Source organism: Lepus europaeus, chromosome 5, assembly GCF_033115175.1.
Source record: "Lepus europaeus isolate LE1 chromosome 5, mLepTim1.pri, whole genome shotgun sequence".
In the NCBI taxonomy this organism is placed as follows: domain Eukaryota; kingdom Metazoa; phylum Chordata; class Mammalia; order Lagomorpha; family Leporidae; genus Lepus; species Lepus europaeus.
Window position 1 is genome coordinate 17,183,027 of NC_084831.1, and position 69,231 is coordinate 17,252,257.

A 69,231-nucleotide genomic window follows, 5' to 3' on the forward strand; every position below is an offset into this window, starting at 1 on the left:
GCACATCACCCATAACTAGCACATCACCCCATACCTAACTAGCACTTCACCCATAACTAGCACTTCACCCATAACTAACTAGCACATCACCCATAACTACCTAGCGCATCACCCATAACTAACTAGCACTTCACCCATAACTAACTAGCACATCACCCATAACTAACTAGCACTTCACCCATAACTAGCACATCACCCATACCTAACTAGCACTTCACCCATAACTAGCACATCACCCATACCTAACTAGCACTTCACCCATAACTACCTAGCGCATCACCCATAACTACCTAGCGCATCACCCATAACTACCTAGCGCATCACCCATAACTAACCACACCTATGCAGGGTGCCAGTGATTAGGTCAGAGCCGAGAAAACCCCACCGGAAAAGGCTCCTGACCCGCGCCTTGCAGAATTAGGTGCCGCTTGGCTGAAATGCAGCGCGGGGGCAGGAAGCACAGGCCCGGCCCCTGCTGTTTCCCGGAACCGACAGGGAAGCCCAGTGTGGCTGTGGGTGGGAAGGCGTGGCTGGGGCGGCTGATCAAGGAGAGGTTGTAAGGGGCCTCCCCCTCCAGCACGGAGGGCAGCGAGGAGCCACGGGTGTGCTGAGTGGGAGTGACGCGAGCAGGAGCCCTTTGGGGCGCACCCTCAAACCCAGCTGCACTGGAATCACCTGGGAGCTCACTCGGACCCAGCATCCCAGGCCCACCCCCTTGAGTTCCCGACTCAGCAGGGGTGGGGAGGGGTCTCCACCCACATAGGCGTTTCCCCCAAGTCCCAGCTCCCGTGGCTACTGCCGATCTGAGGATTAAACCTGGAGAACCGACAAGGGCAAGGTGCTGTGACACGTGTTACCAGCTTGGCCCCAGAGGCCTCCGTCAATGGGACTAGGAGGAAGACACAGTCCAGGCAAGGTGCACAGAGGTGGGGCCTTCGGGAGTGATTGGATCAGGTCGGTAGGGTGGAGCCTCTGTGAGCCAATCATGACCTTGGCTCTGAGACAGACGGACAGGAGCTCCCGGCCTGCTGCCTCTTGTGTGGTCAGCACCGCCCAGAGCTGTGCGGGCAGGAATGCCATCACCATGGCCTATCACCGGGCTGCAAGCCTTCAACACCATGAGCTGAAGTGAACCTGTCTTTCCTAAGTAGCTCGTCTTAGATATTTCCTGGTAGCAGCAAAAGCGGACTCACGTAGGTAGTAAGAAGGCAGAAACTTGATCCAGTTATGGTGTCTACGAAGTGAGCCTAGGGGGGCGGGCCTGAGGCCCTAGGGGCGTGTCTGGAAGGCGGTGCTTGGGAGAAGGCTGGTGATAACAGCGGGGGCCAGCCACTCTGCTTCCCAGCGCCACGTAATCCCGTGGTTCTTTGCCTGAGCTCTGCTGCCCTTGAGCGCAAACCAGGGGGCTGCCCGGCCTTGCCCGGAACCCCCCAAACCGGGAGCCAAGCACATCTCCTTGCCCAGCTAGCTTCTCGGGTGTTTCGTTTGTAGAAGTGAAAAGCTGACTGATGTGTACGCGCTGGAGACGGTTAGGAGAGTGGCCGAGGGCCCAGGTGGGAGGCGGTGGAGGCCAGGCAGACCCCACATTCCGTCTGGTGGGGCTCTCGGCCCCGTGTCCCCCGCGGAGAGAGTTCAGACCTGGCAGCATCCGTGAGGGGAAGCCGCCGGGTTAACGTGCACTCGTGGGTTCAGCCCGGGCAGCCACCCATCCCGCCTGGGGCGGCCCAGTCCCAGAGTTGGCAATGAGCTTCAGAAAGCACAGTAAAGACAAGACGCCCCGAGTTTAATGCCATTTTATCACAACACAAGGCTTCCATGGAGCTCGGGGAGGCGGGGCCCAGGGTGAAGCCAGGCTGGACGCAAATGACCCGTATGGAGTCCTGGCCCAGCTCACCCGAGACAAATGTGCCACGGCTTCCAGCTTCTTCACCCCACCCAGGAGCCAGCGGGCTGGCCAGGCTGGTGGCCACCCAGGTCGCCAAGGGTCCTTGTGGGACACGGGGTCCCAGGAGGAGGTGGGGACCTCAGGATGCAACAAGGACCAGGAAACTTCCAAACAACCCCAAAAGCTTTCTGCTTCAGATGTGCTAAGTGACGTGTCCCCAGGAGGCTAGAGCAGCCAAACTCTCACTAAACTCTAAATACCCCAGAACCGAGGCTGCACACACAGGGGGGTGGGGTGGGGGGGAGAGGGCGGAGTTAAACCCACACCCTGGAACCTGTGCTCTCAGCCCCACCCTGTCCCCCCACCTCGCAGCCTGGCCAGCAGCCACGGGACCACAGACACACAGTGCTCTGGTGTCCCTCTGGTCCTCGATTTCACCCCCTTCTGGGCGAGGGGCTCAGGAGCACACCCCGGTCTTAAGAATTTAGTGCTACCAGGTTCCCTAGGCCTCTGAGCCTTTGATGTCCCTGGGAGCCCCACGGGCTGCTGGTGGGGCTGCGACATTTGCTGGCGGAAGTCATTTTTTTCTTCGGAAGGAACTTGGCTTTCCTCCTGCCCTCGCTGGGAAGTTCACGTGGCCCCTAAAGGGACCACTGCCCAAAATGCGGCCTCACAGCGCTCGTGGGACCTGGAGGCTTCCAGGGTTACGGCCAGAAAGAGGCAGGAGGTTGTTCCCCACACCACGCCTGACCTTGGCCGAGGGCGTGCAGCCCCGCAGCAGAGGCGCTGCCCTGTCCGGCTCGGCTCCATGGCTGGGCGTGTGGGGAGACAGCATGAAGTCCACCCAGAGCCCAAGGCGTGGAGGTCCAACATCTCTGTCCTCAGAGGTGGACCGTGGCCAAGGGGCAGCCCAGGGGACACCTGGGGACAGCTCCTGCCTTGCCCGGGTATGCTGGGTTTTCGTGTCTGCCGAGGGGAGTCGCAGGCATTTCTGGAAAGCTTACAAAATCAGTGCCATTTCCACAGTGGGGGCAGCTGTGACCTGCCGACCCCTCCTGGGAGGAGGTGAACTTGGGGGCCCAGGAAGTGGGGCCAGGGACAAGGCAAGGCTGCCCCCAGCCAGGCGCCCACTTACATGGGGTCCCAGCCTGGATAAGCCCACCTCCCCAACTTCAGCTGAGCCAGTCAACTCAGGAGCCACCCACTGGAGCTTGCTTCATATTTTAAACCAAGTTAATGCTACAAACTTCACACAACAACAGTGCTTGCCCCACTGAGCACCGGAGGAAACCCGGATCCCTGAGGATGGGCGGGGGGCCTCTCGGCCCACCACCCTTGGCTGTCTGTCCCCAGAAGGCACAGCCTTGGCTCGGCCCAGAGCACCCCTGCCCACGGCTGGGCCACAGGGAAGACTCAGGGGAATGGGGTGCAGCCAGAGGACTTCAGGGGCCTCCCAGCCTACAGGGGTACCACGAGCTGTCTCCCTGTCACCCCTGTCCCCGCCGAGGCCCAGTCTGCAGGGGGGGCCCTCCCTGTTACCCGCTGGGCATCCCTGAAAGACCACCAAGCTACCTCTACCCTGGGGGTGGGCTGGGAAGGGGAGGGTCTTCAAGTAGCCCCCCGTGCAAACATGGCAGCCAAAGGCTCCCAGGGAGGCGCTGGTTTGTTTCAATCTCCCCCTTCCCCATGGTGGAGACACCTCAGTGTGTCGTGGCCCCTGGACCAGGGCCCCTGGAAGGTTCTTCGGCAGGGGAGGCAGGAGGGGGGAATCCCACAGGAACGTGGCCCCTCAGCTGCCTGTCCCCCTTTGCACCTGCCCTGAGAAGGACCCTGGAACCCCAGGCCAGGGCCTCAGCTACAGACATGAGACAGAGCGGTGGAGACGCCAGCGGCCCGGTGCTAGATTTATGAGGCCCGAGTGCAATTAGTGCTGGCAGCCGAGACCCAGCCCCCACGGCAGCGGGGGAACCGGGGAGGGGGCCCGAAGCCCTGGGAGCCCAGGCCTGTCAGTGGCCAGGGGCCAGGGAAGAACCTGTCTGAGAGGTCTTAGTAGAAGCTAGAACAATCCCCCTGCCAAAACTCAGGGAGCACAAACTCAACCAGAAATAAATACAGGATTCTCAACAAACTGAGGGTCCGCGTCGCCCCTCAAAAGGAAGCAGGGAGGCCTCACCTGTGGTCCTTCACGAGAGGTCAGAGGTCAGAAGGCCCCACCCACTTCCTTTGGGAAGGACAGGTCCCAACCCCTGGTGCCCTCCTCACCCCCAGCCTCCACATCTCCCCAGATGCTTCCGCTGACGGGAGGTGGGAGAGGAGAGGAGGAGACCCCCAGACCCGTGCGAGCAGGAGGCCGGTCAGTCCGATGTGAGGAGGTAGAGACAGGGGCGGGCTGCTGGCGGCAGGCAGGGCCACTCAGTTAATCAGCAGGTCCCCCAGGTCGTAGGAGTCGAAGAGGTCGCTGATGCCCTCGCCCCCATCCAGGCTCCACAGGTAATCATCCTGCTCCAAGGGCGGGGAGAAGCTGATCAGCGGGGAGCTGCAGGCCAGGCTCGGGGACAGGAACTGGTCCTCGGTCTGCTGCAGCAGCGGGTGCGGCAGCTCCAGCATGCTGTCGGTGGCCTCCAAGGGCACGAGCGACGGCGGCGGCGGGACCTGCTGGGGAACCGGCGCTGGCGCTGGGGACGAAGAGACAACTGTCACGCTTGGCCCTGGTGCCCGAGCCCCTCCGAGGCTGAAGTCAGCCCTCAGTCCCCAGGGGCAGCTATCTTGCTCTCTGGATGGCTGTGGGCCCTCCCCCTCGCCCCCAGCCTGCCCCCCAGGGCACAAGGACCCCTCCCTCTCCTGCTGGCACTGACTCCAGCCAGCTTCCACGCATCCCCGCACTCTCTCCTCTCACAGTGGAGGGGCGCCCTCTCAGACGCACCCCCTGGCTTCTGGACCCAACCTGACCCCTTTTCACCTTCCGGCCCTTGCTCCTGAAATCATTTCCTCTCTTTCTTGCACCATTGATTTCTCCTACTCAGCTAGCCCGGCCCCATGCACACACACTCTCCTAACACCTGCCTTTCCAAAGCACCGTGCCCTAAGCCACAGCCCTTTCTACACGCTGGACAGGCACGTGCCAAAGAATTACCAACACCATATACAAAAGCAACTCAAGACTCAAAACGGATCAAAGACCTAAGACCTGCAGGCAGGACCCGAAACGATAAAACTCTTAGGAAAAAACAGCAAAACTCGTGACCTTGGATTTGGCCATGATGGACATGGACGTCACAGATAACAAAAGAATAACGGATACATTGTACTTCACAAAATAGCTTCAAAGCTGTGCATCAAAAGACAGTAGCAGTGGAGTAAAAAGGTGCCCTATTCAATGGAAGAAAATATTTAAAATCATGTATCAGATAAGGGGTTAATATCCAGACTACAGGAGCGGGCATTGTGGTGTAGCATTGGTTCAAGTCCCGGCTGCTCCACTTCTGATCCAGCTCCCTGCTAATGTGCCTGGGAAAGCAGCAGATGATGGTCTGAGCATTTGGGCACCTGGATGAAGCTCCTGGTGCCTGGCTTCAGCCTGGCCCAGCACTGGCTGTTGCAGCCACTTGGGGAGTAAAACCAGTGAATGGAAGACCTCTCTCTCTCTCTTTTCTGCTCTCTGTAATTCTGCCTTTCAAATATATAAATATTTTATAAAAATCCAGACTATAGCAAGAACTCCTAAAACTCAACAGCAAAAAGTCTGATTCAAAAACTGGGCACAGGACTTGAGTAGACATTTCCTGAGTACGGTTACAGGGAGAGAGAGGTCTTCCATCCACTGGTTCACTCCCCAAAGGGCCACATTGGCCGTGGCTGGGCCAGGAACCTGGAACTCCATTTGGGTCTCCCATGTGGGTGGCAGGGGCCCAGGTACTTCAGCCATCTTCCATGGCTTTCCCAGGCACATTAGTAGTAAGCTGGATCAGAGTGGAGCAGCCAAGACTTGAACCGGAGCTCATATGGGATGCTGGCAACACGGGTGGCAGTCTAACCCACTAGGCCACAATGCACATCCCAGGAGCTATTTTTTTTTTTTTTTAAGATTTATTTATTTGAAAGTCAGAGTTACACAGAGAGAGGAGAGGCAGAGAGGGAGAGAGAGAGAGGTCTTCCATCCGATGGTTTACTCCCCAATTGGCTGCAACGACCAGAGCTGGGCCAAGCCAAAGCCAGGAGCCAAGAGCTTCCTCCAGGTCTCCCACGCAGGTACAGGGGCCCAAGGTCTTGGGCCATCTTCCACTGCTTTTCCAGGCCATAGCAGAGAGCTGGATTGGAAGTGGAGCAGCCGGGTCTCGAACTGGTACCCATATGGGATGCCGGCACTGCAGGCCAGGGTGTTAACCCACTGCGCCACAGCGCCGGCCCCACCCCCCAGGAGTCATTGGTCCTGGGTGCAGTTTCAGTTTTACAGGAAGAAAAGAGCTGTGCAGGCAGACGGTGGCGTTGGAGGCAAACATGAATGCGTTTAAGATCACTGACCTGCACGCCGACACAGAGGGCACGTTTCATGAAATGTACATTCTACCACAGTGGGAAAGAAATCTACCTGACCTCATGACTCTCCAGTTCCTGGTCTGTTTCCCGCTCCTCTTCATAGTGAACTTGCTCAAGAGCTGCCTGTGTCACTCTGCTTCCCCATTACCATCAACCCGCTCCCAGCTGGGCTCCGGTCCCACCAAGCCACGGAGCCGAGGGCCTGCCTATTGCTAAACCGCACGGCAGTCCTGCGGCTTCGCCCTATCTCACGTTGTGCAACTTGCAATACCGCCTGCGCTTGGCTTCGGCTACAAAGTGCCTCCTGGTTTTCCTCTCCGGCTGCTTCTCCTTGGTCCCCTTGGCTGGATCTCTGTCCCCTTCCTAACTTCTAGACCCCAAGGCCCAGGTTCCATTCTCAGCCTCTGGCTGCACCCTCGCCCAGCTGGTCTTGGCCTCCTGTGGCCTGAAGTCCCCCGCTGGACCTGCTGCTCCCAAGTGGACACCTGTGGCTCAGCCCTCGCCCCATGGGAACTGTGCTACCAACGTGACTGTCTCATGCTCTCTACCTGGCCAAGTGATACCAGAACTTAGCACGTCACTGCATTTCCCCGAAACCCATGCCTCCACTGTGGCCTGCAAACCACCACTCACTCGGGTCCCAAGCCAAAAGGCCAAAGAATCCTCCAGAATTCTGCCATCTCCCAGCAGCCAATCCAGAAACCAGTCTGGTGTCCACAACCAAAGGAGTTCTCCAAGCTGCTGTTTTCTTGGGTTCCATGGCTCCCATCCTGGTCCTCGCCCCACCCCCTCACCTGGTCACCTCGCTTTCTTTTTTAAAAAAAGATTTATTTATTTATTTGAAAGGCAGAGTTACAGAGATGCAGAGGCACAAAGAGAGAGAGAAGTCTTCCATCTACTGGTTCACTTCCCAAATAGCCAAACGGCTAAAGCTGTGCCAATCCGAAGCCAGGAGCCAGGCGCTTCTTCCAGGTCTCCCACATGGGCGCAGGGGCCCAAGAACTTGGGCCATCTTCTACTGCTTTCCCAGGCCATAGCAGAGAGCCGGATCGGAAAGGGTGCAGCCAGGACTTGAACCGCCACCCATATGGGATGCTGGCACTGCAGGCAGCAGTTTTATCCGCTCAGCCACAGCGCAGGCCCAGTCACCTCGCTTTCTCGCTTGCCTGGTCCAGTCTGTGTTCTCACTTAGGAACCTTGCTGGCTGTCTATTGGCTTGGAATAAAATCTGCCTGGGGTCAAGAACACCCTGCACGATCCAGCCCCTGCCTACCTTTCTACCCCACCCCCACCTCGGTCCTGAGCTCATCCACCAAGGTCATTCCCACCTAGAGGTGGGAGGGTGACAGGGAAGCAAAACGCAGCACCGGAAACTGCCTGCCAAACCTATCTTGAAGCCAGAGTCCCACTAACCGAGTCATTCCTTGAGCCCCAACCAAGCACTGCTTTGAAAATACGACCGGGCCGGCAGCCCGACTGCCGGGCAACCTCTTCCTGATGCTGCAGCCCTAGGCAGTGACCTGATGTCCACCGGCCTCCGCTTCCGCATCTCCAGAGGGCCGATCACTCTCTCCACCTCAAGGGCTGTGAGAGACTGAAATGACAGTGCTGGGCGCTTGGCCGAGCAGCCAAGACGCTCGCCGCCTGGGGCAGCTGCATCCCTTACTGGACGGCCTGAGTTCGAGTCCCGACTCTGCTTCCTGGGAGGCAGCAGGGGACGGCTCATGTACCTGGGTCCCTGCCACCCATGTGGGGGACCCGGATGGAGCTCCTGATTCTTGCTTCCAGCGTGGCCCAGCCCCAGCCATTGTGGGCATTTGAGGAGTGAACCAGTGGATAGATGATCTCACTCTGTCTGGCCCTCTCTCTGTCTCTCTAATGAATACATAAAATTTTTAAAAACTGGTTTGCCACAACCCCACCCTGGGTCTGCAGCAGGCTGTGGCGCAGTGGGTTAAGCGGCTGCTTGCCACGGCCACATCTCACATCAGAGCGCGGATTCAAATCCTGGCTGCTCCGCTCCCGAGTCCAGTGTCCGGCTAATGTGCCTGGGAAGCATCCAATGATGGCTCAAGTGCTTGGGCCCCTGCACCCGCGTCGGGGAGGCCTGCCTGGGGTTCCCGGCTCCCGGCTTCTGCGTGGCTCAGCCCTGGCTGTTACAAGCAGTTGGGAGAGTGAAGCAGCAGGTGGAAGATCTCTATCTTTCTACTGCTCTGCTTCCAAGAAGACGAAAATCAATAAATAAACATTTAAAAATAGTATGAAAAACAGCTCCCATGCACCAAGGGCCTGCTCTGGGGACGAACCTTGATCCGCCTTCCCCGACTCTCGGTGGCCCTGGTCCAGGCAGCACCATCACCCCTGCTTACAGACAGGGAACCCGAAGCCCAGAGAAGCCAATTCCACTTGAACTGTTGAGCACGATGCTGAGGCTCGGGGAAGAGGCCTGGCGTGCAAGCGAGGATGGGGCTGAGCCCCAGCCCGGCCTCTCGGCAGCCGGACGAGCGAGTGCCTCTGATCTCCCAGGAAGCAAAGCCCGGCTCCACCTTGCCAAGCCGCTGGGGCACTGGCTAAGAGGGCACAGTGGCACCGTCTGGTGCGGGCGGGACCTGTGCTCTCCTGCCCTTGGGCACAGGCACAAGAGAGCTGCCCCTTGCAACATTTGCCTAGCATCCTGCTTGGAAGGCGCGTAGGTTTTTGCACAGAAGGTGCTCGGGTCACGTTGACTTTGTAAAACAAACAAACAAAAGCACGCATTCATTCATGCTGTATCATCTCCTGTCACGCACTTAGTCCTCACGAGGGAATCTAAGGGTTCCCATTGTAGAGGTGTGGAGACTGAGGCCAGGCTTAGAGATTAGCACGAGTCGTCCAGGCACTCAGAGGTGAGATGCAGGCTGGGATGGGACCCAAGTCTCCCAGGCTCCGATCCAACGCTCCCAGCTGCCTTTAGGTTCATCTCGGGATGTCAGGGGCTGGAGGGGGGTGGCTATTACTGTACAAACCCCTCCTGCCACAGGTGAGGGAAACTGAGGCAGGGAAGGGTTAGCAACTCCCCTGGTGATGCCGGGCCAGGACCTAGGCCCCAAGATGGACACAGCTTCCCAAACTGGGCCTGGTGGTACTCAGGTTCCCAGAATGACTCTGCTTCAGGCCAGAACATGGGGACGTGTGTGTGTGTGTGTGTACACGCACATCTGCAGGAAACGCTCCTCCCTGGCCCTTCAGCAGAGACAACACTCTGAGGCCACCACCAAGGCGACAGGGAGAGCCGTGACAGCAGAGCCAGCTCCTGGGCCAGCCCCACCACCAGCTGCCCAGCAAGCTCCTGCTCCTCTCAGCTCCTGACGTGTAAAACCCAGGGGAGCGCCTTGTCCTTGCTTAAGCCGCCTCTGCCAGAGGGCTCAGAGGACCACAGGGAAGACAGGGCAGCTCTGACTCAGGAGATCCACGGCTGTGTTGACAGCTGAGTGAGAAGGTGGAGCAGGAGGCGGGACAGGAGGGTGGGGCACGGGTCTGCGGTAGGAGATAGGCACTAGGGAGGTGGCCAGAGGGACAGATGGCTGGCAAGGGGAGAAGCCTGCTCCTGGGACGAGGTCAACAGACACAGGGGAGGTTGCCAGAGAAGAGCCTGGCTCTCGTCCCGGCTCTGCCATGCACTTGCTGTGTGACCTTACGGAAGCTGCTTGCCCTCTCTGGGCCTCCATTCATGTAACGTAAGGAAGAATTGCACTAGATCGGGGGCCAGCAAGCTTCGGTGAAGGGCCAGACAGTGCCTGAGGCTCTGCAGGCCCCATAGGTGTCTGCCACCTCGTGGCTGGGCGGATTCCCCCTACAACTTTAAGAAGATGTAAAAAGTGTTCTTAGCTCCCAAATCTAAAAGCTGGCCGGATTTGGGTGGTGAGCAAGACCTTTGAGTGAGAGAAGGGAATCCAACCTGTGTTCTGCAGGATCCCAGCCAAGCCTCTCCCATGGGACCTGTTCTAGCCCTGCCTGTGCTTTCACCCAGGGCTTGACCTAAGAAAGAGGGGCACACGGGCCTCCGTGCCTCTCCCACGTCACCGGCTGGCCCGCTGCGTGCTCCCAGCAGAGGCCGAGCACCGCCCTGGAGGAGGGGCCTCCCACGCTTCCGTTTCAGCTGCTTGGGAGCCTCTGGGGACTTCGCCCGCCTCTTTGCCCCCTGGCAGCTTCCCCCTGCACCAGCTACCTGCCGGCCTGGGGCCCCTTCCTTGTTTGCTCTGTGCAGTGCGGAGAGCACAGCACAGCCTGTGGCCTCCCAGGTGGGAGGCCTGGGCTAAGTCCCGTTCTGTCTCTGCCCCCGTCCATGTACCACCGACCTGGGGACGGGGAAAATCCGCCTCCAGAATTGCTGGGAGTGGGCGGGCCTTTGGGGACCTGCGTTTTGGGCACCTGTGTTCAAGTCCCAGCTCCGCTCCCAATTCCAGTTCCCGCTAACACACACCCTGGGAGGCAGCAGGTGATGGGTCAAGTAGCTGGGTCCTTGCCACCCAGGAGAAAGGACCTAGACTGAGTCTGAGGTTCCCTGCTCTGGCCTGGCCCAGCCCCGGCTCCTGTGGGCATCTGGGGAGTGACCCAGTGGACGAAGAACTCTGTCACTCTCTGCCTCTCAAATAGATCCATAAACATTAAAACAATAAGCAGAACTGCCGGCGGGAGGGGGGAGTCAGGTGACCTGTGAGTTAGACACTGTCAATTACTGTGCCAAGCTTACAAATGAGGACATTGAGGCAAAGCGAGGTTAAGGCACTTTCCCAAGGTCACACAGCTGGTGGGGGAAGGGCCAAGAGCCAAATGCAGGCCCCTCTACCCTAGGGCACCAGTGCTCCAGGGAGACACGGAAGGCACGCACAGTGCTTCGTAAAGCCCTGCGGTGCAAGGTGCACGGTTGGGGGACCCCGCCCCCCGCTGCTGGGTGGACGTGGGAGAGGGCACCAGGCCAGGTGTTCTCCCACCTGCTGTCCCGCTGCTCCGAGGACCTTACCTGAGGATGACGTGGGTTCCTCCCGTCCAGGGCTGGTGCCCCTGCTGGGCTGGGTGGAGTCAGGGCTGGGGCTGCGGGCGGGGGAGGGGAGGCGCTCCGTGGCAGGACTGTCCGGCTCCTGCACCTCCTCTGGGCACAGGTAGACTTCGATGGGCCCTTGGGTGCTTCTCAGATATATCTGCAGATTATCCTGGAGGGAAAGAGAAGCCGAGTCTGGGCTCTGGGCAGCCGGACACGTACTCGAGTCAGCACGCACGAATGGACACGTGTGGCTGCCACATTCCTCATGTGGGGACACCTGCTATTTTTTTTAAAAGATTTATTTATTTGAGAGGCAGAGTTACAGACAGAGAGAGGGAGAGACAGAGAGAGAGGTCTTCTATCCACTGGTTTATTCCCTCAAATGGCTGCAGCAGCTGGAGTTGGGCCAATCTGAAGCCAAGAGTCAGGAACTTCTTCCAGGTCTCCCACGTGGGTGCAGGGGCCCAAGCACTTGGGCCATCTTCTGCTGCTTTCCCAGGCCACTAGCAGGGAGCTGGATTGGAAGTGGAGCCTCTGGGACTCGAACCGGCACGCTTAGGGGATGCCAGCAACTGCAGGCAGATGCTTAACCAACCACGCCTCAGCGCCAGCCCCGACACCTGCTATTTCTGCCGTCTGGCCTTGGGCCTGTGGGAAACAGAAACTCCCTTCTCACTGGGACTGCGGATGTCATACAGCCCATCTCGGTCCCTGCAAGGGGAGCCCACCGGAAGTGGGGTCAGCACGGAGAACGACAGGTGAGCGGGAGCACGTGGGACACACGCGAAGGCCCAGGTTGCGTCCTGCATCCGCTCCCCTTCGTCTTCACGCTGGTCCCCAGCCCCCGGAGCGCGAGCCAGTCAGACCTGACTCTCTGTTTCCTGTAACCAAGAGTTCCTGACACCAGGCCTTCCCCCTCCTGCCTCTTCCCTTTTACACTTCCACAACGTGGGCCACAGCTGGCTGCACAGGGGCCTCTGCGGCACGCGTCTGGCCTCCACGCCCGGGGCCCCTGCAGTACTTCCCCTGGACAAAAACCCTCCTCGCTCTCAGACCCAGGGTCACAGTCTCCCTGGGGGCTGCCTCCTCCTGTCCTGTCTCTGCTTTCCAAGCCCACCTTCAGTCCAGGAAGACAGCATCGCTGTCCGCCTGCCTCGTCTCCTGCCGGGTCCTGAGCGCCTCCCAGGGAGTGGCATGGCCTTAGTGACCTCTGCAGCCCACTCTTCCAGGGAACAAGTCATTTCTTGAGCCCAGCCCTGGGCTCGGGATATGAGGGAGCAGAACAATTCGCTCACGAAGCTTGCACTCTAAGGGATGAAGCCAAAGTAATCATGCCAAAAAAAATCTTGGTAGGGCTGGCGCTGTGGCTTACTGGGTTAAGCCACCGCCTGCAGTGCCGGCATCCCATGTGGGTGCTGGTTCGAGTCCCGGCTGCTCCACTTGCGATCCAGCTCGCTGCTAATGTGCCTAGAAAAACGGTGAAGATGACCCAAGTCCATGGGCCCCTGCTCCCAGGTGGGAGACTAGGAAGAAGCTCCTGACTCCTGGCTTTGGCCTGGCTCAGCCCTGGCCACTGCAGCCATTTGGGGAGTGAACCAGCCGATGGAAGAGCTCTCTCAATCTCTCTCTACCTTTCAAATAAATAAAATCAATCTAAAAGATAGATATATATCTTCCTGGTGAATGGAAGTCAGGTGTGGTAGGAGACCACAGGTGGTTATGAAGCTGGGGTGATCACCAAGGGCTTCCAGGAAGAGGTGACATTCAGGCTGAGACTTGTAGGACGCACAGCAGCAAACCAGGCAGAAGCAGGGAAGAGCATTTCAGCAGGAGGGAACCGCACGTGAGAAGATCTCGCCCTGGGGATGAGCTTAGCACAGAGGAGCAACTGTAGCCAGGTCAGTGCAGCCAAAGCAAATTCAGCCTGGGACAGCAGGGAAGAGACTGGCAGGGCCAGCTGGCGTCTTCCCCTGGGGGAGGGTAGGAGTTTGGGTCTTTAGGCAAGCACGGTCAGCATGCAAGGATTTTGTGAGTAGGGAGGTCACTTGAGTGGGCCCATGTGAGCAGCTGGGGCGGGATGGCACGGAGAAACCAGCAGCAGAGACGTTCTCAGGCCAGTGTCCGGTCTGTGCCATCCTTTCCAGCTCTCGCTGTTTCTGGCCAGCTTGGACATCACCATCATTGCCACACAGTGGCACGGACATCCCGGGGAAGCTTGGCACAGGCAGTGCCAGGGCAGCGCACAGAGTGGCCCAGGACCCTCCCCGGGGGCTCCTGCTCACCTCGGTCTTGTCGGGCACTTCCAGTCTCGTCTGGGGCGGCGCCTTCACTGCGATCACCGTCTGCTCCTTGAAGTTGCCGACAGCACGGATGTCCTGGTACGTCACGTAGGCCAGCGTAGGGGCAGAGTCAAGAAAAGTGAGCGCTGGGCAAAGTGCAGACCCCAGATGCCAGGCGGGGCCCAAGACTCTGACTACCGCTTTCTCACACTGCTTAGAAATAGCTCAGGGGCCGGTGCTGCGGCTCACTAGGCTAATCCTCCGCCTTGCGGCACCGGCACACCGGGTTCTAGTCCTGGTCGGGGCGCCGGATTCTGTCCCGGTTGCCCCTCTTCCAGGCCACCTTTCTGCTGTGGCCAGAGAAGGCAGTGGAGGATGGCCCAAGTGCTTGGGCCCTGCACCCCATGGGAGACCAGGATAAGCACCTGGCTCCTGGCTTCGGATCATCGCGGTGCACTGGCCGCAGCGCGCCAGCCACGGCGGCCATTGGAGGGTGAACCAAAGGCAAAGGAAGACCTTTCTCTCTGTCTCTCTCTCTCATTGTCCACTCTGCCTGTCAAAAAAAATAAAATAAAAATAAAATAAAATAAAAGAAATAACTCAGAACTGTAACTTCTTCTTTGAATGTCATAAACTCCTTTGGCTCCTTTTAGACAGCCCAAGGAGGTGTGCATCATTTTCAAATGCTGCCCATGGGTCCAGCACTGTGGCATAGTGAGCTAAGCCTCCACTTGCAGTGCCAGCATCCCACATGGGCACCGGATTGAGTCTCGGCTGCTCCACTTCCTATCCGGCTCTCTGCTAATGTGTCTAGGAAAGCACTGGAAGATGGCCCAAGTGCTTTGGCCTCTGCACCTGCATAGGAGACCCAGAAGAAGCTCCTGGCTTCAGATCATCCCAGCTCCAGCCATGGTGGCCATTTGGGGAGTAAACCAGCAGATGGAAAACCTTTCTCTCTGTCTCTCCCTCTGTCTGTAACTCTACCTCTTAAATAAATTAATTAAAAATATTTTTAAAATGCTGCCTTATATGAATTTTTTATGTAAAGGCTTCCTCTCAAAAAGATCATTAGCTCTGAGAAGACGGGAAGATTTGTTTTGCTTCTTTACATTCCTCACAATGCCTAACATCCTTCCAAAAATACCAGGCTAGATCCAAAAGCCAATTAGATGTGAAACCATTTGGAAAAATGCACAAACCACGCTCTCTGACCTCATTGCTTGCATCCCAGGAATCTGATTTAGGGAAATAAGTGACAATAAGGGGGCAATGTCCAAGACACAAAGATATTCACCTCTAAGAAAGCAGAAACCTAGAGCTGTTCCACATACTCATTCTATAAGACAATCTGAAGTCAGTTTATAGATGGGTGAAAAAGAGATTGAGTCATGTGAAGTTGCTTTCTCACAGGTACGTAGTGATTGCATACTGGCATTTTCCTGTGGATATGTAATGACAAATAAAAACGTCCATGGTATTAAGTGGAGAAGAACAGAATAAAAAATGTAATGAGCAGCAGGGTCCCCGTGCCTAGTAAGGAAACGATGCTGTGTTAGGCTGGCAGCCCATGGCTTCTTTTTTGTTCTATATTTTGCAGATTTAAAGAAATGTACTTGGGGCTGGTGCTGTGGCGTAGCAGGTAAAGCTGCTGCCTGCAGTGCCAGCATCCCATATGGGCACCAGTTCCAGTCCCAGCTGCTCTACTTCTGATCCAGCTCTCTGTTATAGCCTGGGAAAGCAGTAGAAGATGGCCCAAGTCCTTGGGCTCCTGCACCTGCATAGGAGACCCAGAAGAAGCTCCCGCCTCCTGGCTTCAGATCGGCGCAGCTCCACCTGTTGCAGCCTTCTGGGAAGTGAGCCAGTAGATGGAAGACCTTTCTCTCTCTGTTCTCTCTCTGTCTCTCTCTACTTCTGCCTCTCTGTAACTCTGCCTTTCAAATAAATAAAAATAACTTAAAAAAAAGAAAGAAAAAAAGAAATGTGCTTGTCTCAGGGTCACCACTGTGGCATAGCAGGTAAAGCTGCCACCTGCAGTGCCAGCATCCATAACAGGTACTGGTTCAAGTCCCAGATATTCTACTTCCAATCCAGCTCCCTGCTAATGCACCTGGGAAAGCAGCAGAAGATGGCTCATGTCCTTGGGCTCCTGCACCCACATGGGAGACCCAGAAGAAGCTCTGGCCATTGTGGTCATTTGGGGAGTGAACCAGGGGATGGAAGATCTCTCTTTATCTCTCTCTCTCTCTCTCTCTGTAACTGCCTTTTAAAAATAAATAAATCTTTAAAAAATGTATTTGTCCCATTTTGAATAATGAAAAGGTAATTTTAACGGGCTCGAGAGGAAAAACTATGGAGAAAGAGCCAGATGGGCCAGAGCCCTCGGAGGCAGTGGGACAGAAGCACACACAGGCCCTGCGCCGGCCCCCCCCCAGCAGAGGATATCTCTGGTTGGCCTTGTCCTCGGTCAGGTCCTTTAAGCTCAGAGAGCAGCTCTGGATGAGCTGGTCCAAGGCCTGCTCCGTGCTCGTCAGCTCCTTCAGCTCCTGCCTCAGCTGCTGCTGCGTCCCGGGCCGGGTGGGGTCTTCAAACATTCCCCTGCCTCTGGGAACAGAGCAGCCCCCCCCCCCACCGGTGTCAGTGTCAGTCCATACCCAGAGACCCACCCCCAACCCCAGGGCTGCAGAGAGGGTAGGGGTGAAGCTCCAGGTCAAGGTGCATGTTGGTGCCCCCACGGCGTGCACATCAAGTGGTCATCATCACTCTCAGGGATTGGAACTGGAAGTCGAGGCCCGAACCCTGCTTCTGGGGGGCTCTCCACTCAGTCCATTCCTAATGCCCCAGCCTCTCCCAAAGGGCAGGGGACCACAGTGACCCCAGTCCTGAGTCCCTTGCCTGGGTTCTCTTAGGATCCACGCCAGGGACTGTAGGTCTGCTCTTTCAGACCCTGCAGGAGTGGGAAGAGGAGACCCTGGTCCCCACATCTGAGATGGAGGCTGGGTTAGGCCTTCTCAGCTTCCCGGGACTTCCCCGAGCTAGGGATGGGGACCTGGGGAGTCCTCACCGAGAGGAAGGAGCTGGGGTCCTTTTAGGCCTTTGCTCCTCCTGGACATCATCTCCATCCTGCTTCCCACCTCCTATTACTCCAGGGAGTGCACCTGCCCTTCCACCCAGCTCTCAAACAGTGGCTCTGCCCCAGCCCTGGCCCTGACCCTCACACCCCAGGCACTCACACCCTGGGCACTCACACCTTGGCCCTGGCCCTGACCCTCACACCCCGGGCACTCACACCCCGGGCACTCACACCCTGGCCCTGGCCCTGACCCTCACACCCTGGGCACTCACACCCCGGGCACTCACACCCTGGCCCTGGCCCTGACCCTCACACCCCGGGCACTCAAACCCCGGGCACCCACACCCTGGCCCTGACCCTCACACCCCGGGCACCCACACCCTGGCCCTGGCCCTGACCCTCACACCCCGGGCACCCACACCCTGGCCCTGGCCCTGACCCTCACACCCCGGGCACTCACACCTTGGCCCTGGCCCTGACCCTCACACCCCGGGCACTCACACCCCGGGCACTCACACCCTGGCCCTGGCCCTGACCCTCACACCCTGGGCACTCACACCCCGGGCACTCACACCCTGGCCCTGGCCCTGACCCTCACACCCCGGGCACTCAAACCCCGGGCACCCACACCCTGGCCCTGACCCTCACACCCCGGGCACCCACACCCTGGCCCTGGCCCTGACCCTCACACCCCGGGCACCCACACCCTGGCCCTGGCCCTGACCCTCACACCCCGGGCACTCAAACCCCGGGCACCCACACCCTGGCCCTGGCCCTCACACCCTGGGCACTCACACCCTGGCCCTGGCCCTGACCCTCACACCCCGGGCATCCACACCCTGGCCCTGGCCCTGACCCTCACACCCTGGGCACTCACACCCTGGCCCTGGCCCTGACCCTCACACCCCGGGCACCCACACCCTGGCCCTGGCCCTGACCCTCACACCCCGGGCACTCACACCCCGGGCACCCACACCCTGGCCCTGGCCCTGACCCTCACACCCCGGGCACTCACACCCCGGGCACCCACACCCTGGCCCTGGCCCTGGCCCTGACACCCTGGGCACTCACACCCTGGCCCTGGCCCTGACCCTCACACCCCAGGCATCCACACCCTGGCCCTGGCCCTGACCCTCACACCCTGGGCACTCACACCCCGGGCACTCTCACCCTGGCCCTGGCCCTGACCCTCACACCCCAGGGCTCTCTCCGCCCCGGCCCCGCCCACCGCCTGGCCGGCCTGCACGGGCACTCACACCCACTGGACATGGTTCTTGGCCTTCTTGCGGATGAGCTGGATGCCCTCAAGCACGTTGGTGATGTCGTAGATGCGCCGCTTCTGCACGGCCAGCACCTCCGCCGCCCAGTTCAGGTCCAGCACCCCGTCCGCCGACTCACTCAGCAGGTAAATGAACTTCTTGGTGAGCAGCCCCAGCGACGTGTCGTATCGCGTCTTCTCCCCGGGGGACTTGGGCGCTGAGGACAGGGGCGCAGGCACAACTCAGGGAGGGCCAGCCCCACCTCTCGCCACCCTCTACCCCTTGACAGAGTGCTGCGAGGGAGCACACCGCCAGCCGGACTCCCGAGACAGAGCGACTCTCCTGAGGCCTGGCAGCCCCCTCCAGGACAGCCTGGGGCAGCCTGGCCAACACCTGTGACACCTGTGACACCTGCCGCCTGCAAGCCACTGCCGCTCCCACGGTCCACACTCCAGCAAAGTTACCCTCACAACGTGCTGTGCCCATTTCACAGATGCCAATACTGAGACAGAGACAGGCTCACTCAGCTCAAAACTGGCCACGCTGGGATTCAAACCCAGGCGGTTTGGCTCCAGTGTCTTCCTTTTAAACCCTTACCCTGTCCTGCCAGATAGGTCAGGAATTTGCAGCTAGGGTAGGGAGGTGGTGATAAGGCTGGATTTCAGATTTTCACAGATGCACGCTTGCTGCTGCTTTCCACGGGGAGCCTGGTGTTTATCTGAGAGGAATCAGCTGCGGCAGGTTCATAGAAAAAGGTCCCATTCTTAATGAGCTGATGTCACAAGACCACATCTCAGCTGCACCATCACAGACCACAAGGGGACTCTTGCAACACAGCAGGCCAGTGACCCAACGAGTTCTGGAACCTGACTTTGCAGAGTATGAGATTCCACACAGAGGGACTCAGAATCCCTTAACACACATGAGGGGGCTTGCACGGGCTCAGGCCAATGCACGTGATGAAAAAGCTAGGCAGCGGTTTCAGGTGTTTTTGCACCAAATAAACTTGTATTTTAATTCTATTTCCCACAAATATTATGGGTAAAGCCGCCACCTGCAATGCTGGCATCCCATGTGGGTGCTGGTTCATGTCCTGGCTGCTCGACTTCCAATCCAGCTCCCTGCTAATGCACCTGGGAAGGCAGTGGGGGACGGCCCAAGTGCTTGGGCCCTTGCACCCGCTGGATGCCAGCTCAAGTCCCAGCTGCTCGACTTCCAATCCAGCTCCCTGCTAATGCTCCTGGGAAGGCAGCAGCAGATGACCCAACTACTTGGGCCACTGTCATCCACATGGGAGAAGCTCCTGGCTTCTGACTTCGGCCTGGTCCAGCCTTGGCTGCTGTGGTCCTTTGGGAGGTGAACAAGCAGATAAATGATCTCTCTCTCTCTCTCTCTCTCTGCTTCTGCCTCCCTCTGCACTCTGCTTTTCAAATAAGTAGATCTTTTTTAAAAAGTTAATTTATTTTAATCTATTTGAAAGGCAGAGAGAGAGATCCATCTTCCATCCGCTTGTTCACTCCCCCAGATCCCACAAGAGCCAGGGCTGGGCCAGGCCAAAGCCAAGAGTCCAGAACTCCATCTGAATCTCCCACACAGGTGGCCAGGGCCCAAGAACTTGAACTATAGTCCCATTAGCAGGAAGCCGAATGGGAAGTGGAGGAGCCAGGACTTGAACTGGCGCTCTGATATGGGAGGTGGGCATCCAAGCAGTGGCTTAACCCACTGTACCACAACCTCCATGAACTACTTCTTTTTTTTTTTTTTTTTATAAGATTTAAAGGCAGAGTTACAGAGAGAGAGGGAGCTTCCTACCAATGTGCATCCTGGGAGGCAGAGAAAGAGCGAGATCTTCTGTCTACTGATTTACTCCTGAACTGGCCACAACAGCCCGGGCTGGACCAGGCCAAAGCCAAGAACCTGAACCCAAGCACTTGGGCCATCTTCCTCTGCTTTCTCAGGCACGTAATCTGGGAGCTGGATTGGAAATGGCACAGCTGAGACTTGAACTGGTGTTCATATGGGATGCTAGAATTGCAGGCAACAGCTTAACCGGCTGTACCTCAATGAACTTTTTTTTATTGTTGTTTTATTTATTTATTTGAAAGGCAGAGTTACAGAGAGACAGAGACAGAGGCAGAGACAGAGAGAGAGAGAGAGAGAGAGAGGTCTTCCATTTGCTGGTTCACTCCCCAGTTGTCTGCAACACCAGAGCTAAGCCTATCTGAAGCCAGGAGCCAGGAGTTTCTTCCAGGTCTCCCATTCAGGTACAGGGGCCCAAGGACTTGAGGCATCTTCTACTGCTTTCCCAGGCCATAGCAGAGAGCTGGATCGGATGAGCAGCAGCTGGGACATGAACCAGCACCCATATGGGATGCCGTACTACAGGCAGAGCCTTAGCCCACTATGGCACAGCACCGGCCCACCTCCATGAACTTTTTGAAGTATGCTTGTGGTTGACAAGTGTTTGGCAGGCAGAGTTCTGCCAGGTTTTTTGCCCTTGGCAGACATTACTAATTGATCAGCATACTCTTTTCAGGAGTAATGCTGAGCCTTAGAATCCTTCAATGCAATGCTCTGGGCAGCCTCTACCAATCAACTGGAGAGGAAACGCTTTTCCAGTTCTTAATCCAGCTGTGCCTCGTTTTACAGATGAAACAACTAAAATTCTCCCGAGTGGAGTGACCAGACGGGTCGGGGGGATCCCCACTTGGACCCCCAAATTCCTGGCCTTCAAGCCTTCCATCACATACTTTCTTCACTGGGCCTGTGACCCCCAAAGCTAGAGTGTCTCCCCAACACAGCTGCTTAACCCCCTGCTCTGCCCAGAACCCTGCCTGACCCTGACCCACGAGGCACAAATCCCCTCCAGCTTAGCTGTGCGAGGTGCCCTCTGGGCAGCCTCTGAGGTGGCCCAGGCTGGACTGACCCCAGCCCTGTGCTCTTTGGAATCACATACTTTGCTTTCTGTCTGCAGGTGGGAGAGAAAGATGCTGCTTAGCTCTGCTCCCCTCTGAGCTGGATTCTTGCAGGAAAAGTCAGGGGCAGGCATTTGGCACAGCAGCTTAAGTTACTGCATAAGACTGCCTGGTTTGAGTCTTAGCTTATTTTAATTATTTATATTTTATTTATTTGAAAGGCAGAGTGACAGAAAGAGAGAGAGAAGGAAAAACAAAGAGATCTTCCATCCACTGGTTCACTCTCTACATGGTTGCAATGGCCAGGGCTGGGCCAGGCCAAAGCCAGGAGCCAGACCTCCATCCCAGTCTCCCATCCTCGTGGCAGAGGTTCAAGGACCTGGGCCATCTTCCACTGCTTTTCCAGGTGCATTGGCAGGGAGCTGGGTAGGAAGTAGAGCTGCTGGGTCTCCAGCCGGCACTCTGACGTGGGATGCTGGTATCACAGCTGGGGGCTAAACCTGCTGCACCACAAAGCTGCCCCAGCTACTCTGCTGCTGATCCAGCTTCCTGCCAGTGCGCACCCTGGGAGGCGGCAGACGATGGCGTAAGTAGCTGGGTCCCTGCCACCCACTTGGGAGACTCGGATAGAGCTCTGGGCTCCTGGCTTTGGCCTGGCTCAGCCCCAGCTGTTGTGGGCATTTGGGGAGTGAACCCTGTGGATGGAAGCTCTATCAAATAAAATGAAAATAAATAAAACTTTGGGAAACATCAGACTGAGGGGCCGGTGCTGGGGCATAGTGGGTAAAGCCACCGTCTGCAGTGCCGCCATCCCATATGGGTGCCGGTTTGAGTCCCAGCTGCTTCACTTCTGATCCAGCTCTCTGCTATGGCCTGGGAAAGCAGTAGAAGATGGCCCAAGTCCTTGGGCCCCTGCACCTGTGGGCGAGACCTGGAGGAAGCTCCTGGCTCCAGATCAGCCCAGCTCCAGCCATTGTGGCCAACTGGGGAGTGAACCAGCAGATGGAAGACCTCTCTCTCTCTCTGCCTCTCCTTCTCTCTCTGCATAACTCAGACCTTCAAATAAATAAATACATCTTAAAAAAAAAAAAAGAAAAGAAAAAAGGTCAGACTGAACTAAATCTTAAAACTTTAAAAAAATAAGCTGCCAATGAAAACGGCCATCACATTTGGATCATGAGAGCAGGGCGTGGCGTGGTGAGACCTAGGTGCCCATCTCCTAGCTGTGTGGCCTTGGGAGAGTCACTCAAGCTGTCTCATCAGGATCCAGTGAGAATGCACAGGAAACCTTTGTAAAACAGAAGGGGTGAGCCTGCGCCCCGCCCGGCCCCCACGCCGCTCCAGCAGCCCCGCTTACTCTTGGGGCTGGGCAGCCCCTCCACGCTGATGCACTTCCCCTTGGGACTTCGGAATTCAGGGAGCGCAGGCCTCCCGATGCCCTCCAGGTCCAGCTTCCTCTTGGCCTTGGAGAGGGGGGAGGAGGAGAGAGAGAGAGAGGCAGACTTTGAGTCTCGGTCTCCCTTTAGCTTTCCCCTGACCTGGAGCCAAAGCGCCGAGGCCAGCAGGAGCCGCCGGTGCTGGGGAGACGCTGTTGCCCTTGCTCAGGAGACACCCAGCACCTGTGCAGTGAGCTCAGGGGCAGGAAGCAGATACAGGCCCAGGCATGGGAGAGCCTACAGAGCCAGTCTAGCCAAGGGCTCGGGGCTCCCCAACAGCAGCACCCAAGGTCACCTCTGCCCTCGCCCCTCCCCTGCCCAGAGGATGAAACCGGGAGGAAGCAATGGGCGGGGCCTGAACCAGAGCAGGCAGGGGAAGGCCCCCCTGCAGAGCAGCTGGCCCGGCAGCCCGGGTGCCCATCACAGCGCTACAGCTGGCCCCTATCAGGGCGGGGCTGGGCACCCGCCCAGGCCAAGAGGACGTCCTGGCACGGTGCCACACCCCAGGGAGGTGCCCGCCCTGGGAAGCCATGCAAACACCCCACCACCACCCCCCTGTGTGGACTCCAGCTCCAGGGCCCCAGGGCCCGCTGAATAGACCCCATTTGCCACTCTTTCTTTGCCAAGTGGGGCAGACAATGAGCGCGCCCCTGTGTCTTGAGGACAAGCAGCTGAGGCCCCCGGTTCCCCTCCCGGTTCCCGCCAAGCTTGGGAAACACCTGCTGGGGAAATCAAACCACAGACCCATCTGCTGCTCTCCACCCTGCTGCCGCCGGGCCCCAGTCAGGCCCCGAGCAGCACTGGCCCGGAAAGGGGCTCCCTCCTGGTTAGGGCAGGCGGGGCAGGGCGGGGCAGGGCAGGGCTGGGGCGCTGGGGCACGGGGGCACGAGGGCAGAGGGCAGAGGGCCGGGCTGCAGTCTCCAGCCCCTTCTCAGGCTCACAGTGTGAGTGTGGAAAACGCTGCGCACCCAGGAGCCTCGGTTTCCTCCTCTGTGAAATGGGCAGAGCGCGTCTCGAGGGCGCAGGGGCTCAGGAGGAAAGTTCTGTGAAGTTCTGGGTCTGGACCAGCTCACGTAGGAAACCGCGGGGCCCCTCCCCTGAGGTTCAGTCTCAGCGTCCTCCTCGACCTCCCCTCTGGTAATCAGAGTCCATTTCCTTCCTCTCCTGGCCCCTGGCCCCTCCCCCCACACACATACCCTAGCCTGGTTTGGACAGAGGCTTGTTTTTAACACTTGGTGGTGAGGTCATGCGCGCCACGGCTGAGACGTCTAACCGCCAACCACAGCTGGGCTGACAGGTGTAGGGGGTGTTGGCTCTTCCTGCCGTCCGCTCCCCTCCCCCCACTGCTGCCTCCTCCAGGAAGTCTTCCTGGATTGATCAGAGGAGTTCTGCTCCTTGGTTGGAGGAGCCTGGGTATGATGATGCTCCTCTCCTCTCTACCCACACCCAGATCAGGACTCCATTCAAACACCAGCCCTGGTTGTTTCTCTCAAAGTCTCTCTTGCATGTTCTTCACCTACTCTCCCAGCTGGTGAAATCTAGATTCTAGACCCAGCCCCAGCCTGTCACTAGAAGAAGTTTCAATCATTCACTGAGAACTTCCACAAGCCCCGACATCCACCGCCTCCCCAGCACCACAGATGCCCATTTTACAGATTAGCCAGTCCAGGCTTGCCAAGCTCCAAGCAAGCCCCTATGAGGTCTCACCAAGGATCCCAGGATCCTTCACCTGCCCCTCAGAGGCAGCTCCAAGGGCAGGCTGAGTCCAACAGAGGCGGGGGGGGGGGCAGTGCAGAAGCCCCCTAAAGCCATCCCCCCACCTGAAGGAACCGCCATCCACAGAGCAGGGAGGAGGACCGGGAACAGAACCCCTGTGCGGGGCCCCTCACGCGCTGCTCAGAGCCCCACAACAGCACCGGCCAGCTCAGCAGGCGGTCGAGAAATGGAGACCCAGAGTGGCTCCGGCGCCCGCCCAAGGTCACACAGAGGACAGAGCCAGGGTTGGAACAGGTCTGCCTGCCCCCAAGGGCACGGACCAGGCTGCCTCGGCTCCAGCCCCCACACGTTCCCCCAGGATTTGCTGGGGGTGGGCCAAGGCCTGGCGATGCCTGCCCACCCCCGGCACTCACTCCCCCCCCACATTCCCCTCACTCCCCCCACCCAAGGGCACCTCCCTGACACCTGTGGGCACTGCCCAGAGAAGTCAGCCTGTGGCTGGGCTGAGCCTGCAGAGCTGAAAGTGGGGGCGACAGCCTGGTTCAGTCAGGCTCCCCCCTTCCTGGCTGGGGAAGCCGGGAAGCCACTGGCCTGTTGCACCCGCTGTAGAATGGGGATCACCGGGACGCTGCGGCACAGCGCCTCGCCCGGGGCTGGTGCTCGCACAAGGAGCCGCCAGTGCCGCAGCACCAGGAGCACCAGCAAGGGGCAAGTTCAAGGGCGAGCTGGAAAGACGGTGACGGGCTGAGGAGAGCAAAGGCCCCTCTTAGGTAGCCCCTGGGGCTGGACCTTAAAGGCCTGGCTAGGATCTGAGCCCACGCTGCCACAGCTCCTTCCTCAGGCAGCCCCCAGGCAGGCAGAGATGCCCAGGCACAGCGCTCTCGACCGGCAGCACCAGGCGGAAACCAGGGCTCCGGGAAAGAGAAGCGACTTGCCCAAGGTCACGTAGAAGCAGAGCCTGGTCTCTCCAATGCCCTAAGTGAGACAGGGCAGGGTAGGAGCAGGTGCAAGGAGGGGAGCCTCCCGGGGGAGCCCCAGCTCTGCAGCCTGGGACTCCTGGCCTCGCCTCCCGGAGCCAGCATCTCCCCTCTTCTTCCTGTGGCCTTGTAGGGCTGTGTGTTCAAATGCTCACTTCCTCTCGGGGGGAAATACAGAAACATCCAAGGAGGAGGACACAGAAGCCCACCAACCCTAAGGCTCCTGCAGGAACGAGAGAGAATAATGCCAGGGCTGGCCGCCGTGGGACCCCCAACCAAGAGCGTCCCCTGAGCCTTCTCCCGAAGCTGGTGAGGAGAGCGCTGGACAGGGAGCAAGCAGGCCTGGGTTCTGGCTTTCGATTTGCTACTGAACTTGGCTGCCATCCCTGGGCGATGCCTGAGGTCCCTTTAAACAGCAGCTCCCCCGCAAATCCTGCTCACCCTGCACTTTGCAGCCTGGCCACAAAGCAAGTGGCACACCCAGGGCTGGGTCTGGAGCCGTCGGGTCACGCCCTTGTGAAATGACTAAGCAGGGGGGCAGTCCTGCCCATGGGGCTGAGGGGCCCTGGGCATCCGGGAAGCAACGGGAGAGGGGCTCTGGCAGGTCTGTAGGGTGGTCTGGTGCGAGGAGACTCACCCTCCTCTTGGGCTGTGACTTGGGCGAATGACGCCGCTCCTCTGCTGTCTCCTCACCCCCAGCATCTTGACCAAGCCGTGCCCGGCACACGAGAGGCGTCCAGTAAAAGCAGCTATTTCTGCTAAGATCTCTGGGCCGCTCGGGGAGCAGGGACGGGCAGGTGCACTCGGGCCCCTCTGGGAGGGTTCAGAGCAGCTCAAAACCACAGCTGTCGCCGCAGCTTGGCCTGAAAGCAGCTGGCCAGAGGAGCGAGGCAGCCACCGGGCCCCTTCCCCGGGGACACCCTGCTCCAAAGCCAGGCAGTGTGGGGAAAGCCAGCCTGCAGAGGGAGGGACTTCCGCTCACCTGCCTTTGTGGGTCAGGCCAGTCCGCCCTGTCTCCCCAGGTCACCTGGGCCAGGTGGTACCCACACCCTGAGTCTCAGCCCCTCCCCCACACAAAGTAGGACTACGAATGCCAGCTAGGAGGGTATTTTTTCAAATTCCAGGAAAAGCAGAAGTAAACGATGTTTATTGCGGTGCAAAAAACCCTCTGAAATCCACACCTGTTTTTTCATAATATGCATTTTCCATGAACTTTCTGAATACCCCTCCAAGCACAGATTTCCTTTCTTTTTTTTTTTTCCGCACCAGAATAAACTTCTCTTACAATTCCACTTTCCATAAACTTTTTGAAATATCCTCATATTTCACAGGCTACCAAAAAATACGTCAGACCAAATATATGTCGGGGAGGAGCCGGGGACCCTCAGTTACCCGACCCATACAATGGGGACCAGAGTCCTGTGGGCTCCTGTGGGAAAGGGCTCTGGGAAGGACAAAGCCTGGAACACGAGCAGAACCTAAGCCCAGTGGCAGGGAGCAGGGGTTCTGCCTGTGACTGGCATGTGTCACACGTGCCTCTGCGGCGGGGGAGGGGGGTCTTAGCCCTGTACTTGAACTTATTCAGCACACCCACAACTAAGTGAATCGGCAACACTCCCCTGCCTGGACTCTGCTTTCTAAACCCAGGACCGGGAGCGGGAAGTGACCTGAGAGGCACTCGCCCCTTAGCTACTGTAGGCACACCTGCTGTCTCAACAAGAGGAAACCGAGTCCCAGACAGGGGCTGTGGCTTGTCCAGGAACACACAGTGACTCGGCGGGCATGGTCGACCGGAGAGGGCTCCTCGCCCCCCACCCCCCACCCCCCACCCCCCAGGGCCTTTCTCACTCCACCCCGATTCACCCAGGCTCCAGGGATTCCATTCCCACCAAACACAGCCTGAGCAGTGTCGGACAGGCAGCCTGGTGCCACACTAGGGGCTCCCTGGCAACAGGAGCCCAGGGAGGGCTGTTCATGAGGTACAGGCCACATCTGGTAGGCAGGCTGGACCTGGGCGAGGACCTAGGGTGGAGATTTGGGAAGGACTTGGCTGGACAGATAATCTGGAGGCTGTCCAAGTCAGACTGGACCCATCCCCCTTGTCTCAAAGTCCCCAAGGTGTCCCCAGGCCAAGCCCTGTGCCTGGACACAGCAGGTGCCTAGTTCTGGTTGCCAGGCCAAACAAATGAAGGAATGAATGAATATATTAGAAAGCCTCGTGTGTCGTCTCTGCCAACCAGGGGTGGCTACTTCGGGTGTCTTACGGACTAGGCCAAGGTCATGGGAGCGCTGGGAGTAGTGGGCTGGGTTCCAGACCCGCAGCCCAGTGCTCACACCGCCCCACTGCAGTGGATGCCATTGAATGAAAGGGCCTTCTGCTCGGATCCTGGGGGGAAATGGATTGTTCTGGAAACTGAAAACTCATCTTCCCCCTCCCCAAAATTCCAACAGGGTTTCAGTGCCCCTCCCTCCTTTCCCACACCCCGAAAAGCACAGAGGGAGGCAGCGGGGGTCCCCAGCATTACCGGCAGCCGGCCTGCGGGGACGCAGCGGACAGCTTGGCCCTCGGGTCCGTGCGGGGTGGTGTCGAGGCAGGTGCCGGCGGCCGCAGCGGGAGGCACCGTCTGCGGGTACAGCGCGGTGTAGTAGGTGCTGGTGGTGGTGGCCGGGCCAAGCTGAGGGCTGCTGAGGCCGGGCGGCCACGGCTCGGTGGGGCTCATCGCCGACGCCCCCTTTAGGGGCTGCCCGGCGGCCGGAGCCAGGACCCGGGATCCGCTCAGCATGACGAGCGCGGCGCCCCCTACCCCACCGGCACCTGCGGGCTCTGGAGCCTGCAGCGGCTCACACGGCTCGCGCCATGGCGCGGAGGCCGGGGGAAGCCGCCAATGGACGCCTGCGGGACAAGGGCGGACCCTCCCCTCCTGGCTGGCGGCCGAGCCGCGCTTGGAGCTCTGCGCTCGCGGATCGCCGGGCGTCGGAGGCGCTGCCAGGGGCTGTCCCGCCCCGAGGGCGGTCGCCACCCGGGGCGGCCCCGCGTCCCTGAAGGCCGGGGGCGCCTGGGGTCCGGCCCGCTGGGAGGAGGGGTCTCCGCGGCGTCGCAGACTCGGGCGGGGGTCGGGGCCCCGACTGCCCCGACGGCCTCTCGGCTCGCTCTCCGGTCCCCGAGCTTTTCTCTGCCTTTTTTTTTTTTTTTTTTCCTTCTTCTTCTTTTTTTTTTTTTTTTTAGCGCCAAACTGCGTGCCGCGAAATTCGGATCTCCCGCGGAAAATGCCGCGCTGCGATTGGCTGCTGCAACAGGCGCAGGCTCCGCCCCCCCGGAAAGGACCGGTCCTCGAGGCGCAGGTTTCGACACCGGCTCCGCCTCTTAAAGGGGCCGCGACGCCCCGGCGGGCAGGCAGCCTGCAAAGCCCCGACGGAGCGTGGTTCCGGGCTGCGCGGTGCAGGAGCGGCCGGAGCGGCGCGGGGGGCGCCCGGAGAGGGGCCGGGAGGCCCTGCGGGTGCGGGAAACATTTTGGCGCAGAGTCCTGACCCGAACCCAGGCGCAGCAGTGCATGTTCCTGGCCACAGGGGCGTGCGTTTGTTTGCGGGGTTGCCTAGCTGGCGTTTGTGTTTTCGCATCCATAGAAGGAAAGCCTGCTCCTTTTCTTGGCAGGGGGGCGAGGGGCGGAGCCTCATGTTGACGCCTCTGCTGAGCGCCTAGGGTGTGCGGCTGCGATGTGCGGAGCGGACTGCTAGATGCGGGCAGGCATTGCACCTCACTGCTGCACCAACGCCGAGAAGAGCGGCGATCCTCGCGGTGGAGGTGGGGTCTGAGAGGCGCCGTAACCTGCCCAGGGTCGTCCAGATGGGTTGGCCGATTTGAGAACCCGCAGTGGACTCCTGGACCGTCCAGTTCCCCAGCCCTGCCCCCTGCAGGCTCGCGGAGGGTGGGTGTCCAGAGTGCAGAGCTGTGTTCCCAGGACCCCACTCAGTAAATATTTGAACATCTCCCTCTTTCCCAAACATTCTTCCATCACAAGACACCCCCCCCCCCCATTCAGAAACCTTCACAGTCCGCTCTGTGCTGTTCAGAGGGGCTCCCAGAAGTGGCCTCGGTAGCCACCGGCTAGAAGGTGCCGCTAGATGACAGTTCTGCGGGTTCCTGCCTGGTGCCGTGTGGCTTCTGTGTGGGTCAGTGCCTTGGCATTCAAAGCCCTTTAGAGTCACTCCTCAGCTTTATGCCTCATCAGGTCCCTGGGGACACGGTGGCAGTAACCCATGAGGACAAGGTGACGGTAAACCATGGGGACAAGGTGACAGTAAACCATGGGGCATGATGGCCATAACGCATGGGGACCCAGTGGCAGGAACCCGTAGGGACCCAGTGACAGTAACCCATAGGAGCCAGTGGCAGGAACCCATAGGGACCCGGCACCAGTAACCCATAGGACCCAGTGACAGTAACTCATGGGACCCAGTGGCAGGAACCCATAGGGACTGGGTGGCAGTAACCCATGCGGATTGGGGGTCCAGACTCTGTAGCCAACAGCCTAGGAGTTAAAAGCAAGCTCTGCCCTTACTACCTGTGTGACTCCAGGCACATTTTCAAAATGTTTTCATTTAAAAAGAATTGTTTATTCTCATTTATTTGAAAGGCAGAGAGGGAAACCTTTCATCCACAGCTTCACTCCCCAAAAGCCTGCAATAGCTGGTGCTGGGCCGTGGGGAGGCCAGTGGCCAGAGCTCACTCTGGGTCTCCCATGTGGGTGGCAGGGGCCCAAGGACTTGAGCCCTCACCTGCTGCCTCCCAGGGGTGCATGAGCAGGCAGCTGGAGGGGAAGCAGAAGTGGAGCTCACACGGGGATGGGCATCCTGAGCAGCATCTTACCGGCTGTGCCAAGTGCCTGGCCTAAGGGTTTGTGTTTCTTTTAAGATTTGATTTATTTATTTGAGAGATTGAGTTACAGACAGAGAAAAGGAGAGACAGAAAGGTCTTCCATCCACTGGTTCACCCCCCAAATGCCCACAACAGCTAGAGCTGGGCTGATCCGAGGCCAGGAGCCAGGAGATTCTTCCGGGTCTCCCATGCGGGTGTAGGTACCCAAGGGCTCAGGCCATCCTCTACCGCTTTCCCAGGCCATAGCAGAGAGCTGGATCGGAAGTGGAGCAGCCGGGACTAGAACCGGCATCCATATGGGATGCCTGCACTGCAGGCGGTGGCTTACCCTACTATGCCACAGCACCAGCTCCAACCCTGAGTTGTTACATTTTCCGAGCCTTGGTTTTCTCATCCCCTCCAGCACGCATGGCCTGGGGTCGTGGCAAATCTCATGAGGTAGTACCCGGGAAGAGCCTGAGGAATCGGCCACTGCTGTTGCATCTCTAACCTTAGCTCTAGGATGCACATCTCTTTAGTCTGCATATCTCACTGGTCCTCCCCAGCCCAGCTGAAATCTCACTTCCTCCAGGAAGCCCTCCCTGCCCGCTGACAAGGCTTTGTCTTCATGCCTTGTCAGTCAGTGCCAGGCTCCCTCGGGGGTCTAGGTCAGAGCTCCCTGAATGCCCCTGGCTGGGTATGCAGAGGGGGAGTAAAAAGTATCAGGTCCGCGTTGTAGCACAGCTGACATCCTGTATGACTGCTGATTCGAGTCCCACCTGCTCCACTTCTGAGCCAGCTCCCTGCTAATGTGCCTGGGAGAGCAGTGGAAGATGGCCCAAGTGCTTGGGCCCCTGCATCCATGTGGGAGACCCAGAAGAAGCTCTTGCCTCCTTGATTTGTCCTGGCCCAGCCCCGGCTCTTGCAATCATTTGGAAGAGTGAACCAGTGGATGGACTCTCTCTCTCTCTCTCTCTCTCTCTCTCTCTGCCTTCAAATAAATGACTAAATATTTTTAAAAGACAGATAGATAATAGATAGGTTATGTTAGGTTCGGTTCGGTTCGGTTCACTCTCCTGCCCAGCAGAGGGTAGCAGATGTTAAGGAGAGCTGAGGTCAGAAAGTCGGGAGGCTGGGGTTCCCGTCTGCGCCGCACCTCTCCGCCGAGCGGCCGCTGTGCTCCATCTCTCAACCTTCGCTTCCTCAATCACCAGCTCCAGACGGGGCTACCTTCCGGCCTATTGTGGCGGACCTCAGAGACACTATTTTTTTTTTTTAAGATTTACTTATTTATTTGAGAGGCAGAGTTACAGAGAGAGAGAGAGAGAGAGAGAGAGAGAGAGAGGTCTTCCATCTGCTGGTTCACTCCCCAAATGGCCACAGTGGTCGGAGCTGTGCCGATCTGAAGCCAGGATCCAGGAACTTCTGGGTCTCCCACATCAGTGCAGGGGCCCAAGGACTTGGGCCATCCTCTGCTGCTTTCCCAGGCCACAGCAGAGAGCTGGATGGGAAGAGGGGCAGCTGGGACATGAACCGGTGCCCATATGGGATGCCGGCGCTACAGGCAGTGGCTTAGCCCACTATGCCACAGCACTGGCCCCAGAGACACAGTGGAAACAGGATGGCTCTGAGCCCTTCCCCTGAAGGCCTCCCAGCCGCACAACTCCCCTGAGCAGGCACCATCATTCTCCCCACTTCACAGAAGAGAGAACCTGGAAGGAATTGTGGTGGAGCAGGTTTCAGGACAGAGCAGGGCCCCGGGGCCAGGGAGGGCGATGGGGGTGGCAGGGCGGGCCCGGGAGGCAGGAAGGGAGCCAGCGAAGGGGGCTGAGAGCCTGCTCTCTGTGGTTGGTCGAGTTTCGGGCAGCTGGGCCTTTCAAGTTTCGCTGCCTGGGAACGGACGGATTCCTGCAGGAGGTGTGGGGTGCACACCTGTGAGCTGCAGATCTGGCTCCATTCATTCCTAGCGGTGTGCGGTGTGCGCTTGGCCAGGTCACAGACCTTTCTGAGCCTCAAGCTTTGAAATGGGCGTGGCAAGCGGGGTCTTTCCTCTTACCATGAGGATCCAGTAAGGTGTGGGACATGAAGGGTGGCAGGTGCGGAGCAGGTACCTCGTGTGTGCTAGTTAAGGTTTGTGTGAGATGGGTTCTTCACACAGAACCAAATAAATATACTTGCAGGTTTTTTTTTTTTTTTCTTAATATTTATTTTTATTTATTTGAAAGGTAGAGCGACAGAGAGAGAGAGCGAGATCGCCCAACTGCTGGTTCACTCCCCAAATGCCTACAACAGCCAGGGCTGGGCCAGGCCACAGCCAGGATGGCATAGATGCAGGCAGCTGGGGATACAGGGGAGGCAGGGCCTGGTAGATGCAGAGCCTTGTAAGCAAAGCCTGGGAGATGGGGAGGTGTAGGGCACATATCAAAAACTGCAGGTGGCCGGCGCCGTGGCTTAACAGGCTAATCTTCGGCCTTGCGGCGCCGGCACACCGGGGTCTAGTCCCGGTTGGGGCACCGGATTCTATCCCGGTTGCCCCTCTTCCAGGCCAGCTCTCTGCTATGGCCCGGGAGTGCAGTGGAGGATGGCCCAAGTGTTTGGGCCCTGCACCCGCAAGGGAGACCAGGAGAAGCACCTGGCTCCTGGCTTCGGATCAGCGAGATGAGCCGTCCGCAGTGGCCATTGGAGGGTGAACCAACGGCAAAAGGAAGACCTTTCTCACTGTCTCTCTCTCTCACTATCCACTCTGCCTGTCAAAAACAAACAAATAAACAAAAACCTGCAGGTACTGGGGCAGTCAGGCTGCTGCCTGGGATGCCTGCATTCCCAATTCAGAGTGCCGGTTCAAGTGCCGGCTCCTCTGCTCCCTGCCAATGCACACCCAGGGAGGCAGCAGATGATGGCTCAAGTGCTTGGGTCCCTGCCACCCATGGAGAGACCTGCATGGAGTCCCAGGCTTCTGACTTCAGCCTGGCCCAGCCCTGGCTGTTGTGGGCGCTTGGGGGAGTGAGCCAGTAGATGGGTGATCTCTCTCTCTCTGTCTCTTTGCCTTTCAAATAAAATGGGGAAATAATAATTAAAAAAGATAAAATTGGGATCTGCTCTATTTTCAACAGAGACCCCTGGCCCAGAACCCCAGGTGCGGGAGGGTGTGTCCCGCTGGCCAGGCAGGAGATCGGGTGCTACAGACACTGCTGGTGGTGGGGAGCATGTGCCCCCAACTGGAGTGGTTAGGGAGGCTGAGGACTCTCGCGGGGACATTAAGTGACCTGCCCGAGGCCACAGAGTGGGCGAGTGAGGCAGCCTCTGTCCCAGGCAGGCCTGAGCAGCCCAGAAAAGTCCCCACACCAATGCAGACTTCCAGTCCCGCTGCTGCGTCTCAGCCCTGGGGAATCCTCTGAAAGCTGCCTCAGTTTCCCTCCTGTTTGTCAGAATACAAAATACCTGAAGCCAGCTTCCTGCAGGCACGGACCTCCCGCCCGGGGCTCCCCACGGTGTCGACAGCTCACAGGAACCCCAAATCACAGAGAAGCCAGACCGGAACCGTGGGAAAGAAGGCAGAAAAACCTCTGTTTGCCTTCCCCGAGCGTCTCCTGCCCTACAATAACCATGCACTACTCTGGTAATCGGAGGAATGAAAGTTAAGAAACAAGACTTCCTGGCTTCAGGGAAGTTCTATTACTGATGAAACTTGCTGAAAAAATTGCAATGTGGGGCTCGAGGGCTTTCTGACAGTGGCTGGCACATAGTAAATCTCATACAAATGTTTGTAAAGTTTTAATAATTTATTTTCATTGGGTGAAGCCACCACTTGCAGTGCCGGCATCCCATATGGGCGCCGGTTCGAATCTTGGCTGCTCCACTTCCGATCCAGCTCTCTGCTATGGCCTGGAAAAGCAATGGAAGATGGCCCAAGTCCTTGAATCCCTGCACCCACGTGGGAGACCTGGAGAAAGCTCCTGGCTCCTGGCTTTGGATCGGCCCAGCACTGTCCGTTTTGGCTGTTTGGGGAGTGAAGCAGTGGATGGAAGGCCTCTGTCTCTGTCTCTCTCTCTCTGCCTCTCTGTAACTCTCCCTTTCAAATCAATAAATAAATCTTTAGAAAATTTTATTTTCATTGTATTTGAAAGAGGAATAGACAAAGATTTTCCATCTGCTATTCACTCCCCAAATGCCTGCACCAGCCAGGGCTGAAGCCAGGAGCCCAGAACTCTCTATCCAGTTCTCTCATGTGGATGCCAAACGCCCACCTGCAAATGTCTGTTAAGTAAAATCCCAGGCCCTGAAGCCCAAGCTCTGTGCTCTTAGGCATGTCCTGGCACTGCTCTGGGCCTCAGTTCCTTCCGCTGAGAAATGGGCCTAATCATGGCTGTCCATAAAATGAAAATAAACACATTTTTTTTAAGTTTGTAGAAAATAAAATTAAAAGACAAGCTTATAGTTCTTTCATAATATGCATTTTCCATGAACTTTTAAACATTTTATTTATTGATTGATTGATTTACGAGACAGAAAGAGAGAACTCCCATCTGCTGGTTCACTGCCCTAATGCCTGTGGTGGCCAGTACCGAGTCAAGCCAAAGCCAGGAACTCAACCCAGGTCTCCCACGCGAGTGAGAGGGTCCTACCTGAGTCATCCTCACTGCCTCCCAGAGTCTGCACTAACGGGAAGCTGAGTCAGCAGCTGGAGAGGGTGCTGAACCCACGCACTCTAAGGTGGGACTCGAGTGTCAGCCTGTAAACTAAAGGCCCACCCCTCCATAAACTGGTTTTTTTAAGATTTATTTAGGGGCCAGCGCAGTGGCACAGTAGATTAATCCTTCACCTGAGGTGCCAGCATCCCATATGTGCATCCTGGCTGCTCCACTTCTAATCCAGCTCTCTGCTATGGCCTGGGAAAGCAGTAGAAGATGGCCCAAGTCCTTGGGCCCCTGCACCCATGTGGGAGACCTGGAAGAAGCTCCTGGCTCCAGATCAGCCCAGCTCCAGCCATTGCAGCCATTTGGGGGAGTGAACCAGCAGATGGAAGATCTCTCTCTCTGTCTCTTCCTCTCAAATAAATAAATAACCTAAAATAATTGTTTATTTATTTGAAAGGCAGAGTTACACAGAGAGAGGAAGAAACACACACACACACACACACACAGAGAGAGAGAGAGAGAGATCTTCCATCCTCTGATTCATTCTCCCAATGACTGCAGTGGCCAGGGCTGGGCCAGCCAAAGCCAGGAGCCTGGAACTCCATCCAGATCTCCCATGCGGGTGCAGGGGCCCGAGCACCTGTGCCATCTTCCACTGCTTTCCCAGGTGCATTCAGTGGGGAGCTGGATCGGAAGTGGAGCTCATATGGGATGCCGGTGTTGCAAGCAGCAACTTTATTAACTATGCCACAACCCGGCCACCCCCACCCCTACTCCCAGCCCCTCTGTCCTGTGAACTCTCGGAAGACCGCTTGTCTACATGCGTTTCAAAACTTTTATATCTAAATTAACTTATCTTTTAATTCAGTTTTCCATTGAAATCTGGAGCATCCTCATATGAGCCCATGAAAAGATACTCCGCATCATTAGTCATCAGGGAGATGAAAATTAAAAGCATAGTGAGAGGCTACTTTACACCCAGTAGGGTAGTTAAAAAAAAAAAAAAGGCAGGCAGTAGGCGGCGTTGGTGGGGTGTGAGGAAGCTGGCATTGCTCATGGGGATGTATGTTGGCACAGCTGCCTTGGAAAACAGTCTGGCAGTTTCTCAAAAAACTATACCTGTACACAGTTACTATGTGACTCAGCAGTTCCTCATGCCTGGGTATATAGCCAGGAGGCAAAAAATGTGTCCACACAAACTGTGCACGGATGTTCCCAGCAGCATTGTCCATACTGGCCAAAAATGTGCACTGTCCACACAATGGGACGTGATTCCGCCAGCAACAGGAGTGAAGTGCTGGTCCATGCTCCGACATGCACAAGCCTTGAACATGATGCTAAATTAAAAAAAAAAAAATTTGATGTGGGCCAGCGTTGTGGCTCAGTGGCCTGCGGCATGTCAACTCAGTTCTAGTCCCAGATGCTCCACTTCCGATCCAGCTCCCTGCTAATGCACCTGGGAAAGCCTCAGAAGGTGGCCCACGTGCTTGGGCCCCTGCACCAGCATGGGAGACCAGGAAGAAGCTCCTGGCTCCTGGCTTCAGCTTGGCTCAGTCCTGGCCGTTGCAGCCATTTGGGAATTGAGCCAGTGGATGGAAGACCTCTCTTTCTGTCTCTCCTTCTCTCGCTCTCTCATTAACTCTTTCAAATAAAAAAATAAAATAAGTCTTTAAAAAAAGATCTGACGTAAAAGGCCGCGTCTTGCATGATTCTGCTCGGGTGGAATGTCCAGTATAGGCCAGTCTACATGCAGAAAGCTGATTACTAATGGGTCACTTTCACTTTAAGGAAAATGGAACTCGGAGGAGCCTCTGTGCACCCACCTGTGTGGCTCCAGGTCAGTGACTTCGCCTCTCGGCTGTAAAATGGAGACAATGGCACGCGCTGGCCAGAGGGCGCCAGGTGTGTCTCTCGAGGCATGGTTTGCAGCACCTGCAGGCCTGGCGTAGCCCCCTCATTGCTTAGTTCCTCCTCTGTGGCTTTTAGGTGGAGTTTGAAGGCCAAGGCTGCCATCTAGAGGTGAACTCCAGCATCGGCCACGGCCTGCGAGACTGTCAATCTTTTTTTTTTTTTTTTTAAGATTTATTTGTTGGGGTCAGCAGTGTGGCACAGTGTATAAAAGCTGTCACCTGCAGTACCAGCATCCCATATGGGTGCCAGTTCGAATCCCGGATGCTCTACTTCCGATCCGGCTCTCTGCTGTGGCCTGGGAAGCAGTGGAAGATGGCCCAAGTCCTTGGGCCCCTGCTCCTGCGTGGGAGACCCAGAGGAAACTCTAGGCTCTGACTTCGGATCAGCCCAGATCTGACCATCGCGGCCATTTGGAGAGTGAACCAGTGCATGGAAGACCTCTCTCTGCCTCTGCTTTTCTGTATATCTGCCTTTCAAATCTTTTAAAGAAAGATTTATTTATTTATTTAAAAGGCAGTGAGAGAGAGAAAGGGAGGGAGGGTGGAAGGGAGAGGGGGAGAGAGAGAGAGCGATCTTCCAACTACTGGTTCATTCCCCAAATGGCCTCACAGCCAGGGCTGGGCCAGGTAGAACTCCATCTGTATCTTCCATTTGGGTCCCCAGCACTTGGGCCATCTTCCACTGCTTTCTCGGGAACATTAGCAGGGAGATGGTTGAAAGTGGAGCAGCCAGGGGCCGGCGCTGTGTTGTAGCAGGTGAAGCTGCCACCTGCAGTGCCAGCATCCCACATGGGCACCAGTTTCAGCCCCAGCTGCTCCACTGGCCTGAGAAAAGTAGTGGAAGATGGTCTAAGTCTCCTGTGCCTGTGTGGGAGACCCAGAAGAAGCTCCTGGCTCCTGGCTTCGGATCAGCCCAAATCTGACCATCGTGGCTATTTGGGGAATGAACCATTGGATGGAAGGACTCTCTCTCTCTCTCTCTCTCTCTCTGCCTCTCCTTCTCTCTCTATGTAACTCTGACTTTCAAGTAAATAAATAAATCTTAGAAAGAAAGAAAGGAAGGAAGGAAGGAAGGAAGGAAGGAAGGAAGGAAGGAAGGAAGAAAGAAAGAAAGAAAGAAAGAAAGAAAGAGGAACAAGGGGCAGCCAGGGCTTGAACTGGTGCTCATCTGGGATGCCAGCATTGCAGGTGGCAGCTTAACTTACAGTGCCACAATGCCGCCCCCAGTGGATCTTTTTTAACTCAACTAATTGAGTTGAAAACTAGGACAGCAAAATCAAGAATCCAGGTCATCGGAGGACTCTGTTGACATAGACAAGGCGTGCAGTGTTTGGCATCAGGTGGTCTTGGCCACAGGATAGCTAGCAGCACCCCTCTGCCCAAAGCTGCCCCGGCCCCTGCGGCCCACTGCCTGCGAGGGGTCTCTCCATCATCATTCGCACTGTGAGCACCGCTGCCTCTGTGTCCCGTCCTCCCTACCACACTGAAACTGCTCAACACCATCGCACCCAACGCCCAGCACCCACTGCGGGGCAGAAGGCCAAGGTTTGCTCACTGGGGGGCGAGTGTCAGGCGTGGCTGTGACGAGGCTGCCTGTGACACCTGAATCCCCTATCAGAGTCCCAGCTCTGCTCCCATCTCCAGCCTCCCACTAACAGGCATCCGGAATGCAGTAGGCGAAGGTGCTTTTTTCTTTCTTAAAGATCTTATTTATTTATTTGAAAGTTAGAGTTATGCACAGAGAGAGAAGGAGAGAGATAGAGATAGAGAGAGAGAGAGAGAGAGAGGTCTTCCATCTGTTGGTTCACCCCCGAGATGGCCGCAATGGCCGGAGCTGCACTGATCCAAAGCCAGGAGCCAGGAGCTTCTTCTGGGTCTCCCACATGGGTGCAGGGCCCCAAGGACTTGGGCCATCTTCTACTGCTTTCCCAGGCCATAGCAGAGAGCTAGATCGGAAATGGAGCAGCTAGTATACGAACCAGAGCCCATATGGGATGCTGGCACTGCAGGCGGCAGCTCTACCCAGTACACCACAGCACTGGCCCCAGGCGAAGGCTCTGTGAGCGACCTGCATTGAGCTCCAGACTACTGGCTTGGGCATGGCCCAGCCCTGGCTGTTGCAAACATTTGGGGAGTGACCCAGTGGATGGGAAACTCTGTATCTCTTTCTTTCAAATAAATAAAAAATAAATTAAAATCTGGGGAGGACATGTGCTACAGTCACCACCCGGGACTCCTGCAGCCCATATCAGAGCACCAAGTTCAAGTCCTGGCTTCTCTGCTTCCCATCTGCCTTCCTGCTAACGCACACCCTGGGAGGCAGCCAGTGACGGCTCAGGCATCTGGATCCTGCCATCCATGTGGAAGATCCTGCCGTCCATGTGGAAGATCCTGCCGTCCGTGTGGAAGATCCTGCCGTCCATGTGGAAGATCCTGCCGTCCGTGTGGAAGACCAGGCTGGAGCGCTGGACTCCCGGCTGCAGCCTGGCCCAGCCCTGCCTGTTGTGGACATTTGGGCATCGACCAGTGGGTGGGCGATCTCATCACTCTGCTTTTCAAAGAAAACAGAAATAAATAAGTAACTTTACAGTTAAGAGATCTCTGCTTATTGAACGAAACTCTGCGAAAGGTCTGTGGAATCGTGGAAACGTCACTCAGAGCCCCCTCGCAGGGAAGCTTCTGGCCACTGTCAGGTCTGTCTCCGACTCTGCCTCGGGGGAGTGCGGGTTGGGGAGGCCTGGGAAGCCAGGGGGAGTGTGGATTGGGGAGGCCTGGGAAGCCAGGGGGGAGTGTGGATTGGGGAGGCCTGGGAAGCCAGGGGGGTCATCACGGGGCCCAGAATTCTCGGCGTTTCCTCGTCCAGGACTGCGGAGGGAAAAGCACAACCTCCCATTTTCCAACCCACCTCCCCCCCAGGCAGATCAAAAATGATGCTGATACAGGCTATGCACCCCGGATCCGGAGAGCAGAAATCTAAAATGCTCCCAGATCTGAGCCTTTTTGAGCACAGACATGATGCCACGAGTGGAAAATTCCACCCCTGACCTCAGGTGCCAAGTCAGAGTCAAAGCACAGGTGCGTGCATTAAAAATATTGAACACGGGGCCGGCGCTCTGGTGCAGCGGGCAAAGCTGCCACCTGTGGTGCCGGTGTCCCATATGGGCGCCAGTTCGAGTCCCGGCTGCTCCACTTGCGACCCAACTCTCTGCTGATGTGCCTGGGAAAGCAGTGGAGGAAGGCCCGCGTACTTGGGCCCCTGCATCCATGTGGGAGACCCAGAAGAGGCTCCTGGCTCCTGGCTTTGGATTGGCCCAGCTCCTACCCTTGCAGCCACTGGGGAGGAACCAGTGGATGGAAGATCTCTCTCTCTCTCTCTAACTCTGCCTTTCAAATAAATTAATTAATTAAAAATATTGTACACAGTGAACTTCCAGGTATGTGTATAAGGCCTGTTTGAAGCATAACTGAACTTTGTGTTTGGACTTGGGTCTCATCCCCCAAATATCTCGTTTTATATATATACAAATATTCCAAGTTTGGAAAAATCCAATCTCCAAAACACTCTGGTCCCAAGTATTTTGGACAAGAGAGACTCAACGTGTATCAGCAGAACAAGTGCATTCACACCCCAGTGGGATCGCAAACACCCTACGAGGAAGCCACTCTTGGCTCCATTTTTTTTTTTTTTTAGACAGGCAGAGTGGACAGTGAGAGAGAGACAGAGAGAAAGGTCTTCCTTTTTGCCGTTGGTTCACCCTCCAATGGCTGCCGCGCTGCAGCCAGCGCACCGCACTGATCCGAAGGCAGGAGTCAAGTGCTTCTCCTGGTCTCCCATGGGGTGCAGGGCCCAAGCACTTGGGCCATCCTCCACTGCACTCCCGGGCCACAGCAGGGAGCTGGCCTGGAAGAGGGGCAACCGGGACAGAATCCGGTGCCCCGACCAGGACTAGAACCCGGTGTACCGGCGCCGCTAGGCGGAGGATTAGCCTGTTGAGCCATGGCTTCGGCCCATCTTGGCTCCATTTTACAGATGGAGAAACTGAGGCCAGGAGTTCCCTGTGCAGAGACATACCTGTGCAGACACAGCTCAAGGCGGGTCAGGGCTCTGGATTTTATTCATTTACTGTGGCTGGTCACCTCTATAAAGGCTTACAACTCTTCAGGCCTACAATCCTTAAACAGCCCTACGAAGCTCAGAGCACTTAGGTAATTTGCCCAAGGCCATGGGGCTTGGTGATGGAAAAGCAGGTTCTGAGCCAGAGCTGCGTGGGTTCCCTCTCCCAACCACCCTACTGTCCCTCCCCGGGTATCCTGTGATGCACGGGGCAGTAGCATCAGTGGTTTGAGGACTGGATGCAACACGAGTGGGCACCTGGAACACCATACGTACCAGGAAGAGATCATTTTTAAGCCTCTGCAAAGCTGCAACCGACAATTGCAGCTAGTGGCCACCAGGGGGCAGTCGCGCGCTGGAGACCTAAAAGCCCTTCCCAGGCGACTGGCAAACTGCCCGAGGGTTAAGAATTTGGTAAAGCGGGATCAAGGGCACTGCTCCAGTGCAGAAGCTCAAGGCGCTGACCCTTGCAAAAGAAATAAGACTTGGACTTTCAACTACCCAAGGCCCCTTTTCCAACACCAGTTCTGAGATGGGCGGATGGGGGGATGTAGGTTGAGGGGAGCCCAGCTGTGCCCCATTTGGTGGGGGGAGGGGGCTACAATTATGAGCAATTCCCCTCCTGCTAGAGGCTGGGTTCCGGAAGCCACAGCTGCAGGGTAGCGGGTGGCCCGGAGGGCTTTGGGATTGTCTCCTAAGGGGTTTCCATGGTTACAGATTGATGCAGGCAGCCCACTGGGCTGGGTCCTTTATCTGTATTGTCTCCTGGGGAGACAATGGGCTGTGTGGGATGAGGGGCACTGGGTGTAGACCAGTATCGCAGCAGGGGGCTTGTGTGCACTGCCCTGGGAAGCCCTGACCCCACTGCTGGGGCTGATGGAGCTGGGTGCCCGGGGCCGCCTTGGCAATCAGTCCTCGCTTTGGGGTCCAGCGCTACTGCTATCGAGACACCCCGAGGCTGGCCACTGGGCCACTGCAGCACATACGGGCTCCGCAGCAGCAGAGTTGCCTCCAGGGACGAACGAAAAAGCACAGCTGGCCACAGCCATGGTCCCCACTGAGCCTGGGCCCCTGGTCATGGCCACGGCCCCACCGAGCCTGGGCCCCTGGTCACAGCCACGGTCCCACTGAGCCTGGGCTCCTCGGGGGAGTGATTTTACCTGCCTGAGTCTCCCCTTTTGCTCATCTGGAGAAGTGGGGACAATGCTTGCTCTTTGACGTTGCTGTGAGGAGGCACAGAGTGTGGCTCTGAGCAGGTGCTCAGAGGGCCCGGAGCTCAGTCAGGTGCGTGGCGGGTCTTGGGACCTAAGGACTGGCTCTGTCACTCATTCCGTGGCCTTAGCCAAGGCCCCTCTTCTCTCTGAACCTCAGCAGCCTGATCGATGGTTTGGGCACTCTGAATGAAAAGTGTTTTTTTTAATGATTTATTTATTTATTTGAAAGAGTTACACAGAGAGAAGGAGAGGCAGAGAGAGGTCTTCCATCTACTGGTTCACTCCCCAGATGACCGAAACGGCCGGAGCTGCACCAATCCAAAGCCAGGAGCCAGGAGCTTCTTCCAGGTCTCCCACACAGGTGCAGGGGCCCAAGGACTTGGCCCATCCTTCACTGCTTTCCCAGGCCATAGCAGAGATCTGGATCAGAAGTGGAGCAGCTGGGACTCGAACCAGCGCCCATGTGGGATGCCGGCACTGCAGGCAGTGGCTTTACCCGCTATGCCACAGCGCCGGCCCCTGAAAAGTTTATAACGGATAAAATGAGACAATGACAAGAAAGTGCTTGAAAAAGCAGGAATGGAATCTGGAGACACAGCCTTGCTGCCTGGAATTTACATCTTCTTGGAACATGCACAGAGTTGCAGAGAGAGAGAGAGAGAGGGAGAGAGGGAGAGAGGGAGAGAGGGAGAGAGAGAGAGAGGGAGAGATGGATCTTCCACCCACTGGTTCACAATCCCGATGGCCACAACAGCCAGGCCTGGCCCAGGCTGCAGTCAGGAGCCTCCTCCAGGTCTCCCACATGGATGGCTGGAGCCCAGAGACTTGGGCCGTCCCCTGCTGGTTTCCAAGGTGCATTAGCAGGGAGCTGGATAGGAAGTGGAGTAGTAGTGAGGGTTCGAATTGGCGCCCATTTGGGATGCCGGCATTGCAGGCGGCGGCTTCACCCACTATGCCACAACCCTGGCCCGAGGGTGGTGCTTCTGAAAGAGGCAGGCGTTAAGCTGGGCTTCGGAGGGTCCCAGAATCAGGGAATTATTCTAGAAAGATCTGCAACAGTGTGCTCTCGGCCAGCCAGTTTAGTGCCCTGCCTGGTTAGCACCTTCTTCTCCAAGAAAGGGTGGGTGTGGGCGGGAGGAAAGGGAGGAGTAAGGGGGAGCTATTGTCATTCAGTCCCTTTCCAGGGACACCTGTAGAAGAGGCAGGTTGATCATTAGCTCCATCCCATTCCACAGATAAGGAGACTCAAGACTTCTGTTACTGGCACCCAACTGATTGGGCAACGTATAAAGCCCAGGGATAAGTTTGCTCTGAGTGTGCAAAACGCAGCTTGCCCAAGGGAAAAGTGTACCATCAGCAGAGAGAACCCAAACCTTTTAAACCTCTGTTTATTCTCCAGTGGGAGGCACGCAGCAGGTGTACAGCGAGTGCGGGTTCTCATCACCGCCACCACCCGTCATTCAGAGTGCCACACCAATCGTGCTGGGGACACGCAGGTACGTCAGACGCCTCCCGTGTTGGAGAGGACTGGCCTCGGGCGAGGGAAGGGAGAGCAGGAGACCGACTCCCACTGGCTCAGCTCGCGGACACGGCAGACCCGCACCAGCTCATGGGAATCTCAGTTACCTTCTGAGGAAGGCTGCTTCCTGCCCAACTTAGAAATAAGAAAATTTAAAAAAAAAAAAAAATCGAGGCTCAGTGGGCTTCTCCGACTTGGTCATACGTTGTAAAACAGGAATAAAAACAATTTTGGGGAAAACAAATGTGTTTAAAATTGATAAAGTGTATTAACAAAGTATATCAACTATCTAAGGCACATGGGTCATGGTCCCACTTTACTGAAGAGCATATCAAAGATAGCTTTTACTGAGTTAAAAAATCAATTTTTAAGAGCTTTTTTTTTTTGACAGGCAGAGTGGATAGTGAGAGAGAGAGACAGAGAGAAAGGTCTTCCTTTTTGCCGCTGGTTCACCCTCCAATGGCCGCTGCGGCCGGCGCATCTCGCTGATCCGAAGCCAGAAGCCAGGTGCTTCTCCTGGTCTCCCATGCGGGTGCAGGACCCAAGGACTTGGGCCATCCTCCACTTTCTTCCTGGGCCATAGCAGAGAGCTGGCCTGGAAGAGGGGCAACTGGGACAGAATCCAGCGCCCCAACCGGGACTAGAACCTGGTGTGCCGGCGCCGCAAGGCAGAGGATTAGCCTGTTAAGCCACGGCACCGGCCTTAAGAGCTCTTTTTTTAAAAAAAATTACTTAAAGGTAGAATTATAGAGAGAAAGGGAGAGACACAGAGAGAGCTCGTCCATCCGCTGGTTCACTCCCCAAATGGCTGCAACGGCTGCAGCTGAAAAGATCCAAAACCAGGAGCCAGGAGCTTCTTCCGGGTCTCCCACGCCTGTGTGGGTGATGTAGGCGGGCAGACAGGATAAAATTGATTAGGCTTGTGAGCTGGAAGACCACGCCCCCTGTGTGATCTCACACCCCTATCTGACCCCACCTGTAGCCCACCTCCCAGTTAGGCTACATAACCACACCCCTTTGGAAGTGGGTAAGAGGCCTGGAGTGGCGGGGGGAGGGGAGGGCTCCCTTGCTACCCCGAACCTTCGGAGTGCATGGGCTTCGGGCCTTCTCTCACTGAATAAAATGCTTAAAAACTTACCATGTTGTCTGGTCTATTTGAGCCAGTATTCAGAATTCCCTCAATGTGTGGCAAGAGCCCACAGGCTTATTAATACTGAAAATTACTAATAAGCAGTCCGATATCACAGGGCCCAAGGACTTGGACCATCTTCTACTGCCTTCCCAGGCCACAGCAGAGAGCTGGATCGGAAATGGAGCAGCTGGGACTCGAACTGGCGCCCATATGGGATGCCGGCGCTGCAGGTGGTGGCTTTACCCACTCCGCCACAGTGATGGTCCCCAGATGGAAGATTTCTGTCTCTCTCTCTGCCTCTGTGTATCCGTCTCTCTCTGCCTTTCAAATAAAATGAAAATAAATAAATACAAATTTAAAAAAAGAGAAGTGGTTAGCCCCCTTTCACATGAGAAAGCCCCGTACCAGACAGGTGAAGCTACGTGCCTGAAGTCACATGCACACAACGGACAGCCAGGCTGGGACCCAGGCTCCTGTAGGCTGAGAGCTGGAGCCACGACTCCCTCCTGGGTCCGTGTTGGAGGCCATCGCCCCTCCCCGCCTCCCTGCACAGAGTGGGGGGCGAGGGCAGGAGGGTGGGCAGTGGACTGCAAAGAATGGAGGCTGCTTTCAGCCCGTGTGGGAAGACACCGCATGGTCTTCTCAAGTACGTGTGTCTGTGTACACGTGTGCTCACGTGTGCTCACGCGTGCCTGTGTGGAGCTGGCTGTGTGCCAGGTCTCACTGCGCCACGAGAGACAGATCTGGCACATTTCCCCAAAAACGTCAATTTCTCTAAAAATTTAGAGACTGGGCTGGCACCAAGGCTTAACAGGCTAATCCTCCGCCTTGCGGCGCCGGCACACCAGGTTCTAGTCCCGGTTGGGGCGCTGGATTCTGTCCCGGTTGCCCCTCTTCCAGGCCAGCTCTCTGCTATGGCCCGGGAAGGCAGTGGAGGATGGCCCAAGTGCTTGGGCCCTGCACCCCATGGGAGACCAGGAGAAGCACTTGGCTTCTGGCTTCGGATCAGCGTGATGTGCCGGCCGCAGCGGCCATTGGAGGGTGAACCAACGGCAAAAAGGAAGATCTTTCTCTCTGTCTCTCTCTCTCACTATCCACTCTGCCTGTCAAAAAAAATAAAAAATAAAATTAAAAAAAATATAGAGACATCATGGTTTTACATATCTATTTTTTCAAAAGAATCGCATATCTTTAATGTTTATTATTTTCATCTCATTGAAAGGCAGAGTGACAGACAGAGAGATCAATTCTACCTGCTGGTTCACTCCCCAGATGCCCACAAAGGCCAGGGCTGCACAGGCCAAAGCCAGCAGCCAGAACTCCCTCTGGGGCTCCCTCATGGTGGCAGGGACTCGGGCACTTGAGCCCTCATCTGCTGCCTCCCAGGGTGCGTCAGCAGGGAGCTGCATCTGGAGCAGAGCTGCCAGGACTGGCACTGGCACTTGGCTGTGGGATGCGCACACACATCGCAAGCTGGGGCTTAACATCCCGCTCCACAGTGCGCATCCTGCGGTGTTATATTAAAGCCCAGATGGCTTTGGATGCATGAGAATACAAACTACACGTAGTATGCTAAGACAACGGATGGCAGCTAGCACTGGGAAGCGGGTTCTTACACACCAAGTACCAATCTAACAGTTCTGTGTTAACTAAGCCTTAGCGACTATTGTGCCCATTTTACAGACGCAGACACTGAGGGCAAAAGAAGTGAAGCCACTTGTCCGATCCACACGGCTAGCAAGTGGAAGAGTGCGGGAACTCCTGGACCCTTCAGGGGCCAGCTAGCAGGGTATCTGTGGTTTGCACTGTGCCTGGCTGAAGGTTTGCGACAAGATTTACACAGGAGGATCAGGATGGAGCAGCAGCCGGTTGCTCTCCAGTGCCCTCTGGATACAATCATATATGAGCGCTGCCAAGCGTGACGTGCCGGCTGGGCCCAGGTACTCCGCGTCCGCTGTCTCGTTCAGTTCCTGAATAGAGGTGGGCATTTGGCCTCGCCGTCAAAGCACAAAGGCGCCCAGGTTGCACAGCAGAGTGACTGGCTTCGAGCCTTACCTCCTGCTCCACACTCCAGCCTCCCGTTCATGCAGACCCTGGGAGGCAGCAGGGACTGCCCAGTAATTAGCTTTCTATCCCCACCCCCGCCCCGCCGCCGCCACCGGAGACCCAGACTGAGCTCCCGGCTCCCGGAGTGGGTCTGACATGGTCCCGGCTGTGGCCAGCACTCAGGGGTGATGGGAGCAGACAGGAGCTCTTTCTGGCTGTCTCTCAAATAAATGCATGACAATATAAAACAAACGTTTACCAATAAATAAAAAGACATGCCTACAATGGCCCTGAGGACAACGAGCAGCTGCAGCCCAGAGAGGTGGCGCCACGCAGCTCAGAAGTGGCAGCGACAGCGCTGGAAGGGAGGTCTCAGGATGCCACGGCTCTGCCCCTGCGTCCCCCACCGCCCACCGTTCGTTCTCTGCTGGAGAGGGCGGGGGCACAAGGGAGCTGCTCTGGGCAGACTCACAGGGGCTGCAGCTCTGCTGACTCCACCAGCTGGAAGCACACGTGTCATGCTAACTCCATCATGAGAACGGAGCAGCCAGGCGCTGGGCGGAAGCATGAAGAGCTGGCTTTTTACCCCCAGCTCCGGGAGGGACTCGCTCCGTGTGACCTTGGCTGAGTCACGTCCGCGCCCTGGAACTCAGCTTCTCCATCTGTGATACCGGGTTGGCGACCTCCCGAGGGCCTGCCCTGTCCTGGCTGCCTTCCAGGGGCTTTGCATTCAGTCCACATTAACCTCCACCAGGGGCTCAGGGCAGCCCTGCGACACCACAGGGAGGAAACGGAGGCCGAAGTGGCAGAACCTGGGAGAGCAGGTGCGAGGCCACAGCCCTTTTGTCCCTGCATCACTTATTCTGCCAGGCACCAGGATGCCCCTGGGTGAGCGAAGGGGCTCGGTGAGGCACCGCCATGCAGTCAGGCCACCCCGAGATGCTGGGCCCGGATCACCCTGCAGCCATGAGCCAGGAATTTCATTGTGCATCTGACACCCAGCCCAGCAAACACCAGGGTGGGCGTCACCCAGGGCCACCCTGTACATACGTGACCCAGTGTCATATCAATCGCTTGAGGCCCAAAGAAGGTAACTCACCTGTGACGGCACAGTTGACAAGTGACAGAGCTGGGATTTCACCCGGCATCTCTCCCATCCCGAGTGACAGAGAGCAGCCCCAGGAGAATGCTGTGGCTGGGAGAGGCCACTTCTGTTAAGAGGCATGAGTTAGCACACATGTTTTTAAAGATTTATTTATACGTTACTGGAAAGACAAAGCAACGGGAGGGGGAGGATAAAGAGAGAGACTGACTTCCCAAACACCCTTAACGGCCAGGTCTGGGCCAGGCTGACGTCAGGAGCCAGGCACTCCATCGTGGTCTCCCATGTGGATGGCAGGAGCTAAGGACTTGGGCCATCTTCTGCTGCCTTCCTAAGCACCTTAGCAAAGAGCTGGATCAGAAGCAGAGCAGCAGGGGCTGGAAGCAGCGCTCTGATATGGGATGCCAGCATTGCAGGCAGAGGCTTAACCCACTGTGCCACAACCCACCAGCTGGTCAGCCACTGTACAGTTTTAAATGGGCTGCAGACATCAAAGGCAATGGATGTAGAAGCCTGGTGTTGGAGTCCTGGGCTCTGACACTCCAGGGTAACCTCTGACAGGCCCCCTAACACCTGTGAGCCTTGCAGGGGTGTGGGGAAGCAGCCCCTCCTTCCCTCGTCACGTGTAGCCTGTCAAATGCTGCACATTAGTGAATGGCCGCTTTGGAACTCCCTCTCCAGCTCCCTCTGTAGGCAGAGTGGAAACTGCATGCAAAACGTGACTGGCAGGATGTGGGACCGACACGTACGTGGTCTCTCCTGGTCCACGGGATGAGCCCTCAGTGGAGGCCGGGTTCAGGAGCAGGAGAACGGGTCTTCACACGCGGGGACCCAGCCTCGGCTGAGGGCGAAGGGAGCTGGGGTGGGGAGGGCAGCGCTGCCTGCCCCGAGGGTCCCCAGGCCCCCATCTCTTCCCATCTTCAAATCTTTCTTTGTTGCTAGAAATGGCCTGGGCTGGAAACAAGACGAGGTTCAGGGGGAGCCTGAATGCGTGGGCAGGCGGGTTCTCCTGGGGAGGCTGCCGTGTCCCAGGTACCCTCAACTGCCACACAGCCTACACGTTTAGCCCCAAACCCACCGACTGCCAGCTGGCCGGCGACCACCTCCACTTAGGGTAATGAGTTCCACATGTTTCCACAGCGCCCAGCTAAGCTTTTCCCCAGCAGTTCTCACACTGTTCTCTCCCTCCCGGCTTCCAGCTCACGCTCGCTCGGCCACCCTGGCTCAGCCTGCCCCTAAGGTGGGTGGGGGAGGGGCTAGGTGGGCAGTGACAAGGAGCCAAGGCTGGCAGCAGTCTTGACCCTCAGGGTGGGGGTTGTGCTCCATCCCTACAGTGAGAATGACAGTGGCTGCTCAGGGTAAGAGGAGCATCTTAAGACCCTGGCGCCGAGGCTCAGGGTCCAGTCCTGTACTGACCACTAACTTGCCACGTGTTTCCTTTCAGTACCACATTTGTGATCTCTAAGGGCCCTCTGTTCCCCAACAGGTTTTTGATTTATGAATGGAAGGCACCGGGGAGATCATCAGCTTGCCTGTTAAACATGGGTGGCCCCCAGGGGACAGGGGGTCCCTGGGAAGCCTAAGCCCCTCCAACCCCGGCCAACATTCCCACCAACCTGGGCTCCCCCTGACCACACCCTGCCCCCATGAGGGCTTCTGCCTGCAGCGTCGGCACAAAAGGGCAGTGGGGTAGAAATGGGGAGGGGAGGGGGCATCCCCAGTGGCACAGCCTGGGTGGGGAAGGGCTACACTGGGGGGTGAGAGGGAGCTGCAGAGAACCGCCCCTCCTTAACTGCGTGGTGGTCAGAGGCAGCCCCCAAAGCCTGGTCTCAAAGTGACCTACGACCCTGACCCTGCCTGTCCACAGGCTGACCCCCCACTCTGCCCACTCAACGCCGACCACAGACTACAGGCACTCTCAACCCACACACCCCCAAACCCAGACGGGCGAACCCCAATTCTGGCCACACCCTGACCCGCTCCCTCTGCTCTCAGGCCGACCCCCTGACCTTGACCCCGACTGACCCCCAACAGAAATACTCCCAGGACAACTAAAGCTAAACCCTGCGAGTGCAAAAGGACACCCCAGCGCGAGAAGAGGGCGGAGGGCAGCCCAGGCTCCGGCAGCAGCTGCGGGCCTGGGGCCACCCTCGGGAGGCGCAGAGGCCTGTGCGGGGCGCGCCGCAGGCCCTCGAGGAATGCGTGAGCAAGAACGGGGTGCGCAGCCGGCGGCCGCGCGCCGGGCAAGGCCGCCGAGGCAGGAAGCGGGTGGGGGCGCGCCGGGGCCGCAGCGGCCCGGGCGCAGCTGGGGGCAGCGGGGCGGCAGCGGGGTCAGGGCCTCCGCGGGGTGGGGGTGGGGGGCCCCAGGCCGGGAGGCTGGGAACCGGGAGGCCGCGCTGCTGGCAGAGCGGCGGGGGCGCCGCGAGGCTCCGGATGGGCTGCGAGCCCCGCCCGCAGGCTGCGGAGGGAGCCGGAGCCAGAGCGGAGCCAGAGCTCAGACATCCGGGCGCCAGCGAACACCTGCGAGCGGCCCCCAGGGCCAGCGGGGGGAGCGCGGGCGCCGGGCCGGGGGCGGGGCCGGGCGGCTCCGCCCCGCGGGGCTCCGGGCCACGTGGGCCAAGGCCCCGCCCCTGCCGGGCGCCGGGAAGCCGCCGGGGGGTGGGATGGGGGGGTTCGCCCCCGGGGGGCGGGAGGCAGGCCTGGGAGTGGGCAGAGCCAAGCCCTGGAAGCCGCTCTGCGCGGGGGAGACGGCGCTGGGAGGGTTACGGGTGCAGCCTGGGCCTGGGCGCGAGTGGCGGCCGTGCGGGCAGCGAGCCCCGGTAGCCAGTGCCAGGCTGTCCCGCGCGTCCCCAGCTAGGCACCGTGTGTGGTGTCTCGGCCTGGCTTTGAATCGCTGCGCCTTGTTCCTCGGAGCTGTGTGGCCACGGGCAAGCTCCTTGGCGTGTCCCGAGCGTGTTTATTTACAAAGTGAGGCGACCTCCCCGATGCTGTGTTTCGGGGCCAGTGCGGAGGCCGCGTGCGACAGCGGGCGGAGGGCACCGAGAGCCCGCGCCGCGGTGCCGGCAGCCCGGCCCGTGCTTGGCGCGCCTTGCGTATTGCTAGGACCACAAACCTGTCAGGGAGGTACCATCATCGCCCAGCCTCCCCCAAGTGAGGGGAGACCCCGGGTGGCCTTGGGGCTCTCCTTCAGCGAGCACCCACTGGGTGCCCGGCTCAGGAGAGGGCAGAGAAGAGCCGGGATGAAGCCAGAACCTGCGTGTTCGAGCTAGACAAGATAGGGTTCCTCAATTGTACTTGCTGTGTAACCTGGATCAAGTTACTCAGCCTCTCTGTTCTCCCGTTAGCTAGGGATAATGATGCCTGTCTTGCTGGGTTTGGGTGAGGGTTAAGAAACCAAATAAAATAGCCTGGGAAATACTCATATGGGGTTCTGACGGAAGACTCTGCTGGGTGGGAGAGTCTTCCAACCTGCAGCCAATGGCTTTCTCTCTGGTGACTAATGGATTGCCGTGCTGGTCTAAGCTTTTTGTCTCTGCCACCTGACAGCTCAGTCCTGGGAGTCCGGACAGGCAATTTCCTTGGAATTAGCTTAATAATACCTCGTAGGTGTGTGATGCATTTCAAAGAACTTTCCCACCATTATCTTAGGTTCAGGGAGGCAGCAGGGCCGGAGGGGGGCGGGAGGCTGGGAGAAGGTCACCCGGCAGCTGAGCCGCTGGGCACCTGGCTCTTGGGGTCCTGCAACTCCTGAGCAGGCAGAAGGCAGCACACGGTGTGGAAAGGGGGACAGGATGTTGAGTAAAAGTAGGGCCTGCCTGGGCGGCGGCGAATGGTGTCCTGTGGGGTCAGGCGACTCAGGGCTGCTTTCCCATCAGCCCGCTCTTACACAGGCCGCCTGGGGTTCTCCAGAGCAGGGATTTGTGGCTGCTCCCAGACCCGTCCCAGCACACCTTACAATCCCAGGCAGAGCCACGTGAGGCCTCGCAACTGGTTTGGAGCAAGGGCTTCTCAGATGGGGACCGAGGGCTCCCATGGGCGTTGGAAGTCTCCTGTGGCTCAGTGAAGGTGTGTGTGTGTGTATCGGGTTCATGGATCCTAGGAAGCCAGGCCAGCAGCATGGTGAGCAAAGACAGAGGTTACGCCCCTCCCCACATGCCCCTCGTCACCCCAGAAAGCTCACCAGGGTTAAGGCACGAAAGGTGATGACGTGACCTGTTTGTTATGAAATATCGAAATAACTCGTGCCAGGGGCCAACACACAGATGAGATCATATCATAAACAGAAATCTGGTGAGGCCAGGCGTCTGGTGCAGCCCACCTAGGGAGCCACCAGGTGGGGGGGGCAGCAGGGGATGCTATGGGTTGGGGTCTTACCCGCTGCCCCACTCCCAGGCTGGGCCCACGGAATGGCCAGTCCCGGGTGACCGTCACTGTAGGTAAGGGTCACGTCCCTTCTGTGCCTTTAGGGGCCGGTGAGAACCTGGCTCAGACCTACACCCCGCTGAGCCTCGCCTGAAATGGGGACAAAGATAAAGTGGGTTCCCAAGGGAGGGCTGTATGAACACCCCAAGGACACAAAGCTGTGGGGCTTCTCCCTCAAATTCAAGGTCAGAGACCAAACCAGCTGGTGTTGGAGGGGGACTGGTACTTGTGCTTCCCAACGCAGGTCCACATCCTCCTGCAAGTGGCTGCAGATGTGAGCCAGGGCTGCAGCCAGAGTAGAGAGCATGAGGGAAATGAAACCAGGCCCAGTGATCAGTTTATTCATCTCTGAAATGGGTCTATCAACCACCACACAGGTTTGGGTACCGGGCAAGGCCGACTGGAAGCTCCACTCTTACCACATCCCTGCTAGAAAAGTATCACGAATAATTAAGGACGTGAAGGGGGCAGCTAGCTAGGTCTCAGGGGACGAGAGAATTCAGTGTCCCACTTGCCTGAGCCCCCAGCTTGCCAGGTGCCACGCCTCCTTCCTAGCACAGGGATAGGTCTCTCCTGAGCACAGTCCCAAGGGGCCTGGAGCTCCCACCCCGGAGCCCCAGCCCCTTCCCCCTCCTGTCAGCTGGGAATTCTGCTTTTGCAAGTGGGAGGGAGGCTCCGTGTCCCCAAACTCCGCATTAATGCTTAGGGGAGTGAGAAGAACGGCAATGAGACCAAATTATATACACAAGTGTTTACAAATCGTTTATTATGTAAAATGTTAACTTTTATAAAAAGTTTAATATACATCGCACGGTTACAGAAAGTCACCTTCCTGTAAAAAAAGTACAAAAGCTATATACTCTATTATAGAGTTCACAATCAGGGGAACAGAGCTGCTCCAGGGAGACCAGGAGACCAGCCCTGCCGCCGCCTCGGCGGACTTTGGGGCGTACCCACTCTCACCCCCCCCCACGGGAAGAGTCTGAAAACTTCGAGGGTGTAGTGGGGGCAGGGTGACGACGCCCAGCTGGTGACCTGCGCTAGCTCTGGCTCTTCCGGCCACCCAAGTTCACAGTCCTTCGCTCCCGGGCGCCAGGTCCAGGCTCGAGACAGGGGGGTTCGGGGGAGTGAAGTGGGCAGGGCGAGGTTGGGGCCCATCCATGCCCTTGGGCTTCCGGCCGGAGAAGGTCGCGGGGGGTCCCAGGCGGAACGGGCGCCAGCACCTGCGTTCTGGGCGGGGGAGAAGAGAGGAGCCGTCAGTTTCCGCCGAGCGCGCCGAGGCGGGGGCCGTCCGCAGACTGGCCGGCGCCAGGGCGGAAACTCGCTCTCTACCTCCAGCTGATAACTCCGCGCCCCACGCTGCCCCCACCCAAGTTGGCGCCAAAGGACCACAGGCGGAGCTTGCGCTCGCCCTCCCCCCAGAATGGACACTGGTGGCGGGGCGGGGTGGGGGGGGGGCGCGGAGAAGACACAGCGCCCTTTAGGACTCCCAACAGAAAGGCTATTTGACTTGGTCAGACCCGCGCCTCCTTGCCTGGCTCTTTGGCCCCTGCGTGCAGCCAGGGGCAACGTGCAAAGGGTAAACAGGGAAATGCACGTTCTACCGAAACTGGTTCTGCCATTCATTTGATGGGACCACCGACATTTCACTTGCGCCCCCCACCCCCGCCCCGGCCTGAATGGTCCTGCGCCAAGGAAGAGAGAATCCTTTCAAAGGCCTGCCAACGCCGGCCTCCCTCGGCCCCCACCCACCCCCGGGGGGGCGGGGAGGCCAGACTCACCTGGAGGTGCCAGGTCATCAGGTCAGTGGCAGAAGCTCCTCTTGTCGTTGGAGATCACGAGTTCCGGGGCGAGCTCTGCTGTCTGCAAAAGGAGAGGAAAGGGAGTCAGGCAACGCGCTCGGCACCTCGGGGGTCCCGCCGCATCCCGGTCCGGGCGCTCAAACCCCGCCCCGGTTCCCACGCGTACCTGGATGGGGAGGTGCGGGCCGTCCGGGGGTCCGGGCGCCGGCTCGGCCAGGACCACCTGCAGGTCGAGGATGTAGTCGATGACGCGCTGCAGGATTTCCACCTGGCTAAGCTGAGTGCCTCGCGGGACGCCGGGTACCAGTTCCCGCAGGCGCGAGTAGCAGTGGTTCATGTCGTCCAGCAGGCTCAGCGGCTCCTCGGCCGCCGGGCCCTTGCCGCGGCCCCGCGCTATGGCCAGACTGCGTTCCGACAGGCAGCACACCGCCTCGTAGCAGCCGCGCACCGGGCTCAGCGCCTTCATGTTGCAGCGGGAGGCTTGGGAGATGCACACGAGAGGATGCGGCCAGAACCCACTGGGGCAGCAAGCAATGCGCGCACGCCCGCCGCCGCCCGCCCTTTATAGCGCCCGCCTCGGGGACACGCCCCCTTATTCAAATCGGCCCGCCCGGCCCCGCCCCCGCCTGGCCTGGGCGTTCACAGCCCGCTTAAATTGCTAACAGGCTTCTTCGAGCTGGGCGCTCGCCGGAGACCGCGGAGCCGCGGATCCAAGGAATGAGGAAGCGCTGATGCTGGGGAGAGGCGGGCCTCTTCGCCAGCAAGGATTTAAAAAATCACTTAAAACCATTAACTTCAAGAATCTGCCTTTTCCTGGCAGCGCCCCAGATCTTAGAGCTCCCCTGCCCCCTGCCAGGCCACCCTTAACCCAGCACTGGTTCGAACCCACAGCTCCTCCGAGGTCATAAATCGCTAAACAGCAAAGCTTTTTTTTTTTTTTCCTAAGCAAAAGATTTTTTCAAGGGAAACTTGTAAGGAATTAGTGCCGCCTTGTTCCCCAATTTGCTGTTCGTCTGACCTCCAGACTCACTGGCGTCAGGAATTATCTTGTGACCAGAGGGAAAAAAAATTAATTGCGGTGAAGCTGAGGTTACAATGAAGAAAACAGATTTGGGCTAGGCGCTGAGATTGCAAGAGGAGGAGGGGATGGGGGTTTGAGCAAAGAACACTATTTATTTGAGCAACAGGGGAAAAGAGAAAAAAAAAAAAAAAAAGGAGAAAGCCTGGATCCAGCATGCTTTTTGCATGGGGGAAGAAAAGAGCCGAGGCTTCGTTCCCCATGAACTCCTTAAGGAATCGAATGCATGCCCAGTTGTGTTTGGGAAATGAATTTTGGACGGGGTTTTCAATATGGGAGAGCAGGAGAAGTGGTCTCCATATAAATCTCTTTAGGAGCCCCGATTGGGTCAACACATCTCCGGTAACTTTTGCTTCCCGGCTCCCCGCACGGGGACCCCCCCCCCCGCCCGACCCCGCACCTTTCCACACACCTCTTGCAGAGGTCCCTGGTGAGCCCGCGGCTCTGTCTCTACCCCCTTGCTGCCAGGGCAGGGCCGCCACCTGGACTTGATTATCTGCAGCCCTGCTGAGGTGGCTGCAGCATTGCCACAGGACACTGTGGTCAGTCTTCCTGTCACCTCCCAGCACTTTGGGGACTCTGCATTTCCGCAAGGCTGGTTTCCATCTTGGAAATGACCAGGAAGCATCCCCCAGTGTTTCCTCCTTCATCAGCAAATATTGATGGACTCCGTTAGCATAAAACAGTGGCTCCCGCTCTCAAGAATGTCACAATTAGAGGAGACAAGATCAACACAGGAAACAATGAAGAGTTCAATAGTGTGTGGCGTTGATTAACAGGACAATAGGGGCTCAGGGCTGGGAGACTCAAAATAGTGACAGTGGGAAGGACACGGGACTGGAAACCAGAAGCACGGCATTCAGTGCGCCCGCTCGGCCAGTTCTTTGTCAGGTAATGGCGAACAAACCCAGGTACCCCGACATTAGCTGCCTTGGGAGTAAAGTGAGACGGTGCCAAGCGATTATTTAAAACCCTTTCCAACTGTAGAAGTTGAAGGCTTTGTGAGATTTGGACAGGCAGGTGTAGGATGGCAAAGGGCCCAGACAGGATGTAAAACAAGTCCAATGTCACACTACCTGCCGTAGCAGAACCAGGCTGGGAGCCTCCTTCCTTCCCCGGTGTGTCCCGAGAACAAGGCCTTCCACAGTCTTCCTCTTGGGAGAGTAACCTTTCCACCGACAGGGCTGCGTTAGTATCAGAAAGAGGGGGGACTTTCTGTGAACAGACGGTCAGTCTCAGGACGCTGCCAGCGTCAGGTGCCAGCCATTCGGTCGTGGGACTCCCCAGCCACCCCGCAGAAGAGCCTCTCTTCTGCCGTACAGTGGTTTGTGCAGAACCGGCCAAGCCCGGCAGATTCTAGAAACATGACGGCCTGCGGAACAGGCAGACGTATGCGCAAATACGCACTCTTTCCGTTTATTGATGTGTCACCTCTCCGTGCCTTAATTTTCCCATCCACAGAATGGACTCATCGGCTCAAGTGATTACTGAATGACCCCGTCTGCAAGCTGCTTCTCCCCACCGGCCCTTCCTGGGGGGCCTGCATGGGGCCGTGGGGGGTGGGGGGAGTAGGTGCTTGGTCGGCCCCTCCCTCTACTCCATTGATTACCACAGATGCCTCAGGCTTCTGTAGCGGTTTGTGGTTGGCAAAGCACCTTCATATTTAGAATTTCCCAGGATGCTTCCCGGCTGACAGGCCCATGGGCTTGTGTGACAGATGACCCGGGGACAAGGGCGCCGCGGAGTTAGCGAGCAGACGCCCGTCCGGGCCGCTCCTTGGACCAGTTTCCTCCCTAGGCCTCATTTTTTTTTTTTCGGGGGGGAACCAAGATGGGGTTGGGAGGAAGCCCGTGACCTTTCGGGGGGCCTCTGGGCTCTTAAGGGTTTGATTCCGAAAGCGGCAGGTTACGGCCGGGAACACTGAACAGAGCTTAGACCTCGGCGGCTGCTCTGCGCCCCGCGCGCAGCCCGGCCGGCCCGGGCCTTCTGCAGCCCGCTTGGCGGTGGCAGGGCCTCAGCCCCTTCTTCCAAACGCCTCTGAACCTTCTGTTCCCAGTTCTGCGCCTTTTACCAGCTTTTTCCCCCCTCTTGCATTTTTTATTTTTATGAAAGGATGTCATTAAGGCTTTTGTCTGCGCTGTTTTTGTTTCAGAACTTTTCTCACAATCCTATTTTTTGTTGAGGAATCCGCTCCTTTGCCCAGCTGTGGGTCCCGGTCCCACAGCTGTGTTGATCTAAGACTCAGCCCCAGACAGCCTGGCGCCAGGGTGGGACGTCATGCGTTCACACAGGGATGCGTGTCCCAGGCAACCTTTCCCCGGGCAGTCACCGGCCGGCGACGGCCGCCCGCACCAATGAGCGCCCGACACCCGAGAGAGGGGCGGGGCGCCGCGGCCGGCCGGGGGCGGCTCGTGCAGGGCAGAAGCCGCGAGCGGGGAGCGCCCGTGCGCGGGGGCCCTGGCGGGTCGTCTCCCCTCTCTCTTGCAGCTCTTTTCTTCCTTTTGTGACTTCCCTTTCTCTCCGGCCTCTTCCTTTAGCGATCTGTAGAATTTTTCTTCTTCCTTCTCTCCCCCCCCCCTTCCCGCCCCCTTTTAACTATCTCCTCCCAATGTCAGGAATCATTTTGTAAGCATTTCCAGGAACTGGGTCTTCCACTGCCAAAGTTAAAAAAAAAAAAAAATTCAATGTTGTGCTCTCTGATTTTCTGGAGAGCTGGCAGAACTATTAAGTTATACTGTTTTAACTTTTTTTTTTAATGTGGTCCTGGGGTCTGTGTGCTGCTAATTTCGAAGTTGTCTGTTTCCTAAACCGAGTCCCTGCCTGTCTACCTACCTATGTATGTATGGTGCAGAAGCGGGGTTCCCCAGGACCTGAGGAACTTGCCCACAGTTACTGGGCCATCAGTGGCTGACCTCTGGCCAGAACCCAGCCCTGGGGACCCCCTGGTCATTAGCATTATGTGGTCTGCTGCGTTTCCCAGCGTGTACCTGTTTGCTCACCAGGTGCTTGTCAAGGTGTACTGAGGGCTTCCCAGCCCCTGGTGTGGCACATGCCCCTCCTCCCTCTCCCTAGTGAGTGGGGACCCCAGAGTACTGCTTGCAATTCAGAGGATACCAGGAACACACAGGGGGTTTACAGTCAACACCAGGTTTAAATTCTCGCCCAGACCACCTACCTTCACTCTGCCTCGGTCGGCTCCTCTGTAGACCTGGGATGAGAATAACATCCACCTGCCTCGCAGCTGGGCGGATCAGAGGGGACGAAGGACAGAAAGTGCCATGGGCAGCAGTTAGTTATGTTGTTAAAAGATGTACTTATTTATTAAAAAGGCAGAGACAGCAGAGAGGGAAAGACAGAGAAAGAGCGTCCATCCACTGGTTCACCCCCCAAATGTCTGAAAGAGCTGAGGGTGGGCCAAGCCAAAGCTAGGAGCAGGAACTCTGTCTGGATCTCCCATGTTGATGGCAGGGACCCAAATACTTTGGCTATCATCCACTGCTTTCCAGGCAGGACTTGACCCAGGTACTTTTTTTTTTTTTTTTTTAACATCAGGTGGGATGTAGGTGTTCCAAGCAGGGACTTGACCTGCTGCGCCTCCTCGCCCTCCCTGGGTGCAGTGATGGGACACAGCCCCTGTTAGCTGGGGTGGGTGGTGCCAGGTGACTTGAACAGCTCCCGCCGCCGAGGGGAGTATGTGGTGCCGGAGTCTAAGGCATGGGTCCTTGCAGTGTTTCTGGGGACTCTGGGCGGCCCATGCTGCAGCTCCATGCTGTCATCCGGGTTCCCTGGATCCAAATTGCCAACTCTGCGTGCCTTCACATGCGTTTTCTCGTTGACTGGGTTTATAGACAAGGAGACAGGAGGCTCAGCAAGGTTAGTGTGCTTGCCCGAGATTCACACAGCTAGTAAATGACAGATCCAAGATTTGCAGCCCGGTCTGTCTGTCTCCAGAGCTTGGGTCCTTCTGCATCTGGGCTTTTCCTTCTCCTTTCCTGCCAAAGGACCTCCTGGGAAGGTAGTGTGGACAGACTTGGCTTTATTCTACCAGGTAGTGAAGCAGCGGTGTGTGTGTGTGTGTGCACGCGTTGTGGGGGTCGGCAGCATTTGGCCTAGCAGTTAAGACATCCACATCCCATATGGGAATACCTGGGTTCGAATCTTGGCTCCAGCTCTTGGTTCCAGCTTCCTGCTAATGCAAACCCTGAGAGACAGAGGCGACGGCTCAGCTGATGGAGCTCCTGCTGCCCGTGTGGGAGACCTGGATCGCATTCCCAGCCCCATACGGAGGAGTGAATCAGTGGATAAAGGCTCTCTCTCCCGCCCCCATTCCGCCCTGGGCTCTCCTATAATGATAGCAACAACAGTAGTAATAAAAAGCAAGGGTAGATCCGTTAGCTAGGAAGACAAGATACAGCGTTGGGGTATTAGAGGAAACTTTTCTATGCAGAGACAGCACAGCACATTCTTGGAAATTTAAAGCTTTCGCCATCCTCGTCAAAGCCCTTCCTGCCCATGCTTTAGGGGATGTTTATTCTTAAAGAACAGAATGGCTGTTCCTGTGTTTAGGGTTCTGCTGTGGAGTTCAGTGCTCTCTTCCTACCCAAGGCAGGCCTGGCTTGAGCCGGCAACACCACCTTGAAGTTAAGCAGCCTCTCACTTCAGCAGGTGGGTGGCAACTGACCAAGGCGCTTCCGTGGCTGGCCTGGCTTCTGGGGTGGAGGGGTGGGCACTTCAAGGGAGCAGGAAGGAAGCTGATTTTCCGGGAGCCACCATGTGCTGGGTGCTTTGTAAATTCTGTCTTGTGTCATCTGTACTAGAGTTTTTTTGGGGGTAGGTGTTATTATAATCATATTCTAGACAATTTCTAGAAGTTCAAAGAGATTTGTCCACACAGCTGATGGTGGTGGTGGTGGTGGGGACCCAACACTTAGGATCTGAAGCAGGCTAGCGGCCCAAACACTGATGTACACGAGGACAGACAGGCTGCACAATGCCCAGACACACCCTAGCATTTCTAGAGTGAGGACAGACAAGGCACAGCCTTTGCCTCCTTTCTCTGTCAAGGAAAAAGTTTGGAACTTCTGGATTTCAGAGAGCATCAGCAGGTTATGTGGGAATTTAACCTGACTTCACAAATAGCCAAAGGACAAGTGTCGTAAGAATACATTGCAGACACCTTACTGTGTCCCAAGCCCTTTCATTCGTAGTTCCTTTAGACAGTCCCAGCCACCTATGGGACCTACTGCAGCCTGCTCTGTCTCCCTGCCCCCAGTGTCCTGCCTGCTTCAACTTGCCTTGTGTCTCTCAAAGTGCTGTGGCCCCTACTGGCAGGTAGCAAGGACCTCTGAACTCAGTGTCAGCCCCATACTCACTTTTGAGAGACCATACTGGTTGGGGATGGGGTGGGGTAGGGGCTGGTGCTGTGGTGTAGCAGGTTCAGCTTCCACCTGCGGTGCCAGCATCCCATATGGGTACCAGGTTGTGTCCTGGCTGCTCCACTTCAATCCAGCTCTCTGCTAATGGTCTGGGAAAGCAGCAGAAGATGGCCTGAGTGCTTGGGCTCCTGCACCCTGATGTGGGAGACCTGAAAGAAGCTCCTAACTTTAGACAGGCCCAGCCCTGGCCATTGCAGCCATTTGTGGGGTGAACCAGCAGATGGAAGATCTCTCTTGCTCTGTCTCTCCTCCTCTCTCTGTAACTGCCTTTCAAATAAATAAAACCTTCAAAACCCAAATGCCAGTTGTGCTGAATGACTGATTCTGTGACACACCCCCTTGCCCCCAGGCACAAGGGTCTTTGTACAGACAGCTGCTGACAGCTGGATTTGGTCCCCTACTAATGATGGGAGCCAGAGCAAGAAAAAAAAAAAAAAAAAAAAAACCAAGCAAGAAAAGGGAAAAACCCAAAAACCTTGCAAAGCAATGCTCACCCTTCTTAGATAGGGTCTTGGGTTAGCCTGAGTCCCACCAGCAGGTCAAAGCCTGCTAGAGCAGGGAGGCTGGGAGGGGACACATCTGGCCACAGAGGAAGGGGCTCCCTCACCCCCTTACCCCCCCACCGGGCACTCTCCACTGTGAGCATCCTAGAAAAGGCAGAGGCAGGGCCTGCAGCTCAGAGAGCGCCTCCTGCCGGCCCAAGCCTTTGTACTTGGGCGTGATCCTGACAGCGGCCCAGGCAGGCGCGGGTTTAGGAAGGATCCCCGGTGCTGAGCGCCAGCCCCGAGCCTGCAGCCGGACATGTACTGTGTCCCTCTGTCCTCAGGGTGGCCTCAGACTCGAGAGGCGAGGTGACGCGTCCAAGGTCACACAGCTGTGGGAGGCGGAACAGAGTGCAGAGTTTATGAGTCAGGCCACCAGCTGGAGGGGGATGGAAGGGGGAAAGAAGCTCTCATTTGAAAGTCATTTTGTTGCACAAACCTCTGTGGTGTCGGGTTTGGCTGTGTGCGTGTGTGTCTCAGTCTCTGGGTAAGCCAGGGGCCCTCCTGGCGTGCGTGCTGCGCGCCTGGGCTCCTGTCTGTCCCCAAGTGTCGCGCTGGGGCCCCCCTGAGACATGACTTTCCCCAGCGGTGCGGTCCCTTCTGTCCATCCTCACCCAACCTCCCTGCCAGGTGCAGGCCAGGGCCAAGAGGACAATGCGCACCAGCGCCCGGGTGGCCGCCAGATCCACTGCCTCGCCCACCGCCACCCTCCCGCCCGCACCCCGCGCCCCGGCTGCCCCCACTCTCGCCCTGCCCGACCTTCCCCGCCCGCGGCCAGCGCCCCGCGCCCCCCGCCCCCGGCGGTGGCGGCGCGCAGCTGCGGGACACACAATCGCCCGCGCCCCCTCCCCGCCCCCCGCGCAGCCCCTCGTTCAACAAAAGCCGCTTTCTTTTCCCCACAACAGATTAAAGACCAGGAGGGGGTGAAAAATAGCTTCTCCAGCCGCTGGCGGGGGAGGGGCGCGGCGAGCTGGGGCTTTGGGGACTCTTTGATGGCGAGTGTGTGGGAAACCCGGAGGAATGTGGCTGCTCGGACGCCGCGGCGGGGCCCGGCGCCGGGAGGAGGGTCCGCCCCCTCCCGGGACCCCCGCGCCCCCAGCGGCCCCGGCGCCCCCGCGCCGCCCGCACCCTGCGCGCCGCTGCCCGCTGGCCGAGCGCCTCCTGGGCGCCCTGGGCTCTGTCTCTCCCCGCAGCTCCTCGATCCGTTTTCTCAAATTCTCATTTCTGCTTCTTCTGCCTGCTTCCAACTCCCGTCTTTCGGCGAGCCGCCCCTGCAGCTCGCGGTCCCTCTCCCCTCGCGGATCTCATCCGGCCGCTCCTCCGTATTTCTCGGTCCCTTTGTCTGAGACCCGCTCCCCCGTGCCTCTTTGTCTCTCCTGCTCAGGGCCCCTGCCCGTGGCTTCCTGGGTTGGGTCCCAGGGATGAGGGACTTGGCACCTTCTCCGTCGCCCTTTCTCCTGCCCGTTTGGAGACCGGCGTGGGAAGAGAGACGGTGGAAACCCAGGCAGGCCGCACGGGGTGGGGGTGAGGGCAGGGGCCCTAGGGAGGCTGGGTCAGCCAGACCGGGACCGGAGTAGGAATCGGGGCTCTCTTGGAGGCCTCCAAAGCTTCAGAATTATTTCTGGCTCCCTTTAAGTCTCCGAAAGGAATTCCTGGCCCAGGACCGGTAGTGGTCTTGGGATCCTGATGGGAAGTGGGTTGGGTCTCCTGGCCCCCTCCTCTCTAGTCCTTGGGACCGGCTTGGGGGAGGAAGGGGGCTATTCCAAGACAAAGATCTTCCAGGTGGCTGAGGGAAGGCCCAGAGTGGTGCTTGGCCTGGGACCTGGAACCCCAGCTTTTGCACTTGGCACTGCCGTTGGCCAGCAGCCCTGTGCAAATCCCTTCCTGCCTGGGCCTCAGTTTCCCTACCTGTAAAATGTTTGTTTAGATCAGTGGTTCTCAGGCTCTATTCTGCCCACAGATCCTGAGGTCTGATTTATTCCAAATGCATTGTTTTTATTAATTAATCCGCTTCCTCGTTCTGTATTTATGAGACACGTGTTCGGCCAGTTTCTGATTAGCATGGTTCACAACCACACAGCACTGGTCTAACTCAAAGCACAAAGATGCCCCCCAGCACCCCAATCCCAGCCAATGACACCCCAAAGCTCTTCATGGAGGAGCAGAGGCTCTGGGGTCAGGCCACTTGGGTTTGAATCCTGAATCTGCCAGTGCCTGGGGTTCTGACCTTGGGGAGGTCACATTCTCCTTGGGTTTCCTGACCTATAAAAAGGAGTTTATAACATCCATTCCGGAAGACTGTGGTGAGCACTGCCTTGGGTAATGGGATTAAAATGGGAAAAATAGTTGTTGAATTAGTAGCAGTTGTCAAGATGTTCATGCAATCTACCAAGACTGTCCAATAGAAATGCAATGTAAGCCAGGAATGTTCATGGGGAGAGCTGGCTCTGTGGGGTAGGGGGTAAAGCCTCCACCTGCAGTGCCTGCATTCCATTGGGTGCCAGTTTGTGTCCCTGCTGCTCCACTTCTGATCCAGCTCCCTGCTGTTGTGCCTGGGAAAGCAGCAGAAGATGGCCCAAGTCCTTGGTCCCCTGCACCCACTTGGGAGACCCGGAAGAAGCTCCTGGTTTTAGCCTGGTCCAGCCCTGGCTGTTGCAGCCATTTGGGGAGTGAACCAGTGGATGGTAGACCCCTTTCTCTCTCTCTCTCTCTCTCTCTCTCTCTGCCTCTCCCTCTCTGGAATTCTGACTTTCAAATAAAATAAGTAAGTCTAATACAGGATGCTGGCATCACAGTGGCTTAACTCACTGCGTCACAAGATGGACCCCCCCTAAGCTCTTTGAATCACAATAAACTTATTTTCTAATTCAATTTTTCCACATTTTCTTTGAAAATCAGAGAGATCTTCCATTTGCTGGTTCATTCCTCAAATGGTTGCAACAGCCAGGGCCGGGCCAGTCTGAAGCCAGGAGCCCAGAAACCCAGTCTGGGTCTGCAGAGACCCATGTAGCTGAGCAGTCATCCCCTTCCCATCAGCAGGAAGCTGGAATGAGAAGCAGAGCTGAGACTCAAACCTAGGCACTCCTTTTTTTTTTTTTTTTGACAGGCAGAGTGGACAGTGAGAGAGAGAGGAGACAGAGAGAAAGGTTTTTTGCAGTTGGTTCACCTTCCAATGGCCGCCGCGGCTGGCGCAATTGCGCTGATCTGAAGCCAGGAGCCAGGTGCTTCTCCTGGTCTCCCATGTGGGTGCAGGGCCCAAGGACTTGGGCCATCCTCCACTGCCTTCCCGGGCCACAGCAGAGAGCTGGCCTGGAAGAGGGGCAACCGGGATAGAATCCGGCACCCCGACCGGGACTAGAACCCGGTGTGCCCACGCCACAAGGTGGAGGATTAGCCTGTTGAGCCACGGCGCCAAACCTAGACAGTCCTAATTGGGATGTTGGGATGCAGTCATTCCAATCAGCATGTTAGCTGCTGAGCCAAGTACCTGCTTGCTTCACAAACTTTCTAAAAAATATTTATTCAGGGCCGGCACAGCCAGTAAAACCCCTGCCTGCAGTGCCGGCATCCCATACGGGCGCCAGTTCAAGTCCCAGCTGCTCCACTTCTGATCCAGCTCTTTGCTATGGCCCAAAAGCTTAGGACCCTGCACCTGTGTGGGAGACCTGGAAGAAGCTCCTGGCTCTTGGCTTCTGACTGGCCCAGCTCCAGCCGTTGCAGCCGTCTAGGGAGTGAACCAGGGGATAGAAGATCTCTCTTTCTCTCTCTCTCTGCCTCTGCCTCTCTGTCACTCTACCTTTCAAGTAAATAAATATTTTAAAAATATGTGTTCATCTTTATTTATTTGAAAGACAGGGTGACAGAGAGAGAGAAAGAGAGAATCTTCCATACTTCCCAAATGTCCTCAACAGCCAGTGTTGGGCTAGGCAGAAGCCAGGAGCCAGAAACTCCGTGTGGGTCTGTCACACAGGTGGCACAGGCCCAAGGACTCGAGCCATCATCTGCTGCCTCTCAGAAAGCTGGACCAGAAGGCAGAGGTGGGGCTTGATCCTAGGTACTCTGATACGAGCTGCAGGCTTCCCAAGCAGTGGCTTAACCGGCTGTGTCATGAGGCCCACCTCGCCACAACTTTTTGAGGTTTCCTTGTATGTAATTTTAAATTTTCCAATAGCCACATTTTTCAGAATATTGAAATTGGGGCCAATGTGTGGCCTAATAGCTTAAACCAACGCTTAGGACACTGGCATCCTGTATTGGAGCACTGGCTGCTCTGCCTTTTTTTTTTTTTTTTAATTAATTTATTTATTTGAAAGTCAGAGTTACACAGAGAGAGAAGGAGAGGCAGAGAGTGACAGAGAGGGGTCTTCCATCTGCTGGTTCACTCCCCAATTCACTGCAACGGCTGAAGCTGTGCTGAACTGAAGCCAGGGGATTCTTCCGGGTCTCCCACACGGGTGCAGGAGCCCAAGGACTTGAGCCATCTTCCACTGCGTTCCCAGGCCATAGCAGTGACAGCTCTGCTTCTGATCCAGCTCCCTGATAATGCACCTGGGAAGGCAGTGGATTATGGTTTAAGTACTTGAGCCCCTGCCACCTCTGTGAGAGACCAGGATGGAGTTCCTGGCTCCTGGCTTTGTCCTGGCCCAGACCTGGATGTTGAGGGCATTTAGGGAATAAGCCAGCATATAACAGATCTCTCTTTGTATTTCCATTCTGTCTCTGCTTGTCAAAAGTCAGAATTTATTTATTTGAAAGTCAGAATTACATACAGAGAGAGGAGAGGCAGAGAGAGAGAGAGAGAGAGAGATATCTTCCATACCCTGGTTCACTCCCCAATTGGCCACAATGGCCAGAGCTGCGCCAATCCGAAACCAGGAGCCAGGAGCTTCTTCTGGGTCTCCCACACGGGTGCAGGGGCCCAAGGACTTGGGCCATCCTCTACTGCTATCCCAGGCCATAGCAGGGAGCTGGATTGGAAGTGGAGCAGCCGGGACTAGAACCGGCGCCCATATGGGATGCCGGCACTTCAGGCCAGGACATTAACCCGCTGCGCCACAGCGCCGGCCGTAAATAAATCTTTAAAAAATAAAATAATAGGCTGGCACTGTGGCTCAACAGGCTAATCCTCCGCCTTGTGGCGCCGGCACACTGGGTTCTAGTTCCGGTCGGGGCGCCTATCCCGGTTGCCCCTCTTCCAGGCCAGCTCTCTGCTATGGCCCGAGAAGGCAGTGGAGGACGGCCCAAGTCCTTGGGCCCTGCATGCACATGGGAGACCAGGGGAAGCACCTGGCTCCTGGCTTCGGATCAGCGCAGTGCGCCGGCCGCAGCGGCCATTGGAGGATGAACCAACGGCAAAAGGAAGACCTTTTTCTCTGTCTCTCTCACTATCCACTCTGCCTGTCAAAAATAAATAAATAAATAAAATAAAATAAAATAAAAAAGGATAGTGAGATTAAATTTGTGATTATTTTAATTTATTTTTAAAAAAAGACTTATTTATTTGAGAGGCAGAGTTACAGAGAGAGGGAGAGACAGAGAGAAAGCTCTTCCATCCGTTGGTTCACTCCCCGAATGGCTGCCATAGCTGGAGCTGGGCCGATCTGAAGCCAGGAGCCAGGATCTTCTTCCAGGTCTCCCAGGAGGGTGCAAGGACCCAAGCATTTGGGCCATCTTCTACTGCTTTCTCAGGCCACAACAGAGAGCTCAATCAGAAGTGGAGCAGCCAGGACTCGAACTGGTACCCCATGAGATGTGGGCACTGCAGGTGGAGACACAGCGGCAGACCCTGTGATTATTTTAAATGTTGCTTATTTGAAAGGTAGTTACACAGATCTTCTGTCCACTAGTTCACTCCCAGAATGGCCACAACTGCTGGGGCTGGGCCAAATTGAAGCCAGGATCCAGGAACTCCGCCTAGGTCTCCCATCTGGGTGGCAGGGGCCCAAGTACTTGGGCCATCCTCTGCTGCTTCCCAGGCACTTTAACAGGGAGCTGGATCAGAAGCAGAGTGACCACGATTTGACCCGATGCTCTGATACGGGATGCCCGTGTTGCAAACGGCGCTTAACCTGCTATGGCACAACGCTGGCTCTGAATTAATTTTAATAATTTATTTTACCTAGCCCAATGACATCCAAAAATTATCTCAGCATGTAATTAATACAACAAATATGATTGTTCATACTAAATCCAAAAATCTGGTGTGCATTTTACAATTCAGCACATTTGTTTGGACTGGCCACATTTCCAGTGCTCAATAGACAAACCTGGCTAGTGGCTACTGATCGGACAACACAGATCCGGTTGGTTAAAGAAAGTCAAGGCAGACAATAGAGAGAGGAGAGGAGCTGGGCTTTGAAGCCAGCTGAGATTTTGACAGTGGAAGAACAGGCAGGAGGAGAACAAGAGGGAGAGGGCAGAAAATGGGGTGGACAGAGGTGCTGCTCAAGCAGGCACAAGCAGGAAGGGTGGACATGCATCAGGGTTGTGGAAGTGATGCTGGTGTTGTGGTGCGGCCAATTAAGCCACAGCCTGGGATGCTGCCATCCCATATCAGAATTCATGTTCAAGTCCCAGCGGCTCTACTTCCATTCCGGCTACCTGCTAACGTGCCTGGAAAAGTAGACGAAGATGGCCCGAGTACTTGGACCCCTGCTACACATCTGGGAGACCCAGATGAAGTTCCTAGCTCCTGGGTTTGGCCTGGCCCAGCTCTGACCATTGCAGCCATTTGGGGAGTGAGCCAGTGGATGGAAGATCTCTTTCTCTCTCTTTGTCACTCTGCCTTTCAACCAAATAAAATTAATCTTTTATCACTCCCCAAATGGCTGCAATGGCAAGGAACTTCCTCCGGGTCTCCCACGTGGGTGCAGAAACCCAAAATTTGGGCCATCCTCTGCTGCTTTCCCAGGCACCTTATCAGGGAGCTGGATTGGAAGTGGAGCAGCCGGGACTTGAACTGGTGCCCATATGGGATGCTGGTGCTGCAGTCCATGGCTTAACTTGCTATGCCACAACATCAGCCTCTAAAAGAAATCTTTAAAAACCAAAAAGACTGGGTAAGCGGATGGAGGCGGGCTGTCTGGGGAGTACTGAGTGCTGGGCTACAGAGCATAAAGAATGAGAGCATGATTGGGTGAGGGTGGGGGAAGAACGTGGTCAATGCTTCAGAGCCGCTGTCACCCTGAGACGCCCTCTGACCGGGGCAGGAACAGCAGGACTTGGACTGTACCTGATTCTTTTGAAGTTTTGAATGGTTCCAGCTACTGTTTATTGAGGATTTACTATGACCAGGCATCACGCTAAGCACTTTTTGCTACGTATCTCACTTAATTCTCTCAAGAAACCCTCATACATTGCCGATGAGAGTGTAAAACTTTGGAAACTTGTCTGGCAGTTTTTAAAAAAGCTAAACGGAGAGATGGCATCATGGTGTGGCGGGTTAAAGTGCCACTTGGGATGTCTGCAACCCATATCAGAGCACCGGAGTGAATTGCGGCTGCTCCTCTTCCGATCCAGCTCTCTGCTGTGGCCTGGGAAAGCAGTAGAGGATGGCCCAAGTCCTTGGGCCCCTGAACCCACGTGGGAGACCTGGAAGAAGCTCCTGGCTCCTGGCTTCAGATCAGTGCAGCTCTGGCTATGGCAGCCGTTTGGGGAGTGAACCAGCAGAGGGAAGACCTCCGTCTCTCTCTGTGCCTCTGCCTCTCTGTAGCTCTTTCAAATAAATCTTTAAAAAAAAAAAAAAGAAAAAGAAAAAGAAAACGTATGTCTACCCAAAGACTTGTACAGGCAGGGATGCTCATAGCAGCGTCGTTTACAACAGCCAACAACTGGAAGCGACTCAAATGTCCGTCACCTGCCCAGTGATCAGCGAATGCGGTCTCATCACACAGTGGGATAGCATTCAGCCACGGAAAGAACCGCTGACAGAGGCAGCAGCGGGCGTGGACCTCAAAGGACGCCGAGCGAAAGGAGCAAGGCGCAAAGGACCACCAGTGTGTGGCTCCACTTATGAGAAGTTTCCAGAAGGGGCAAATCCACAGAGAGAAAGTAGACCAGTGGTTGCCTAGAGCCGGTGGCCGGGAGAGGGAGTCACTGCTAATGTGCACAGGGTAATTCTGGGGGCATGATGAAAATATTCCAAAGTTGATGTGGTGATGGTTGCACAACTCTGTAAATATGCTAAAAACCATTGAATTGCAGACTTCATGTGGGTGGATTTTATGGTATGCAAATTATACCTCCGTAAAACTCTCTAAAAAAGGAATTCTCCCAACAACTTTGTTGTTGACCCATTTCACAGCTTTCAGAAGCCCCAGAAAGGCGAA

General features: G+C 56.9%; 2 protein-coding genes across 3 annotated transcripts; both read right to left on the bottom strand.

Annotated features, from left to right (window-relative positions):
- Nucleotides 1-1,781: 1,781 nt before the first annotated feature.
- E2F2 (E2F transcription factor 2) lies at nt 1,782-27,879 on the bottom strand. 2 transcript variants are annotated; one of them, XM_062193161.1, is made up of 7 exons: nt 27,622-27,879; nt 22,325-22,430; nt 18,050-18,269; nt 16,166-16,324; nt 13,727-13,841; nt 11,424-11,613; nt 1,782-4,560 (listed from the first exon to the last, which is right to left on the bottom strand). In XM_062193161.1, exons 1-7 carry the CDS (start codon nt 27,877-27,879, stop codon nt 4,298-4,300), a joined length of 1,311 nt encoding a protein of 436 aa, XP_062049145.1. In that variant the 3' UTR covers nt 1,782-4,297. The 2 variants fall into 2 exon arrangements, with proteins under 2 accessions (XP_062049145.1, XP_062049146.1); XM_062193162.1 differs by having other exon boundaries at nt 18,056-18,269; nt 27,622-27,830.
- A 24,917-nt stretch (nt 27,880-52,796) lies between these two features.
- ID3 (inhibitor of DNA binding 3) lies at nt 52,797-54,382 on the bottom strand. Its single transcript, XM_062193163.1, has 3 exons — nt 54,016-54,382; nt 53,829-53,910; nt 52,797-53,277 (listed from the first exon to the last, which is right to left on the bottom strand). Exons 1-2 carry the CDS (start codon nt 54,313-54,315, stop codon nt 53,851-53,853), a joined length of 360 nt encoding a protein of 119 aa, XP_062049147.1. The 5' UTR covers nt 54,316-54,382; the 3' UTR covers nt 52,797-53,277; nt 53,829-53,850.
- Nucleotides 54,383-69,231: the final 14,849 nt, after the last annotated feature.

Coding starts and splice junctions, on each gene's coding strand:
- ID3 (XM_062193163.1), bottom strand. CDS start 54,315: ATGAAGGCGCTGAGCCCGGTGCGCGGCTGCTACGAGGCGGTGTGCTGC. Junction 53,911..54,015: donor GCCCGCACCTCCCCATCCAG/GTACGCGTGGGA, acceptor CTCCTTTTGCAG/ACAGCAGAGCTCGCCCCGGA.
- E2F2 (XM_062193161.1), bottom strand. CDS start 27,879: ATGCTGAGCGGATCCCGGGTCCTGGCTCCGGCCGCCGGGCAGCCCCTA. Junction 18,270..22,324: donor GGGGCTGCCCAGCCCCAAGA/GTAAGCGGGGCT, acceptor CCCTGTCCTCAG/CGCCCAAGTCCCCCGGGGAG. Junction 16,325..18,049: donor AAGAACCATGTCCAGTGGGT/GTGAGTGCCCGT, acceptor CTCTGTTCCCAG/AGGCAGGGGAATGTTTGAAG.